Below are 67,362 nucleotides of genomic sequence, written 5' to 3'. Positions count from 1 at the left end.
CATGTTGTGTTAGTTGACTACATTACGGAAGCTATGGATGCCCGGATGCAAGTTGATGCAGCATACTTTGATTTTCGTAAGGCTTTCGATCTTGTAGACAATGATATCCTGCTGCGAAAATTCGCAGACATTGGTTTCACTCCTAGGCTTTTACACTTTTTCGCCAATTATCTACAGGATCGAAAGCAATATGTTAAACTTGCCGGATATGAATCTCCACACTATTATACTCGCTCTAGTGTAAGCCAGGGCAGTACATTAGGACCTACCCAATTCTTAATAATGATTAATGATTTGCCAGCCGTTGTCAGTACAGCCCAGTGTTTGATGTTCGCCGATGACATCAAACTTTTCCATCGTATTAAGGACGACCACGACCGACAGCAACTACAAAAGGACATAGACGCTAATTGCTGAATGGAGTAACGACAACCGCCTACACTTTAACGTATCCAAATGTATCCATATAACTTTCTCTAGACTCCGAACGCCGATTCCTACCACCTACAGACTACATGACACACCTTTAGTACAGACTGACAAAATACGCGACTTAGGACTAAATTTGGACAAACAACTTGACTTCAGACTTCATATAATAACAATATGCAAAAAAGTTTCGAAAACGCTAGGTTTTATATTTAGAATATCTTCACAATTTTCCAACATAAAGGTGGCAGTCATGCTCTACAACGCTTACATCCGTAGTCGCCTTGAATTTGGTGCTGTAGTATGGGATCCCTATGAAACTAAATATACCACGATGTTGGAAAGAGTGCAAAAGAAATTCTCGAGACATGTCTACAAACGTCTGTATGGATATTACCCCTACATGTATCCGTCTTTATTCGTAACAGGAATGGTCGGCCTTCAAACACTAGAGACTAGACGAAAGCTGCTACACATAATGCACTATCGACAACTACTTCACAATAAAGTAGATCCGTGCTTGAGAGAATGGGACTGCAAGTGCCGCGGGCGAACGTCGCAACAGGCGTGCCGGGCGGGGCTTCCCTTTATCTTGCATAATATCGATTGTCCGAAATACACTTCGCATAGCAGGTTTCGCATAAACATTTTTAACTGAATGATACTTTTGCATAATTGTATAATTAGCATAACTGTCATGTCGCATAACATTCATTTGGCAGAATTTTGAATAGCAGAATACTAATATTGTCGATTTTACATACGCAGAATTGTATGTAGCATAAATTACATTCCACCGAATTTCTTATGGCATATTGCTCATATTGCAGACTTGAATTTCGCAGAATAATACTCATGTCGCTAACTGAACCTAGACAAAAGGAATTGCTGCCAGAAATACAGGATAGGTTAGGTTAGAACTGCGACCCCTACATAAAAGGAATTGCTGCCAGAACTATAGGTTAGGTTAGAACTGCGATCCCTACACAAAAGGAACTGCTTCCAGAAGTGTAGGTTATGTTAGAACTGCGACCCCGACATAAAAGGAACTGCTTCCAGAACTGAAGGTTAGGTTAGGTTAGAAGTGCGACCCCTACTCAAAAGAAACTGCTTCCAGAACTGTAGGTTAGGTTAGGTTAGAACTGCGACCCCTACATAAAAGGAATTGCTGCCAGAACTACAGGTTAGGTTAGGTTAGAACGGCGACCCGTACATAAAAGGAATTGCTGCCAGAACTATAGGTTAGGTTAGGTTAGAACTGCGACCCCTACACAAAATAAATTATTGCCAGAATTGTAAGTTAGGTTAGGTTAGAACTGCGACCCCTACACAAAATAAATTGTTGCCAGAACTGTAGGTTAGGTTAAGTTAGAACTGCGACCCCAACACAAAAGGAACTGCTTCCAGAACTGTAGGTTAGGTTAGAACTGCGGCCCCTACTCAAAATAAACTGCTTCCAGAACTGTAGGTTAGGTTAGGTTAGAACTGCGACCCCTACATAAAAGGAATTGCTGCCAGAACTATAGGTTAGGTTAAGTTAGAACTGCGACCCCTACACAAAATAAATTATTGTCAGAACTGTAAGTTAGGTTAGGTTAGAACTGCGACCCCTACACAAAAGAAATCGTTGCCAGAACTATAGGTTAGGTTAGGTTAGAACTGCGACCCCTACACAATAGGAACTGCTTCCAGAACTGTAGGTTAGGTTAGAACTGCGACCCCTACATAAAAGGAACTGCTTCCAGAACTGTAGGTTAGGTTAGAACTGCGACCCCTACATAAAAGGAACTGCTTCCAGAACTGTAGGTTAGGTTAGAACTGCGACCCCTACACATAAGAAACTGCTTCCCGAACTGTAGGTTAGGTTAGGTTAGAACTGCGACCCCTACACAAAAGGAATTGCTGCCAGAAGTGTAGGTTAGGTTAGAACTGCGACCCCTGCTCAATAGGAACTGTTGGAGTAAGTGTTCATTGGTGGAGTAGGGTACGGAAAATATTATTCTCATCAACACTATGCCAATAAATTATTCTGCCTAAGGAAATTGTGCGAAAGTGTATGCCAAGTAAATATTATGCGAAGCAATTTTTGGCAAAACAATTATTCGATTATAGGATTATTCTTCTAATTGACATTATGCCATTGCATTATTCAGCTTTACAAAATTGTGCGAAACAACAGTATGCCATGAAACTTATGCAAAAAGTAATTCTGCGAAATGATGATTCTGCCAAGGGTTGTTATGCGAAAGTAAAATATGACAATAAATTTTATGCAACATATTAGTAATCCGCCGGGCGGGTGTGGCGGCGCGGGCGGCGCGGTGCCGGCGCGGCGGCGGCGGCGCCTGTTCGCGGGCAACGGCGCGCGCACGCAGCGAGGCGCCCACGCTCCCACCGCTCGGGCCCGAACTGCTCTTAACCGCATCATACTGGAGTCAGATGATGTAGATATATTTGCTGATAGTGCTATTTTGCAGGAAACTGATAAGGTGCATAGAAAATATTATAATGTAAAAATGCGTCCCGGATCTCATTGTTATAAGTTTATTTGTTGTTGTATAAATATTTTTTTGAATTTTAATATTATTATGTAATATACCACATAAGTGCTTTGGTGTCATACTGTTAATTTATGTGTAAAGTTTAATAAATAAATAAATAAATAAACTAGAGGCCAGAGGGACTAAATCAAAACAGTAGTTCCTGAAAGGCGTTTTGTCACCGCAAACCACGGCTTCCTTAGCTACCCGATCAGCTCGTTCATTCCCTGAGACCCCTGAGTCCCCCCCCAAACCCCCTTTTTTTACAAATTAGAAGATTCTTCTTAATTTGGAGGATAATTGGGTTGTGGAATTTGGACGAAAACGGGTTAGATAGTAGTGCTTGTAGACAACTACGGAAATCTGAAAAGATGATAGCTTTCTTAAGTTTGAAAAGAATAATAAACTTCACACTCTCCAAAATGCCAATACATTCTCCAGTATATACAGACGTTTCAGGAGGGCATTAAATTTTTTGTACTATGTTATATTGAGAGTGGAAAACTCCTACTCCCACACAGCCAGTTGGTGATAATTTAGACGCATCACAGAATATAGTGTTCCAGTCATGCCATTCGCGCGTAAGGATCTGGCGGAGGTACTCATCTGCATGAGGATCATCATGACAAATGTCAAAGTTTAGAATAACGCGGGGCTGGTAAATGATAATCGCGTAGTTAAATTCATACAAAGGTAGTCGGCGGGTATGGTAAACTGGATCATTGAGAGTTTGAAACTTTCTTAGGCTATTCACAAGACAGGGTAGGTCAAGACGATTAGGGGCAGACACTGCTTTAAGGTCATATAAACGGTGAATGATAGGATGATACGAGAATTGTAGCGATCGGAAAAAATTACTATCCGCTAAGAATTGACGGCGCAAAGCGAGGGGAGGCTCAACACACTACCTGCATGGCCTTGATTGGGCTAGACCTCATTGCACCCAAAATAATTCTTAGGGCTTTCGATTGGATTAGATCAAGTTTTTTCAATCCAGCTTTATTCCCTGGTACCAAGAGATGGGAGCCATAATCTAATATGCTTCGAACAGTAGCATTATAAATTAGTTTCAGGGAAGTAGGATGGGAACCCCACCAAACTCCCGCTAGGCATCTGAGAGTCCACGTTAAGTCCACGTTCACATTTTTTAACTAAATATTCAAAGTGTAGGTCCCCGGTTAGTTTAGAATCTAAATTAATTCCTAAAAATTTGTAGGAGGGACGGAAGGGAATATTAGAATCGTTGATCGAAACATTCAAATTAGGCGGGGCTCTTTTACGAGTATAAACGACTGCACAGCATTTAGAAGGAGACAAGGACAGACCATTATTAGAGAGCCAGTTATTTAAAGACTGAAGTGACATCTTGATAGACTCACTGGCAGAAACTAGGTTTTTATTTGAGGAGTAAATTAAAAGATCATCTGCATATTGGAGTACTTGGCAGTCAGAAATAGACCGCTCCAGGTCATGAGTGTAAAAATTGTACAGTAAGGGGCTCAGGACAGATCCCTGTGGTAATCCGCGCCAAACCAGTCTAGAAGGGTTGATGTGAGGGTCTTTGCCCCGGAATGTAACTTGCCTTTCGGAAAGTAGGTTACCCACAAGATAAGCCCCCTCCACACTATGCGCGTGAATCGCGGGCGAAGCCGCGAACGCGAGTGTGGAGTCGATTTTCGCAGACAGCGAACTTGCGTTCGCGGCTTCGCCCGCGATTCACGCGCATATAGGCCAATCTCGCAGGTATTCTCAAATTACGGAGTTTTTCTCGGAGAATGGAAAGTTGAACATTGTCGTAGGCAGCCTCGACGTCCAAGAATACTGCAAGAACCGAAGCTTATTTTGAAAAAGCTAGTCTTATATCCGTTGTAAAAATAGCCAAGCTATCATTGTACTTTTGCCTTTTCTAAAGCCATATTGAGATTTTCCTAACAATTCGTGGTTTTCAAGAAACCATTCCAATCTGTTCTTGATAAGATGCTCTAAAATCTTAGTTAGAACGGACGATAAGGTCGGTATGATTGTGGGTCATTTGGGTCCTTACCTGGTTTAAGAATGGGCATTATCACTTGAGATTTCCAGGACCGAGGGGGCCGGCCCGAAAGCAAAATAGAGTTAATTAGGAAGTAATTAAGGAATCGGTCACCAGCTTTAGCTATAAACGAATAGGGAATACCATCATGTCCTGGGGCGGAGTCTTTTACCGCTCCCAACACATTCCTGAGCTCCACAAGTGAGAATAACTGATCTAGGGGGTCAGATGAATGGTTATTCAGCAAACCTATAGTGGAGTCAAGAACCCCAGGAACATATGGAGGAGCTATTTTGGTTAGAAAAGATTCAGCCCATTGTAAAGAATTTGGGTAAGGACATTTACAAGGGTTATATGATCTTCTAAATTTTCGGATATTGTTCCAAACAATTGTATCTGGAGTAGAGGGACTTAAAGAGGAACAGAATTATTTCCACCCTTCAGACTTCTTATTCTTAAGCAAGATTTTGGTATCCGTCATGATTTTTTTCAGTGAATCAAAATTCTCACTTGACATATTTACAGCATACTCCCGCTCTGCTCTTTTTTTAGCCCTGATAGCCTTAGAGCAGTCACTGTCCCACCACGGGGGAGAAGCCAGTTTGCCAACAACTGTGTTTTTAAGGGGAAAGACCTTATCAGCAGACGTCTTAATGGCTGCAATTAAGGCGTCGGAACAAAGCTCTATAGAGTGTGGAGTGATGGGAGGAAGATCCCAAGTAACATTTTAGTCCTATAATTTTAGTTTGTATCGCTAAAAGCTTGTATAGACGTCGTATTAAGGTTTCAGAGGTGACCACCAGTCGTATAAAAGCGCTTGGCAACACCTTTTTGCTCTATAGGCTTATACAGCTAATATATTCTATAAGCAATTGATGTAAAGGTTTATTTCATCATTTTATAGAGCCGTTATAGGCGTGTACTATAACAGGTTCAAATATAACCACTATAGAGCAATATTACTGTATAATAGTATTTGGAATCACTTTTATGCAACTAATTTGCGCTATTAAGGTTCCCTGCCAAGCCGCTATAGTTTTGTGTTTTAACAGTGACAAAAACCCAACTATACAACGATTTTAGGATATAGTGGCTTTAGAGATCACTGCTATAGTACATAATACTTTAGTAGTTTGCGCTATTAAGGTTCCCTGCTAGCCGCTATAGTTTTGTGTTCTAACAGTGACAAAAACCCAGCTATACAACGATTTCAGGATATAGTGGCTTTAGAGATCACTGCTATAGTACATAATACTTTAGTAGTCATATGAACACTATTATAGAACTGTTTTGCTCTATAGTAGCTTTTTTGGGACATATTTATAGCGTTAAAAAGCGCTTTAGTAGTTTTTAAATCCCTATTATATCTCATCGCTGTAAACGTCACAATGACTCTTTTATATCACAAAACTGTTGTATAGTGGTTTTGTTTTTTCTTTTAAAAGACAACAGCGTTATAGTTGAGTTTTTATGTCTTTTATAAACCGAGTTAGATACATAAAGGTAGAAAACGACTACTTGTAAATGATAAATTTGATCTGTAATGGCTACTTATATCTTGCTTATACTAGTGGCTCTGTGAGCTGTAGACCTCGCGAGCAGAGTTTAAAACTGAATAAATGTATGGTTCCGTTGTTTTGAAGAATTTAGAGAATCTAATTTGACCATAAAAACTTAACTATCAATTGCTTACAAAATTCGGGAATTGGTTTAGATACTGTAGAGTAGAACATATGGACATACGAAACAATTTTTGGCTAACAGGCCAATTCAAACTTACACTGATATCAGAAAGACATCTATCTAACTAATGTCATTTAGTTATCGTGCATTTCACTCGTTCTTGTCAGTACATGTATTGGCGCAAGCGAGACGCACGATGACTACTAAATAACATGATAAAAATATCATCCCGATGTCAGTGTACGGTCGATGCCCCTTAAGTATACACGTCGGCATACTAATTGTATAGAAAAGTGGATAGAGTTAGACCAAGAAAAGTCTGCAGAGATTTTGACAGCACACGCAGTTCCAATGTTATTTGTGCCAGTGTCAAAATCTCTGCAGACTTTTCTTGGTCTAACTCTACTTATGTTAGGAAACCAACATTACCTTTGAATTAACCTGTAAACTGCAACTAAGAAGCTTCGTGCGCGAGTGTGGCCCATAATTTCCGAAAATCATTTTTTCTTCGAGGCAATTACTCCGTTCTCATATTTTGCGTTGCCCATAATTTCCCGAAATCATTCATTCTCGGTAGCAATTACTCCGTTCCCATATTTTCCCAATGGTTTTCTTCCGCAATCGCCTATTTTTAATATTTTAAAATTAATCTTTTCCTTATAGGTTTCGTTCTTTTAAATATCTAGGATAATATTTTCTTGTTACTGTATGTTAATAGTGTAGTAATTATATTTGTTACTTGTAGGTATTTCACATACAACAAATATCAAAAACACTAAAATTAAAACATAATCTACAAAACTACAAGTAAAAAACCAAACGCTGTCAGCCAATAACTCTAACCTACCTATCTCTGGGAGCAGATTCGTTTTTAGGGTCATCAAAAAAAAATAACCCTAACCTACCTATCTCTGGGAGCAGTTTCGTTTTTAGGGTCATCAAAAAAAAATAACCCTAACCTACCTATCTCTGGGAGCAGTTTCGTTTTTAGGGTCATCAAAAAAAATAACCCTAACCTACCTATTTGAAAAAAACCTGGTTATTTTTACCACTAGCATTAAAAAAAAGAGAAAATATGGAGATAGAGAATATTTAGTTAGTGAAAAAAAAAACCTACTGGTTATTTTAACTACTGGGATTAAAAAGAAAAGGGAATAAATTGAGAAAAGGAAAATTTAGTTTATGAAAAAATGTACACGAAAAATTAAATAAAGCGAAGAAATTCCACTGGGAAAAAATGAAAACGGAGTAATTGCCTCGAAGAAAAAATGATTTGCGGAAATTATGGGCCATTTTAGCGAGGCGATCCAAATTAAAAGGCTCAAAGTCTAACTAACATTATTGTTAGTTAGACTTTGAGCCCGGGAAAGCGCAACGTACGAGCAACCTACAGCTAGTTCCCTGAGCCCAAGGTCGACCACTACCCTAGGCAATGTTAACCCCTGCGATTTATGGATGGTGACCGCCCATGCTATAAACGTAAGTGGAAATTGACTCCTGGAACAGCCATGCCCTTGAACTAAAATCGCTAAAAAAATTTTCAAACAAAAACTCAAACGAATACGCTTACCTCGCGCTTCGCGCTCGCTTGATCAATCAGCAATATGATGATTAAGTGCAAAACATAAATAAAAAAATTTGCATTTACTGGGGATCGAACCGGGTACCTATCCCATATCCTTGCTTGTAAGCGTCTTTCCAACTGCGCTATGATAGCATTTAGATGAGCTGACGAAATTTGGTTACTTATTCTCGAGTAAGAATTTAAATATCTAATCTAAAGAGAATAAAGTGTATAGGGGGCAGCACAGGAGCCGTCAGATCTTTGGCGCGAAGCGTAGATATGTAGTTTATGATTCCGATGTAGCCCACGAGATGGCAGAACCTACTATGCACAAGGAAACGTACTTACGAGAACGGTAGATGGTAGCACTTGCTTTGGCAATGTACATGTGCACATATGTTTCCGATTCAGGCCACAAGATGGCAGGCCCTCCAACGCGCACGGTCCCTATAGTGAGCGCGCGTGAACTATAGGGGGTAGCATAGGAGCCGTCCGATTTTTGGCGTGAGGCGTAAATGTGACGTTTATGCTTCCGATGTAGTCCACAAGATGACAGAACCTACTATGCATAAGGAAACGTACCTACAAGAACGGTAGATGGTAGAACTTGTTTTGGCAATGTACATGTTTCCGATTCAGGCCACAAGATGGCAGACCCTCCAACGCGCACGGTCCCTATATGTAGTAGAGGGTTATTGTCATACTAAATTTTGTAGTCACAGTAAATTTACTGCTATCTTTCGATACAGGATTAAAATGAAAATGAAAAAAAAAAACAATAAATGTATTTGTGTAAAAATGTCCTATAATATTTATTTATTTATATTTATTTATTTATATGTATGGATAAATGATTTTTTTTTTATTTTTAGAACGCCATATGATTTTGACCCATGTTCTTTTACTGATATGAGTAAAAATTGTTAAATATAAAATGGTGTCGCCATCTAGACGAGCATAGGCCAAAGGTATGGCGCCGTATATTCAAGAATCAAATTTTCTTTAAAGCGCAAAAAGCCATCATCTCTTGCAAAAAATAAACGAATGCGCTTAGCCCGCGCTTGATAAATAAAAAATACGATTTTTTTAATTTTTTCAAAATAAAAAAATTAAATAAAAAACAACAATTGATACGAAATTTAAGTATAAAAAAATACAAAAAGTTATGTAGCAGCATACAATTACTGGGGATGGAACCAGGGACCTCCCTATGCAAACAAAAAAGCGAACGTTTGCAAAATGCGCCATGATAGTTCTTACTAAAGCTGACGAAATTTAGCTACTCATTCTCAAGTAAAAACTAAATATCTAAATACCGCCGAAACCAGAGATACAAATTTTCTGAATTTTTGGCCATTTAATCTATAAACATATATCAAAAAGAAAAAACTCTTATGATATCGATACGACTATTTGTTTAGGCGACAGGTATCACGACTCCGCCATTTTTTAAAATTTCCAAAAACCGGATTGACAAAAAAAATTTATTTAGTCATAGAATCTGGTCACAAAATTTCATGAGAATCGGTTAAGAATTGCGACCTGTAGAGGAGAACATCCGGACATACGAAAGCAAAATGCCCGAGTCAAAACGTAGACCTTCGCTTCGCTTCGGTCAATAAGTTCAGGCCTAAGCCACATAATGTGGTTCCGTACAAAATATTTTTATATTTTAATGAATTGATAAAAAAGACCCCAGTGATATTAGTGACTGTAGGTGAGATTTATCATCAATGATTTAATACAAGCATAAAATCGTGACGGTTTAGATATTTATCGACATCCATTATTAGCACATTTTTTTTACCAATCACACTGAAAAAGGAAACAACAGTAATGACTACATCTAAATTAAAAAAAAATCCTATATCTTTCTAAAGAGTTTGTAGGTGTAACTGGGTCACAGCAAAATTCTTTTGGAACCCTAATTTTAATCATGATGGCGGTGAATATTTCGTCGTAAGTTCTATAGTTAGCCTATAAAAGCGTCGGATTTACTTCTTGGCTGTATAGTAGTAACTATGGTGAATATCATGATATTTTGTTAAATTATTTTATTAAAAACATAAATAAATCGAGGGGGCATTTAAAATTCCTCATTAAACTAATACTATTCTAACGGTAAAACTTCCGTCCCATATACTTTTTGCACTAAGGACCGAATTATTCGACATCTAAATGGCGCATATTAATATAAAGTCTTTACTTATCACCATTTTACTTAGTACCGTTTTTGTGAAGTAAACACACAACAAAACCACTCACAACAGTTGATGGAAAACTTGATAGCAAATTTCGTAGTAAAGGAACTATGAATTCTACAATAGTATAAAAAAGCACTATAATACAATTTCAAATACTACTATAGTATAAAACAAGCACTATAATGGAATCTCAAATGTCACTATAGTATAAATTAACACTATAATGGCGTTACTGACAACAAATTAGCACAAAAGTGATCATCACATCACTTTTATAGACCTAAAACGTCACGACTGACACTGCTACAGGTCTACTATATCACTGAATGGCACATAAGATGCGCCATTTCGGCTTTATACAATCTTCATTGGTCTTTTATAGGACCTTAGGTGGTATTTGGGAAACGTTCTATCGACTACTATAGAACCACAAATTGTTACTTGGGATGTAACGTTTCATACTCTAGACGTTTTTTGTAACTATCCCAGTCTGCGTTGTTGATATTATATATTAAAAGGGGATAGGTTATTGAAGGTCTTTTAGAGGAACCAAAAGGAAGACATAGTAAAATAGGGAAATGATCGTTTCCATAAGTGCTGTCCAGGACTTCCCAGGAAATTCGAGATGCAAGAGAAGGAGAGCAAAGGGATAAGTCAACTGCACTAGCTGATTGATTAGGGAGAGAGCGTCGGGTGGGTGTACCCGAGTTTAGTAGGCATAAGTTGCATTTGTCCAATATATCTAGTAGAAACTGTTCTCCTAGAGCGTCATCTTTTTTCTCACAACCCCATTTATTTTTATTTTTATTTATTTATTAAAGTACAACCACATCATACATATTATAACTTACGCTAAAACATTTACAAGGTAAATAAATACTGATACATATGACAATTATGGAGTACATAACATTATTTATTTATCGTATGGCTTCGTTACATGTCACTGGATTCAAAAATTTATTAAGCATGCTAACAACTTAAAATTTCGCCCTACTCAGGTAAGCAGCCGCTTCTTCAGCCAGGATATTGAAGTCATTCACATTGCCCATATATTTTGTGAGGGGACATTCCAGCACTATGTGTTCGATGGTCTGGTCTGGGTGTCCACACTCGCAGGCAGGAGAGGCGCTCCAACCCCATTTGTGCCAGTGGTGTGCACAGTTACCAATTCCGGTTCTGAAGCGATTAAGGGCGGACCATACGCGGCGGGGCTCTTTGAAGCCGATAGGAGGTGTTTGAGGTGTGAGATGGACGAGAGGGCTTATTTGGTCCATATGGTGCTCCCATTCTGCTTGCCACGCCTCCACCAAACTCCAAGTGGTTTGTTGATTGGGCATCTGTAGAGCAGGAGGGTTTCTGGACTTCAGCCTTTGATTAGTCATCTCGTTGAGGTCTCGGTGGATGGGAAGGTTAGAGCACCTGAGCGTTTTGATGGCTTCTCGGTGAAGGCTATTGTTCCTACGGAGGTGTGCAGGAGCTATGTTGCCCAGAATGGGGAGCCAGTGGGATGGCGTAGGCTTTAAGCATCCGGTAATTAGTCGGAGTGTTTGGTTTAGTTGCGTGTCAACGGCTGAGGTATGTGCACTGTTCATCCATACTGGGGCGCAGTACTCAGCCGTTGAGTAAACCAGAGCCAGAGCCGTAGTTCGAAGGCAGGATGCAGTGGCTCCCCAAGTGGTTCCCGTGAGTTTTTGGATAATGTTGTTCCTGGTCTACATAACATTGATAAAGTGTTACAGTGAGATCAAAGTTAACCTAAAACTATACAATTAAATCTAAGAATTATACTTATTAATTATAACTATAAAACTACAAACAACACGGAACTTTTTTTTTTTTTTTTTTTTTTAATTTATATTGAAAGAATGAGCAACAAGATATAAAATTATTTATTATTTACTTACTTATTTACTTGTTTTTATTTTTCTCGCCCATTATTTTGTTTTTGAACGCGGGCAAACGGTCATGAAAAATGTCGATGTCATCCCTTTCTTTTATAAAGGCATTGTAAGCAGCGCAAATTCGTACCATGGGAGACTGCAGTCCGAGGTTGGTCCTAGTTACTGGACTAGTCCTAGTTACCCCATAAAGCATGGTGGATATTAAAATCCCCAAGAACAATAATAGGTTGGGGGAGGGGTTCTATTAACTTCCTAGGAGACTTTAGGATGTTAGAAGAAGGATCAGGAATATAAAGGGATAAAAATGTAATGCCTTCCACACGAGCACAAGTTGCGTGGAAATTAGGACTATTATTAGGCAGATAAATAGGTAAGTAGGAAATATAGTCTCTAATGAAAAGGGCACTTCCAGCACAGCCATCAGCCCGGCAATCCATTAGAGAACAGTAACTGGGGATTTTGAAATTGGAGTTTTCCTTTAGCTATATTTCTGATATGGCCAAGATAGCTGGATTGTATTTATTGATAAGGTAAAGTATCTCTTGTTTTTTATTGTTGATACTGCGACTGTTCCACTGAAGTATTACTTGATCCATTATGATTTAACAGAGATGAAATAAAAGGCGCTACGTGGGAAATCAAAGAAGGGTTAGCCAAAGGGCTGGCGGGAGAAAAAAAATTATCGAAGGAAGAAATCAACTTTATAATTTCAGAAACTATGAATTGTTCCTTAGGGGGTGGTTGATTAGGGAAGACCGGTCTGGATTCGACAACCGGGGCCCTTGTCAAAGCATCATGAGCTCTTTTATCATACCCTTTTTCGAGGTGAGGAGGCGTGCGGGGTTGACGGCAAATTGTTTTTCTATAAGACTGTGGTTGGGGAGAAAAAGAGCAAGAGGCCGCAACATTGGCGTAAGATTTGTGAGAGACTTTAGCATGACGATTTGAGGCTTCAATGTAGATATTCTCCTCCTCCATGTTTTTTTTAATGTTTGATTGTCTAACAAATTCGGGGCAAGATTTGCTGTTGGCTGTGTGACCTGCCCCCAACCCCTGAGGGCAGATACAACAGAATGGTTGAGGTTCACCATCGCCGTTACAATTGTTCCCCTTGATGAGCACCTCCGCAGCGGAAGCATCTAGGGAGAGACCTACATTTATCTTTCGAATGACCATACCGGCAGCATTTGTAACATTGGATATAGTAGGGAGTTGATATTGTTCGACCATAAGAGTTCAGACATAAAAATACCCTCTTAGGAAGAGTTTGGCCGTCAAAAGTGACAATAACAGTTTCGGATGGGAGCCACGAGTAAGTGCCGTCTTGATTGGTTTTTTTTAAATTGAGGCGTCTAATTTTAATGGGGACGGGGCCTCCCGAGTTTAAGGGGACCTTAAGATTATCGAGCACCTCCTCAGGGGACCAGTCAGCAGGAATTCCTCGCACCAGTCCCAGTCTTGAGACATTAAAAGATGGCACAGAAGCCTTGTAGTGACTGTGTGTTAAAGTGGAAGATTCTAGGAAGTGGTTGGCATCTTCAGCGGAGTGGAAGCAGATTGATACCCGATTTCGCCCAATTCTGTTAACCGACCCCCTATTACCTTTTCTTAATACCAAAATCGCTTAATCTGACAGATGGATTTACCCGAGTTTGAAGTTAAGCGACTCATATAACATTGATAACATCAAGTAGTGGAACTACTTATCATTACCCCTACTTGACACTAGATGTCACAAGTGTACATACTGGCGAATAATGTACTACTGAAACAATTTACAACTAATATTAGAAGCAGATGGGGTTGAAAATAGACTTCCAGTTAATCCGGTTATAATATTAGCTGAACATTGTTGAGCATTAGAGTTTTCGTTCGCTGAGATCAGTACTGATAAATTCCGCTACATGACGCTAGATGTCGACTACGAAATAACGCGCGTTTTGGTAAGAAAACTGATGTATGGAGTTACCACTCTTTCTTTACTTATATTATACTCTATGGTAATAATTATTATGACCGGTTTAGATTCGCGGCTCGTGGCTCGGCTCGCGGCGCGTCTCGTGCAGTCTCGTGGCTCGCCTCGAGCGCGTAAGCCCGTCGAGCTAATGATTACACTCTTTTTGTTCCCTACTGGAAATTTAGTATGGATCATGGTGGGCAACAAATAAATTCGACCAATCATAGTGTCGCATTGCGTACCTATGTTTTGTCCCTCACGGAGGCACACGTATACCACTTCTATAGGATCCTACCTTCTATGGGACGCAGCAATACGTAGAAGTGTCAACGCATTGTCAACGTCCTTGTCGTCAATTAAACTGGTATCTCTTTCTCACTCTCATTTATGAGTCCGGCGCACCAGGGTCGCGCTGCGGTGCGGTAGTCTGTTATGGCTTTTAATCGATCGATCAAATGCCACAATGTATTTCAAATCGCATACGATTATCGTGACGTTTGTAGAGGCCATTATAGTCTATGGTTGATTTGATTGATGTAACCTTTATCTATGTATTTATAGATAATCTGTGCGCGGGGTCGGTGTCCGGTGTGCGCTTGTGCAGACCTCATCAAAGCGTTTGGCTGCTCGTTGAAGTTATTCGTTATTCCTTATTTTATGGTCAGTATTTACCGGCTTTCATTAGTTTATTAATATTTACGCCGTCCCATCATTTCTTCTTCTAATAGCACCAAGCATAATATGAAGGTACGCGATGTCATTTTAACCTATTTCTTTTATCTTCTCTTTTAAGTATACTTGCATCATTTACCATCATGTAATAATCATATGTCATCTTAACCTACATTTTAGCGTTTATGAGCGATACAATTTTAATAATTTTAGGGTTATTAATATACCGGCTGGCCGCCGTCCGGCATGCCATTATGGAGCCATCTTGATCTACTGTAATGGCCGCCGTCCGTGTCACATGTGACAAACTTAATTTTGCCACGAAGTGATCGTATTTAGGGTGTTACAGTGTTAGAAATTGACTAGTGAATGCTCGTATTAGTTGTGTGATCGGTGTTTGTAATGATTCGGTCGATGCAGATGGAGGGAGGCGTAGTTCACCCGCACCCGGGAGCGGTCGGCGTCGTGCACGGCGGAGTGCCGGGAGTCGTGCACGGGATGCCCGTGCACGGAGCGGGCCCGGACGGCGAGCACGCCCAGCACGGGCCGCGCCGCCGCTACAACAACCGCCCGAAACCGCCCAACAACTTGGAGAGACTTCCGTTAGACGAGGCTGCTAAGAGAGTAAGTACCTACCCTACCCTCTATTATGATTATGTATCGTTTTTTACTAGTCATTGTACAAGTACCACTTCATCATCAAGATGCAGGCAGCCTTAGTATATCAATAACATCTTTTGTTGAACCAGACAACAGTAAGTAATAGACTCTAATACTTGTCATCTTAAATAATAGAATAAATGACTGGTTAAAATGATTGTGCTGCTGATATGGTTGAATTACAAGACTGTACTCAACATGCAGTTTCATAAATTATTGACTTCTCAACCAAAATTCAAACTAAGCATACTATTATGGTCAAATCAGTAGCAATCTTTCATTTATTATTTTATACTTTTCCAATAGGAAATGGAATCTCTCCCAATGAAGACTCCGGTGTCGGTTCTCCAAGAGCTGTTGGCTCGCCGAGGAACCGTGCCTAAGTATGAACTGGTGCAAATTGAGGGCATGATCCATGAACCTACATTCCGTTATCGAGTGACCGTCGCTGATCTTGTTGGTGAGTAAATCACTTACATGTCTTGACTATTTTCACCCAGAACATGAAAAATACTGATTTATACTCTAAAAGTGAGCTTGTAGATCATTCTATTGATTTTTGCCTTTACTTTATTGCCTAACAAATACCTTCTGACATTAGCATATTACTAATTAGTGATTCTACATTATTCGGATAAAAAACTTTTGCAATAGGTACCTCAAATACTTCTTTCATAACAAAACAGCTGATCTTGACCACATAAACTGGCTAATAAGAAAATTCACAAAAATTAGTAGGGTTGTCTTGACTTAAAAAAAAATAGTCCTCTAGTTTCAGTATTTGACAAATTTGAAGAATACAAAAAAAAATATGTTTATGAACTTAGGAGTTAAGCTCTAAATATAGAAAGTTTTATTGCTCTTTTTGCTACATTAGTACTAGCGGTTGACCAAAATCAGCTGCAAATGGTGTTAAAGGTATGAAAATCGGCACGATTAATCTGTAGGCCATTTGAATCAATTTGACCCGTAGCACCAAAATAAAAAAACAAATGGAAAGGAGTTATGACGTCATCTTTTTTTTGTATGGAAAAAAATATATTATCTGTTCAGAAACCTATCGTGTGTGGTATTAAATGAAAGGGCAAAATTAAAAAAAAAATACTAAATCGAAATATTTTCGAAATTGATTTCTTTGGATTAGATATGAGGATATTGGGTATTATTTGAGGTATATTTTACAAAAAATAATTCAACGGGTTCGTATCTGGAGGAGCCCAAACTGGGTATGTTTTGAAAATTATTTTTATTTTAATTGAATACAAGTGACGGAAATATAATAATGTGATATATTTTTAGAACCGGCTCAAAATGCCCTTTCATTTAATACCACACACGATAGGTTTCTGAACAAATAAAGATATTATTTATTATTATTCTTATTTAAAGAATAAGAGTCAGTCAGGGTCTCCGTCTTCGTCGGTCGGAGTGGACCCCAAGGGGACCCGCAGGACTCTCAGCTCTGGCTTGCCTTAATTGGCCGTCCAGAGAGGAGTCGTTAGAGCTATATGCTCCAGGGGTGGAAGTGAAAGATGCATAAGACGCGAGTTGGCACAGTGGCTGCTAACAGCCACTGGGTAGAAAGCGGCGCACACCTCTCGACACCCCTGAGCCGCTCACACCGATGTTGCTCCTGGTCGTCTTCGCGACGGCAGTTTCAGGGGCCAATCTAGTGCGCGGCAAGTCACCACCTGCCTCGATAACTTGTGTGAACATTGTTATGGCAGGTGTCCGTACGTCTTTGTAATAACGCAGTCTCATAGTCCACCCAAACTTCAATCCATAGACCGGTATACTGTTCTCTTTTTCTACAATAGTCCCAATGCCTGCTGAGACCGGTTCATGGGTGTCTATTGTAGCACCTGTGAACGGGTTCCAGCAGGCGTTCTACATGACATAAAAGCTCTCCAAGGGGCCTCTACGTGTTGGATCTGTGTCCCCACGCAAGCCTATCAAAAAGCCGGGATTATAGGCCCGTGATATCCAAGGAGATACAAATAATATCTTTTTTTTGTATGGAAAAAAAATATTATTTGTTCAGAAACCTATCGTGTGTGGTATTAAATGAAAGGGCATTTTGAGCCGGTTCTAAAAATATATCATATTATTATATTTCCGTCACTTGTATTCAATTAAAATAAAAATAATTTTCAAAACATACCAAGTTTGGGCTCCTCCAGATACGAAACCGTTGAATTATTTTTTGTAAAATATACCTCAAATAATACCCAATATCCTCATATCTAATCCAAAGGAATCAATTTCGAAAATATTTAGATTTAGTATTTTTTTTTATTTTTTCATTATTACAAAGTGTGATGTCGAATTTAATATTTAAACTGATACTAATTAATAATAAATAATAATAATAATATTAAAGGACAAGTTTTCACAGATCGGCCTAGTTCTACAGCTCAATAAGGCTTGTGTTGTGGGTACTAGACGACGATATATATAATATACACATATATACAAGCCCTGGTAAGGGGCTGTCCATAAATTACATCATCGATTTTTGACGATTTTGGACCCCCCCTATAATCATCCAAAAATCATGCATCAAATGACCCCATTTCCTCCTACTTCATGCTACCGTCATCCGATGTCCAGACCCCCCCCCCCCCCTAATTTGAAATGACGTAATTTATGAATAGCCCCTAAGGGCATTTATTTGTGTGATGATGATGATGAACACACAAATAAATGCCCTTACCAGGATTCGAAATTCCGAACCTGGGACCTCCTGCTTCATAGTTCACTATCGACTAGGCTAGGAGGCCGTTTCATTGTTAGATTGATAGATCACAATTTGTAATAATAAAAAATTTCAAAAAAATACTAAAACTAAATATTTTCGTAATTAATTTCTTGGGGTTAGATATGAGGATATTGGGTACTACTTGAGGTATATTTTACAAAAAATAATTCAACCGTTTCGTATCTGGAGGAGTCCAAACTTGGTATGTTTTGAAAATTATTTTAATTTTAATTGAATGCAAGTGACGGAAATATAATAATGTGATATATTTGTAGAACCGGCTCAAACTGCCCTTTCATTTAATACCACACACGGTAGTCTTCTGAACAATTTTTTTTTATTATCCATACAAAAAAAAAGATGACGTCATAACTCCTTTCCGTTTGTTTTTTTTTTGGTGCTACGGGTCAAATTGATTCAAATGGCCTAAAGATTAATCGTGCCGATGTTCATACCTTTAACACCATTTGCAGCTGATTCCCGAATTTCAGGGTGTACCGCTATCACTACATCATTTTTTTTTGTGAATAGCCATGGGCACCGGGCGCTCCAAGAAGGAGGCCAAGCACTCCGCAGCCAAGGCTCTACTTGACAAGCTGACTGGTGCTGCCCCGGCTGACCCTCCAGCCAATGGAACTGTGCCTGAGACGTAAGTAGTTCCAACTTTTGGTAAAGGTGCATCCATACCCGCAGTAAATTTTTGTGTACCTAAAGTAACCATTAACCAGCTCTAAAAAAGTTTATTGCGGTGTGGATGTATGTACCTGAATATTTCTTGTGTTGTCACATAGACTTATGCCTTCATGTTTCAATGGTGACTAACACATATAAGGTCCACTTCACACGTGATGAGTGCTCATCACACCATTCACCATCATTTCCTACTTTTCTCACTTGTATCGCAATGTACAGTCGAAAGTTTTAATTTATGACCCATTTTGTACCTATGTCACAGTGACAATAGTATGAGGTCTCTAGCGACTTTCATATTGATTGTCACTGTGAGTCAAAATAAAATAAAAACTAAAATACAAACGTCCGGAACACTTATTATATACACCATTCAGTTTTCATATGTAAAAATAAAATGTTATCGAGGTTTGAATTTTGAGTTTTGACCCTACTCACCCCATTTTACGGTACGAAATGGGTCATAAATTAATAATTTCGACTGTACTATTACCCAATTCTGTGACGCACAAGTACTGATTGGTCCTCTTTCTCACAGTACTGGTGGTGCTGTGGTGACGTCTTTTGAAGACAAGCTGATGGGCAACCCGGTGGGCTGGCTGCAGGAGCTCTGCATGTCTCGCTTCTGGCCGCCGCCTTCCTACCATGCTGAGAATGATGACAATGTCAATAGACGTAAGTGGCACTCAGATTTGATTAATTTTATTAAGGCTCATTTAGACGGTGCGAGAACTTGCATGCGAGTTTCATTACATTGCGGTATTTGATTGGTCGGATGAATTTGGATGTAACCAATAGACTAAAATCGCATACGAGTTCGCGCGCCGTCTAAATCAGCCCTTAGCATAGTGGAAATACATTTCAGATACTTGACTGGTTCCTGCATGACCCTTTGAACGTACGCCTATCGTACGCGTCTCGTCATCGTAAACCTTTTCTCAATGCACAAAGTTTGATATTGAGTTTTTGTCAGCTCAGAGTACAACATAGTATTATTAAGTAGTATTTTTTTTTTCTCTTTCTGACATAATAGTTATTAATTAATTTAGACCAATTGACATATACTTTATTATTATTATTAATTATATTTTATTATAAGCCAATTATTGTTCAATTTGTTATTATGTTAGATAATTTGTAATACTTTAATTTCTAATTGTTATTTATAAATTGTAATTGTGATATAATGTAAAATTCAAACGCAATGTATATTGTTTTATGAATAAATGACTATGACTATGACTATGAGCTGTAGGGACGCGCGTCTTTTTGAGGACTTTGGTCAAAGGGTTAATGTGCAAAGTTTATACCATATTATGACACCTAAATACAAATAACTATTCATCAGTAATGTTTTGTAATATAAAACGGGTTGTTTTAAATTTTTTATTCACTTTGATAATACATTTTTGATTGAATAATTTAACCGTAAACGGTTAAATTATCTTAGAGAGTCTAAAGACTCTCTTGTTTTTAGTCACTCGCGCGACACATCTCGGAGAGCCTAGGTCTCCTTTCTCAAGCACTGACAGTGCGAGCAGCGTTCACGACGGCCGTGTATTGCGTATTGCGGCTCGCCGCGTCGTACATTTTTGATGTTTTATGAGAAAAATATTCTTGTAGATAGATGATATATATGACTATGAACAGGTAATGTTTCATGTGCCTAAATGCCCATCCACAGGGTTAATTCTACAAGCCATTTTTTTTTTAAATCAATTCACTAGTGCAGGGGTCTGCAAACAGCGGCATGCGGCTCTTTGGAGGTACAATTGCGGCTCTTCAAGAGACCCAAAATTTAACACTTGAGACTTCTTAGACCCTTGAAATCAACACTTGCGGCTCTCTAAGCTTCCTAAAACTGGTGATTAGTACCCACAACACCAGCCTTATTGTGCTTACTGAAGGAATAGGTCGATTTGTGTGTGGTGTTGTGTTATCTCTTAATATTTATTTAATTCCAATGCATACAGGCCTCCCGCACGAGCGCCAGTTCACGATCATCTGCACGCTGCTGAAGCGGCGCGAGGTGGGCACTGGCAAGTCCAAGAAGCTCGCCAAGCGCCAGGCCGCCTACAAGATGTGGCAGGCGCTGCAGGACAACCCCCCGGAGTCCTTCCAGCCCGATGAGGAGGTAACAAGACACATTATTGTACAGATGTAGTGCATCATTGTTTTCCATCGTATTTTCTCGGAAACTGTTACGTACGTGTGCTGGCTTGCTATCTATCCACATCATCATCATCATCTCAGCCATAACACATCCACTGCTGAACATAGGCCTCCCCCTTTGGGGGGTGAATGCCATAATGCCCGCTTGGCAGGCGGGTTGGCGATCGCAGTCGAGTACACCGAATTTGAGGGACGCTGCCGCCCGTCCACCGGTGGTCTTGGACGTAGTTTAAGGACATACCCGGGTCCACATGTTAATATATAACAGAAATGTTCGTATTTGTCATGCTACTTCAATCATCGTCAGTACTTTTTGTACCGAGACTGACTGAAACAGCAAGACAGGTTCGTACATTTCCGTGAAAATCGATGGAAAATAATTATATTAATTATACACTACATCTGTACATCGGCAAGCTGAAAACTTTACCCAACAAAAAAGAGACGTTCTCATAATTATAGAAATGGTTTTCATTGTGCAGTTTAACTATATTTTCCAGTGATACAAACACGAAGTACAATTCTCTAATAAAACTTATAATATAACCTTTTGAAAGGCAACAATACTTATATCTTAAACTGCCAGCAACATTTCATGAAAAATGTCACTGGTTTGAATGTTATTGAGTAAACTATACCTTAAGGCGGGATTCCACCACTGTGTGGCACTAGCCTATTCGGTACAAAAATGCTTGTGCACACTGGTAGACTCCCGCCTTTATAAATACAAGCTTAGTTTATCTTCGCTATCAAAAATATTTAAGTATTGTTGCTTAAAAATATTAAATTGTGTTAATTCCAATGTAACTAACAACAAAAACTTTTTCCAAATTGATTAACAGCCATGATGCGAGTGGCTCCTTTGTTGTTCAGCTGTAAGGGTTAGCACTTGGCCAGGTGATTTACTATCTTTCGGTCGGCGACAGACTAGCAAGCCACTGGTCTGTTCTCAAGCTGGGAATTCACTGGAGGACAAAATGTTTTGCGACTGAGAGAAGTAGAAAAATTGAAGTTGACATGTCTGGCAACATCGCATATAATTCTACAGTGCCTTATGACCTTCAGAGTTCTACTCAAATTATATTATACTACTGCTTTACAACTAAAAATAATTTTCTTAAAATTGCAATGTCTTTTAGGACTATAGAATCATCTTTCAGTTTGTTCCATAATACTTTTGAGATTCAGTTAAGTTTAATTGCCATCGCAACGAATGCCGTCGATTTTAACAATGCTTGCTTACTCAAATAAATTTTAATTTCACATAAATATTACTAGTAATATTAAAAAGTTTTAAACGCCCAATTTGTTTAGTTTTAAATATAGTATCAACACAATAAAAGTCCGCCATTTGTAAATTCTTTGTTTGTGCAGTAAAGTTTAAATAAATACATAAAATACTTACTATAGTGTGTTATGCGTAATTGCCATAAAAGCAGTCTAGCAATTCTTCTAAATTCTCTACCAATCGTCGCATTACATTTTGTCCTCCCGTGAATTCGCAGCTCATAATCGTGTTATGTTTTAGGGAGTGGCGGCCCGCTACGCCGACCTGAAAGACAGTAAAATCTCTACTCTGACTACCAGTCACAGCCACAAGGTGTCACAGTTTCACAAGCATCTGAAACAGTCTGTCGGCCCCAACCTGGCCAAGTTGCAGGTATGCAAGATTTTTCATTATTATGCATGGGATTTGGTTGGTGTTTATGTGATAAGTGATTGCAACAGACTTCCATTATTCGATTGAAACGCTTTTATTTTTAAAATCACGTGAATCACAGCAGAAAATATTTGTTGCTTTCCTGGGCTGACTCAAAAAAACTTGAGTTTTTTCTAGAAAATAAACAATTCACACAATGATATTTGTATATGTATATGTTATTTGATGTTTGTTAAACATGTCAATTCTTTAAATTGTTTGTCCCTTTATGCAACTCTGCGGCCTGATTGATTTTAGTCGTGCTGATATTATTGTAAAACTTGTCTATAAACCTAAGTACAATTTCAGCTTATACTTCTGTTATTGTAGTTCTTTGGATAGTCACTAACTTTTCGTAGTTTGTAAAGGGGCCAGATTGTGGGTAAAATTAATAAGTTCTGAGACAATACTATTAAAAGGCAGTAAGTACGAGTAGATCACTGAACATGGAAGTCGGTTGATAAAATTAAAACGAATAGTACGAAAAGTATGCATGTATAACAATCATTGTTTAACCATCTCGTAGTTAGAAATCGCTCAGATCAAAACACATTGTATCAATTACCTATCTTCAAAATGCTATTTAATCTTTTCAGGTGACCCCGCTGAACAACAAGGACTTCAACTTCGTCCAGTTCCTGCAGGAGATCGCGTCGGAGCAGTCGTTCGAGGTGACGTACGTGGACATCGAGGAGAAGTCGATGACGGGACGCAGCCAGTGCCTGGTGCAGCTGTCCACGCTGCCCGTGGCGGTGTGCTACGGCAACGGGCTCAGCAGCAAGGACGCGCAGGCCTCCGCCGCGCAGAACGCGCTCGAGTACCTCAAGATCATGACCAAGAAGTGAATGTCCAAGCCGAGCGACACCGGCCAAGGGGCCAATCAATTTTCCCAATGAATTGTCGCCTCACGCCTCCCCGGGCCGATGTCGCTAGGTTTGAGTCGACACTCCTCGTCACCACTTCCCATTCGAATATGGCATGCGACACTGCCTGTAGCGCTTCGGGCTATGCTTTATAACTGGCACGTTTGCAGTATCTTACTTGTGATTTTATTTATTATTCTCGCATTCGATTCCTGTTTGTTTTAAATAAATTATTTCAGCAAGTGAACTCTCACTTGTACTACTACTGCCAACGTGCGAGGGTAAATCGCATAGCCCGTAAACATAATGAAACAAAGTATGGAGTGGTCATATAACATAATACAAGCTATACTTTGCATAGAATTAGTGTAATTTTCCCAGCGTGGAAATTACTTTAAAAAAACATAAAAAATACAAAAAAATATAAAAAATAAGTATAAAATGTAAAAAAAAGTGTGGACTATAATATTTCCAGTTTAATATTCAGCATTATTCTAGGCATGTTTTTGAATTCATATCTAAAACGATCGTTATTATCAAGGAAAAAAAAACAAAATTTTAGCTTTTAATGTACCTATATTATAGTAATCATGGCAAAGCCTATTATATTTTTTCCTTAACAGATTTACTTGTGGTTACGTTTAGTCTGGTGTGTTATGAAATCAACATGCTGAGCATTAAACGGAAAATGAATTCTCAGCTAGTAATGTAATGTCTTGTTGACGAACCGGCTGGCCTTTGCTTTGTAACAAGCTCCCTGTGGTCCTTTACTTGAACTGAACTAGAACTTCTTACAAAGTGCAAGGGTTGGATTCTGCAGAACACTCGAGTGGTGGCAGGATCGCGAATAATTTAGTTATATTTTAAACCAGTCACTGAGGTTTTCTTTTGAACGCATGATGGAAAACTTTGCAGGGAAGCTGAGAACTTAGTGTCAGAGTGAATATATCACTGGTATAAGCGGTTGCGGAGTTAGGATCCCTTGCCTGTGAAAATGGGCATTATTTTAATGCAAAGTATAGAGGTTGTAACATTAGTACCTGTTCAGCATCGTCGTTCGTGCTCGGAGGACGAGTCTCGGCACATACGAGGGTTCTGCGCACCGAGTTTCTTTTAAATTGAATGGTGTGTCCACCTGCCCTACCGTCGCACTGTTCAAGTTGGAAAAAACTTATCAGAGTAAAGGATTGGAGTTCTGTTCAACCAAGACCGACTAAATATTGTACTCCCAGAGGGGCGTAGTTGTTTATTTTTGTGTTTAGTGAGTCTTGGTTTTACTTCTTGTGATTAATCTCAAGGATAACTATTGTAGAATAATGTCACTATTGTGAACACTTTGAATTCATATTTGCATAGATGTACGTTTTGTTTATTTTTAAATGCCGTAAGATATAATTTTGTCAATGCACTGTTTGCTCTAATTACAATAAAATTTTGATGTTGCTTAACTATTTATTATCTGTTTCATTTACCATCTGCTTTGTTAGCACAATAGTTAAAACCCGTACATGTCTAGATTTGGGCTAATGAAAGAAGACACTAGAAAATAACATTTGAAAGACAGTATATTGCAACATTGCAACACCGTAAAGCGATAAAACAATAGTGCTACTTGAACATTTCTTATAGGTCGATACATACCAGGGATGTTGCGGATGTAGATTTTTTGACATATGCGGATATTTAAAGGCGCACATCCGCGGATGCGGATGTCAAGATTAGGTACTTAATTAATTACATTTTTAGTAGGGATGTACCGACTAGTCGCCGACTATCCGGCCTCATTTGTAGTCGGCGATTAGTCGGCAAAAATGGCCGATTAGTCGGCACTTTATAAGTGATAGACAATCAGGGCAAAAAGAAATAAACAGCAAATATTTACCATAAACTTTTCACCTATTTTACCCAAATTCCTATTTAGGGTGCTTATGAAAACTTTTGTTCGAATTATTGACCGTGTGGTCGCTTTTTTGTCCGGTGGTCGTATGAATAGCCTTAGGATTTTTTTTATTTATATTATTTTATTTTTTAGCGTTACTATAATTTGATGAATAGCGCGACGCAGGGGGAAAAACGATTGTTTTTTAAGTGATCTGTACCGAACTTAAACGAAACTAATGATCTGGCCGACTAATCGGCCATCCGAGCGCCGATTAGTCGGCTAGTCGGCCAAATCAATAGTCGGTAAATCACTAATTTTTCGTAATTTTTATTTAAAAAAAAAACGATACGTTTAGTATTTGAGCAAGAATATAGGTGCGTTATATTTAATAAATAGTAACTTGGCCGACTTTTCTAGATCTAGACGATTTCGTTATAGCTAATGACGAAATTACCTGGCACTTACGCCGCCGCTAAGACGTTCCTGTACCGACTTATTCGACATCCGCACATAGGCGTACCCACGGTGGGGCAGTTGCCCCACCCTGGTCTCTGACCATAAGCTAAAAATTTCTGTTTCAACCGTACCTACCCTGTTACAACGTACCCAGCCTCCCCTACTACTGCCCCACCCCTTAAATAATTGGCCAAGCACGAAGTCAAGACTACGGTGTTCAGAGCACCGTTCCCTTTCTCTATACGCCTTACTAACTCTATGTGCTCTATTGTGAAAAAAAAAAACAACGACAGTGAAGAACGGAATTCTTAATTTGAATTTTTTCAGATAAACTGCAATAATAAATATGATTCTTACTGAGCACATTGATAGTCAATTGGTTGGAAAGCCCGTTCGAAATTTAAACTTATTTGCAATATAATAAGGTTGTATTTTGTAGATCTCTCTCATACTTATAGTAGGCTATTCAGAAAAAAAAAATATCCCACAAAAATAAGCAAGCAGAATTAAACTTTGTATCAAAGACATAAGTCATAAATTTCAATGCCAAAGTTTTAACTAAGGATCTTTCTCGCTAAAACTACTTCCTAATATGAAATGACCAGTGTAAGCATCAGTTAGCTAGCCCTAAGCAACCAAAGATCAGGCTGCAGTTGAAAACTAATAAAGATAAAGTTAAGCATAGTCTAATGAAACATGGTCTTCCATTCCCAGAGTGACACGGGCCTACGTCACAACAACATGGCCGCTATATATAGCGCTATCGCATATTATCATATAGCGCTGTCGCATGATGACGTAGGCCCGTGTCAGTTAGGTGACCTAGAAAAGACGGGAATGGAGTACCAGGCGGAGTATATTATTATACCATGAAGTTAAGCTGATAATTTTCCCGCCGTCTCCATGCTTCTTTAAGTTGGGTATTGACTGGTCAGCTGCCTGTTAGCTATAGTTTTCGCGAAAATCGCCAGGACAGAGGTGAAAATTTTTGTATGAAAACTTGCAACTTTAAATGCATTTTTTATCGAAACTATTGCACTCTAAAATGAAGTCAAAATCAGTCCATCGACTCAATTTTTTGCAAGCTTTCTAATGGTACCCAACACGATTCTTACAAATAAAAAAAAATCAGGCTACCCCTCTCAACCCCCTAAATTTCCCCCTAAAATCAGAAATAAGCAGTTTTGACTTATTCACAGTGTTAGTGATGGTACTTGCCATAACTATTCCAAATTTTAGGTACCTACATCAAACGGTCTTTGAGAAAAACGCATTTAACCGATTTGCAAGACCGAAGTGATCCCATAAGAGCACCGTAAACAAAGTTTTGTACGGTGCTCTAAAAATGCTGCGTACGCCCATGCATCCGCATCCGCATAAGCTCCGCATCGATTTTATGCGGATGTTGAAAATAATGCGGAAGTTCCGCGGTTGCGGATACGGATGCGAATATTCTCAACATCCCTGATACATACATATTAGACTGGGTAGATTTTCACAGTTAAATAAGGTTAAAAACAGTTTAAAATGGTTCCAACTGTTATTGTTTCTTCGGAAAGATTGATAGAATACGTGTTTTTTTTAATACTGTAGCGCCGTCAAAATTGTTACATCTAATTCACAAAAACATGCAGTCTAATCTAATAAGAAAAAGAATATTTGGAGTTGTGTTACTGTTAACGCATTCACTGCCAGGGGGCGTGACCTAGGAACAAACTTGTATGACGGTGGACGCACATGTGCGTCGGGGGCAGTGAATGTGTTAATACATTATTGTTTCCGGGTTATTCCCATTAGCCCGGTTTCAGTGACGATATCCATTTCTAGACTACAGTGCCCCTCTCTTTTGGGCCATCCATCAGGTTAGAATGGTTTCTGAGATATGGGACCCCCCTAGATACGGGGCCCCCCGTGGTGGACTAAGAAACTGTTTACTTCGCTCATTGGTTAATCCAGCACAGCCTTAAGCCCCCCATTCACACTCCTACCTAGTAGTCCGCCTCGCAGGACTACGGCGTAGGATATAGCTCACACACCCTCCTACGCTGTAGTTCGCCTTGCAGGACTACGGAGCAAGAAATAGCTCACACACGGTACTGTTTTGCCGTCCATCACCAGTACTGCTTCGTTTCTCACAAGTGTCGGTCTACTTACTCTTGAAAATGTTACGTGCAATTAAAAAAAAAGAAAATAGCTTTTCTGCTATGTATTTTCTTGTTATTCGATAAAAATAAAAAAGAGTGTGGGAAAAGAAACTGCAAAAATTCGCCAGAGAGCGTCATATTTCTTAAGTATTGGTAATAATTGTTGCAATGCCTATTCCTCCATTGTTTGTTGGAGTGATTGGGTGATTTCTGGTCCCAAAAACAGCGATTTTCTTTATAAATTTAAAAAAAATGGCGCGCACTGTTGTCATACGTCAAACACGGTAGCCCGCAACGTAGGACGACAACTCACACAATCCTACGCGGCGGACTACAGCGGTGGGCGGGGTTTGCAGGATTTGTAGGACCCAAGAGACATCCTACTTGGGTTTGTAGGACGGCACGTAGTCCGCGACCCCCATACCTACCCAATGAGGCGGACTACGAGGCGAACTACAAGTAGAAGTGTGAATGGGGGGCTTTAGAGCACAGCATGTATTTCTGATCAGGGCCCGTAGCCAAATTACATTCGCTCCTTATCGATTCGATCTCTACGTTCGCGAGCGACTGGTCGATAATATTTATAATAACCTAGCCAAGAGGCAATCTTTTTAGTTTTCGCTCATTCTATGCGCCAAGTCGGTAAAAATTAATTTTTGTCTGTGGTTCTCGTTCAAAACCGTCAAGAAACATCATCTGTCAGCTGTCAAGAGTGTCAAGTGAACAGCGAATCTAATTTTGGAGAAAATAATTGTTTTATCGGTAAGCAAATTAAATATGTTGGTATTTGTTTAACTTAGTTTATCACAATTTCGTGATAAAATAACTCTATATAGTGTAATATTTGAAGAGTGCGTTGTTAATTGCATATAATTTTGACCTAAAGTTTAACAATTTCAGACAGCCGTCGTCCCCGCAGCCCCAACCAAGGCGGCGACGCAGCCAGAGCGGGCAAGAGCGGCTCCGCGGGCTCTTCTTCCACGCTGAGAAGTCCTCGCCAAGTTGGCACGTACAGTCAGAGCTGCCGCTGCAATGACGCCTTCATGGCAGTTACCAGTGCTAAGGACGTGCACTGCTGGCTTACTTGACCAGAAGAGACAATACTTTAAGCGTTAGTATTGATTCAAACCGTGAAGTGAAATTGTGGACAGGTTTGCCTGAATCAGTGTAACCTCAGTGAATTCATTTACTTCATAGACTTCAAACATTTTCGAAATTGACAAAAGTCAAGCGGACATTGAATACATAGATGTTATGCATTAGAATTATCTATTAAGATCGCCGAGGACAGGAACACTTGGAAAAGCATGGTACATCGCGCAGGAAACTCTTCAAACTAGACACAACCTTCAGCAATGAAGACACCGACTAAGAAGATGCATTAGATAAGATAAAAGCTGCCTGTGAAACCAAAACTAATAAATCATATTGTTACTTAATATTATTTTTTTATTACCTACCTGTCTTTGATTTTTGTTTACTCAGTAATAGAAATACCTAAGTGAGTGAGGCGTTAAAAATGAATTAAACACATCTTTATTATTTATAGTCAATGGAAATTTGGGAAGGTAATCTCACCCGCTAAGCTACTGGCTGTTCATATTTAACCTTTTGTATGCTGCTGTCAAAAATTTGTAATTTATATATCAATCATAATTGAATAAAATAAAATAAATAAATAAATAGTTGGAAAAACAGGAATAAATTGGATGAAATTAGCTACAGATAGAGAACAATGGAAGGGACTCGAGGAGGCTTTTACCCAATAGGGATCAGTGAAAAGAATTAACAAATAATACAACAACATATAAACAAACATTATATTCGCTGAAATAAATAAAGCTGTAATAATAATAATAATAAATAAATAAATAAATATTGGGGACATCTTACACAGATCAACCTAGCCCCAAACTAACCAAAGCTTGTACTATGGGTGCTAGGCGACGATACACATACTTATATAGACAAATACAAACTTATATACATAGAAAACACCCTTAACTCAGGAACAAATATTAGTGTTCATCACACAAATAAATGCCCTTACTGGGATTCGAACCCAGGACCATCGGCTTAGCAGGCAGGGTCACTACTCACTAGGCCAGACCGGTCGTTTTACAAAGACAACTTTTAAAAATTAATGCATTTTTTAAAGTTGAATATAGGTAAGTACATGGGAGCAGATCTGCTCCTAAGCATACCAAAAGTTAAGGTGGTAACCACCATAAATAAATGACACAATGATTGGGTTAAAAAGTTAATTTATTTTATTGAAAATCTATTAATGAAAGATGCAGCAGGTATTTTTTGCCAGCAGCATGAAATCAGTAGCCAAGCATTCTTTTGTTTGTACATATATTATGTACAGTGTATTAAAATAGTAAAACAACACTCAATATATTTTTGTGGTTGTACATGTGACATAGTTTCTTCCCTTGACCCTGACTTTGGAGCACCATAAAGTATTGGTTCATATGCCAAGGCTGCAATGAATATCCAAGTCACCTGAAACAAAATGAATGCTTAGTTTTTCAACAAACTCTGTAACATTTGGTTATAATACTTATTCTCTACCAGTCATATGACAAAAAAAAAACTAAATGTTTTGTGTAAGTACATGTTATGATTATTTTTATATAGTGTGTAGGTACAGTCAGCTGCAGAGAAAAGGTACCACCACTACATAGAAGTTTGTATGCAGGGGTGGGACCTTTTCTCTGCAGCTGACTGTATCTGCGCCTGCCAAAAGAAGTCATATACAATGTTTCATAATATCAAAAAAGTTTCATTAATATGGTTGATAATGTATATGTATGACAACAGCCCGTCTGGCCTAGTTGGTAGTGACTAGTGACCCTGCCGGTTAAGCTGATAATCCTGAGTTTGAATCCCCGGTAAGGAAATTTGTTTGTGTAATGAGCACAGATATTTTGTACCTGAGTCATGGGTGTTGTCTATGTATTTAAGTATAGTTTGTCAAAGGACTGTCTCATTTCAAACAAAGACAGAGAGAATCATACTAGCTTTGTCATATACCAGTACTAGCACCCAAAAGATAAGTATGAGTATAGTTTTCCTGGTTCTTACTGACTGACAAATTGGTTTGACCATCTATATATAGTTATCTAAGTACCCTAAGTACCCACAACACAAGTCTTCTTGAGCTTACTGTAGAGTCCGACTAGAAATTGTAGAAATTAAAAAGTAGCAACACTGTAGTCTCATCCCTTTCAAATCAATTTAAGAAAATGGGATGACACTACAATATTGCTAGTTGTTAGTGACCTTGCCTATGAAGGTGATGGTTTTGCTTCCCGGGAAGGGCATTTATTTGTGTGAAGAACTTTTGTTCCCGAGTCTTTATCTATATTTGTAAAGCCTTTACCTATATACCTTTGCCTTTACACATTCAATTCACTTTCCTATTGAAAAACAAGTGCTTGCCATTGCGCATATGGGTACCAAATTTAATCTACACCGTTCATCGGTTTATATTTGATGACGTAACAGGAACACATTAGTTATTTTAGCATTAATAACATATTTTATATACTTATTAGTAGGTATAGTAGGGATAAGTTATTGACTCACTCTTACCTTTGTAGGGACATTGTTTCGTGTTGCATTTGTGGGTGCATAATCCATTTCTCCATGACACTGTCACTATAGATAGGTAGATATTCAGCGCCTCGGTCACATTGGATCCTTTGGGTGAAATGCTGCGTACGGCCCACAATCCTTTGATCGTAGCATACATGATAAGATCACCAGCTAAGGGCAGTCCTTTCCTAAGCAGTTTCAAGTTTCAATAGAGGCGATTTTTCAGACGGCGCCTGCGTCTAAGCGACACTTCCGCGTTGTTCGCCGCCCACAATAATGTTGAAGTATGCTTTTTATTACAAATTCTAATTTACAAACACTATTATTCGGTATTTTCTTGTGCTTCGGTAAGTTATCTGCAAGGGGATAGCTCGCGCTACGTATCGACACCTAGGAGGCGATAACGCTTGTCAAAAGTGTCACTTGGCTAGACAATGTATGACAGATGTCGAATCCCGGTAACGAAAGTTTTGCGTTTCGTTACAACATTGCAACTTGGCTAACATTTTTGTATTCGTAAATATTTTTCGACAGACTCATCTACGGTACCTGTCATTCCCATACATTTTTTATCGATTCGTTAGCGATATCTTTTTTCGAAATGCGTTTTGGCTAGGCCCCCAGACTATTAAGTATATTGTATATCTTGTGTTTTAAATATTATGTCGTGCTTATTCAGCGAACTGTACGAGGATCACTAAATACATCGCAGCTGCGGCGACCATCTGAAACAAACGGCAAACATACAGAGATGTAGCTGCAAGTTTCGGAAAGTTTCCATAAAAATGGAAAAGTTTTTCGGAAATTTTCGCAGAAAATAAAGGAAACTTTCATATTAGAAATTGACATTTTCGAACTCCATACAAAATTTTAAGATGCCGAAATTTTTCCATGCAAATATTTCGCAATATTCTGATGGTACATTAGTCGGCAAAAATATATGAATTCCACAAAGATAGGTATGTAATGTAAGGTATGAAAGTCAATCTACAGGATGCGGTTATGCGGGTAATTGCGCTAGTTTCCGTCCATGCTCTAGTCTTCGTCAACTTGACGGATTAGCAAATAATACCGGTGTATTTAATATATAGTATATAATGTAGATAGATATATTGTTTAGACATTAAGGAAAGCAAAAACTGCCAATAAGTCGAATTTGTGCAGCAATGCAATGTAGGTTTATATTCTCGTAGCAAAATTTTGAAAACTATTAGAGCTGGACGAAAACTAGGGCAATGACCTTACGATATGGATTGGTTATGGCATGGTCTAATAAAACATGGTCTTCTATTCCCAGAGTGACACGGGCCTACGTCACAATAACATTGCCACTTTATTTCAACATAACTTGTTACATGGGTACATTATAGCTATGGTTAATAAGTTAAAATATTTCTTTATAATTTTCATTTATATGTATTTTATCTTAAATTTGACAATAACACGTCATTTTTAATTATTCGTTAGCAATATCTTCCGATTCACGAAAGAAATTTCAGACGTTCGGGTAATTCTGTTTACATTACTGGCAACACAGGATAGCGCTGTCACATTTGACAATTCGGATCTAGATAACTTCATGCCCTGACCGTCATCCTTGTCGAACGCGTGTTAATTGTTATTTCCTTCTCGCTCAGTGTCAGCAGTCGCAGTGTTTTCCAAACTTTTCACGTCGTAAGCTTGGTAATTAATGTGTAACTGTGAATTAGTTTTTCAAACGTTTGTCTTGTATAGATAAATAAAGTTTAATCTAATACATTAGATTTGTTTTATTTTACTATGTTTCTACATGAAGAACTTAAAATTAATGCCGTTAAAATAATTTTCACCGTTGGTTAAAATTCTCCCACATTTTAAAGTTTGAGAACCTGTAAACAGCATGATGACGTAGGCCCGTGTCAGTTAGGTCATACGCGAATCTCGGAATAGAGTACCAGGCGGAGTATATAATTATACCATGGGTTATGGTTGATGGCCAATGGTGCTAAATTATGGATTGGTTATGGTTGATGGCCAATGGTGCTAAAGCGGTATCCAGACGGGATGATCAAATCGACCGATTTGATCAGAAATGAAATTAGCGTCAATCTCCAATTTAATCACCAATTTTAGATTTATGGTGATATTAGAGCCTAAATTAAAAAAGTGCCCAGAACGAAAATACTGGCGTCACAAATTGGTATTCTTGCGTCCGCACCTCATTTTATCGGTAATATCGGTCATTATCGTCATCCTACAATGCTGTTTTGCTAATAAGCTAATCTTACAAGATTTTTTAACGTAGAAGATCAGCGCTGGAAGTCGCCAGCAACATGCTGAGGTGAGACCATTTCGTGGCACTTTCTCTTTTTTATGTTTCTCTGTTTAGTATAAGTTTTTATTTTGTGTTTGTGCTTACGAATAAAATTATTTCTATTCTATTCTATTCTATTCTATTTCATGAACGCTCGATATTGGTTTGGTCTGACATTGCTTTTTAGTTAGTGTAGCCACCGTTGGCGCTAGTAGTATATACAGCTGTAATGCTCAGATATGGTCGGACCGGATCGATACAGCGATTTAGAGCACGATGCTTGTTTTTGTATTAATTAATCTTAATTGTAAATAGTCGTTATGTTGTATCTTCTTGCTGTGTAACTTTTTTCTTATTTAACTAACTGTTTACTGTATGTTATTTCTGTCTTTTTTCTTCTTGTCTGTTACCTTCCGTGATCCTTCTCACTTGATGGTCTCATCGGAAGATCAGCGCTGGAAGCCACCAGCAACATGCTGAGATGGGGCCATTTCGTGGCACTTTAATCTTATTTTGTGTTTTCTTTTATACTATGTACTGTTCCGATTGTTTGTGCTTACGAATAAATCTATTCTATTATATTCTATCGGCGGTTGAAAAGCTGTGATTGTAAGCTGTACAAAGGGAAGGGAGATGTCTCCGATTGCAGCTCTTACCGAAGCATATCGCTTCTTTCCAGTGCCGGTAAGATTCCGTCCTAGCAGAGGAACCATTGACACCATCGCTGTCGTAAGGCAACTCCAAGAAAAAAGTCTGGAACAACAACGGCCTCTCTACATGTGCTTTGTCGATTTACGAAAAGCATTTGATAGAGTTCCACGTGAGGCCCTCTGGCTTGTTCTTAAAAAATCTGGCTATCCAAAGAAGTTCGTAATCCCTGATTTGTCAATTTCACGTTGGAATGAAGGCACAGGTTCAAAATGATAGCGAACTTTCTGAGGAGAACCAGATTTCGAGTGGAGTAAAACAAGGATGTGTTCTGGCACCCACACTTTTTGCCATATACTTTTCAGCGGTTATGAGAGACGCACTCAAGTGTTGCAGCAACCAAATCCAGCTTAACGTAAGGACAGGGAGAAGTGTATTCGACATCTCGAGATTCAGAGCGAAGTCCAAGGTGCGAAGAGTCTCTATAATGGAGATTCTTTACGCTGACGACGTATGCCTAATGTCCGATAGCATGACGGATCCTCGAAGCTACGTTGTTGACGCTTTACATATCTCTTGTCAACGGTTCGGACTCGTCATTTAGTGCTTCCAAGACTCAAATCCTCAAGCAACCACCAAGAGGTAGCGAAGCTGATCCAGCAACGCTTTATCTAGATGGGAAGCCACTAGATAAGGTATCGCGCTTTAAGTACCTTGGAAGTACTGTCCGAAATTACAACACTTTGGCTTCGGAGATACCATTCCGCATCGCTAACGCCGCTGCCAATTTTGGACGACGCGCTGGCCGGGTTTGGAGGTCCCATGATCTTAAGTTAGAGACGAAGATTAGCGTCTACAAGGTGCTAATCATCCCGGTCCTTTTGTATGGCTCAGAGACAATGGTGCCTTTACAAATCCGATATAAAAAAGCTAGACACCTATCATCTAAGGTGTCTAAGACATAAACTCAGAATCAAATGGCAAGACCGGGTTCCAAATTCTGAGGTCGTTCCGGGCTCTATGGTATGGTATGGAGGCTCTGCTAATGCAGCGACAGCTAAGATGGTGTGGGCATGTCCTCCGTATGGATGACCGCCGCTTGGCCAAAACCGTATTCTACTCTGAATTGGTGGAAGGCAAGCGGAAGCACGGCGGTCAGCATCTGCGTTATAAGGACGTGCTCAAACGACACCTTAACGCTTGCAACATCGACCCTGAGCATTGGGAGGAGCTTGCTACAGACAGGTCATCTTGGCGGTCGACCATCTTTAACCGCATCAAATTGTTTGAGGAAAACCGCCTCAACATCTTAGATGCCAAACGCCAACAAACGTAAAGAGAAACCGAAGCCCTCTTACGCGTATTCATACAACGCGTCAGGCCAACTCTATTGTAACACCTGCAGCAGAGTCTTTAAGACCAAGTTCGGCCTGGCCAGCCACATTCGGGCCCATAACAGGCGTAATCCGTAATTGCTGGGGTCGCCGTCATCGAAATCGATGAGGAGGACTATAAAGTTGCACTGAATAATTTAATAGCTTCATCATAATTCTACTTCTTCGAATGTATATTATATATTGTTCTGAACTTACATCAAACATGAGCGGCGCTTCTAGTAGAAAATAGCCGTAAATGCTAATCTCGGTACCATGAAAATTCATCAAATTCGAAAAATGTTGGATCTGAGGACAGAAAAGGTTTCCGTTTAAATTATTTTGGAAAATAGCTGATACTCTTCATACTGCTGGATCGATTTTTATCAAGCATAGCTTAACACATTCGACACCGCGTACCCGACTCTCGGGCACTCGTAAACTTTACTCAGATGCCGGCATACCCGCTAGTCGGGCAAGAGCTATAAACCTACACGCGACGCCGAAGTGCCCGACAGGCGGGCAAGCATTGCATCTTCACTACCTCAGGGCTGCCACTGCCACTAACAGAAAAAATTTTAAGTCTTCTGATTATTATGTGGTCGAAAAGTTGGTACTTACAGTTGATTATTATATTTTATTACTTCACTTTGTATTTTTATTTACTTTGCCTAATGTGATTACAAAATAAAAATTCTTATTAGTTGGTTACGTGAAATTGCATACACGGGTATGTATCAATAGGAGTTAGAATTTTCGTAAATCGTACAACCTAATTTGTGTTTACGAATATTTAGTAAGTATAGGTATACATCTATTTCATGAGTACTCATAGGATGATTTTTGTGAAACAAAATTCGGAGAAAAATACACCAAGAAATTCAACTAAGTACCTAACAACATTCTAACTTCTAAGCGGCAGTTCTCAGAAAAAGACAATAGGTCAGTCATCATAAAACAGCACTGCACTGCAACTGCATGGAAGCAAAACGTAACAAGTAGCTTTGAATAGTTACGATAATTAGTACGTTCGTACACATACAATAAAGTCGCAACTTCTTTGACAAAAAAATGTAGTTACTGTGATCATACACTTAACCCTGGAGATGTTGTTTACCATCCCTTATCTATTTGAAGTTTGCGACCCGGGTTTTTTTTCAACCCGGTCTCGGTGTAAAATTGCAATCGGAGCCATTCCGTAATGGTTTGTGATGTGCTTCGGACGTTGTTGTGTTGTGTTAATTTTCATTTTGACGACTCGGCTTGTTTTTTGGACAACTGTGATTTCTGCTTTCTTACTGGGCTTTGTGGTTTAGCCTGTCGATGATTTGGCTTTGTGTGATTTTATTCATTTCCTACTGCCCCACTGAATGCATTGTGATAATTGATAAAACGGGGAGCCTAAACAGATGAGACAGCAGATTTAATTTTATCCACGTACTTATACGAAAGTTACTTGGCACAGCCCTGAGCGTCCGCCGCTTGCCCGACTAGCGGGTTCGCGGCGTGCGGCATTGAGTTGCACGTCGTTGCCCGACTAGCGAGTACTGTCGGTTTCTGGGGTATTGTTTGAAATTTTGCCTGGTTGCGAAAGTGTTAAAACCACCGCAAAGACACTTGCTTTCACGTAAAAAACCACATCGAAATCGGTCCATCCGTTTGAGAGCTAAGATGCCACAGACAAACGTTAGAGTCAGAACAAGATAACTCTGCAGTGATTGTTATAGCATGTGATTATTTTAAACGCCAAACTTCTATAACACTTGCACGTCTGATGTGCTATAAAAAAAACCCTGCAAATTTATCTTTGTTTGACTCTAACACCACTTTTTGCGTCGGGGGTTAAAAATACAAGGAATTAAATAGGGAAAATTTACCTCCACGAATAAATCTATGTCTTCTTCTTCACTATTTGGAATGTCATGGATTACACGTCCGATTTTGTCAGCCTGGAAGCAAATACAAGTACCTAATGAAATTGAGCCATCTTTTCTGCAAACTTCTCAGTTTGAACTAGTACCTAACTACCTCTGATTTCAATAAGCTTCCCGACCGTGCCAACACGAAAACCTTTATCAATTGTAACATAACCCAAAAGGAGCATTCAACGATGTTGTAAACGCTAAAGTTGTCTTTATAAAATAGTCCCAAGCACATGTCGCAAGACTCGCTGACTATCGTGTGAAAGCATTGTAGCAGAGTAAACAGGATAGGAGCTTGGAACACCTCATTTATCTGCCTCTTGACGCGCATTGCTTTCACGTACACAGTCTGCATCTGAGACAGCGTTACCGGTATTCGCATCAGCTCCACTTTCGATCCCTTGATGATTCTCCGGAATTTCTTGAACATCTTGCAATGACTCTCGATATTCTTCAACAATGCGACTACCATCAAAATAAATACAAAATAGAAAGCTACGACAGTGAATTGTATCATTTCGGGTATATTGAAAGAAAACATTATCAATATTCTTTTCCATAAACTGGATTGCCCTGCGAAAGTTATGACCGTAAGCGTGATCAAAATCAGTATCAGAGTTCCGAAAACTATACAGTTGACTTGGACGCGCAGACGACTTAAAATTATGTCTCTATTAACATGATGCAGATCGTCCCAGGCCCGGACGATGTTCCTGAACATTGACACATATACATCCTTTTTACAATAAACGGAGAAATATGCAGAAGTACAGAAGAGAACTGCTGTAGTTAATTCAATCACGTAATTGGCTTTTGCCATAGCGCCTTCAGCAAGAACATTGTCTTCCCTTGAAGTAATTACTTGATGTACGTGGAGTCCAGAAAATATGTAAACAACAAGTAGGATAAAAACGGCGCAAAGTGAGCGGTTAAAACAGGACTTTTGCAAAATTATGCAGTTTCTCTTTTCTTTTGGCAAATCGATTGAACAGGGGATAAGTCCAAAAACACATAGCACTAGGTATAGAGGTTTGAAAATTTGTAGCAAGGATAATTCTCCGTTGCGTCTCATAAATGGGGAGAAGTACAGACGTAGTGAAGTTAACATCTTTTAAGGTTGATCTATCTATTACCCGTGGAAACCGCAGTGCAGTTAAAAGGTACAATTGCACAATTTTTACTACCACGTGTGAAAGCATTAGTCATCAGACTAGTGAGCGATACATTACGCTGAGTAGTCACTCTGAGTAATTGATTATGTAAGTAAGTAAATATGCTTTATTGTGCACCATAGCTACGTAAAGTAAAAAAAATACAAAAAGCGAAATACAAGCTTAAGTAAGGCTAGGTAACAACAGGCGGTCTTATCGCTAAAAAGCGATCTCAGACAACCTTTGGGTAGCAGGAAAGTTAAGTAGTACCTACTTACAACTTTGAACGGGTAGTGCCGATAGGTAATACATATAAATTAACAAACCGAAAACACAAATATTTTTATTTTAGAATATAGGTATAGATAGCCATATTATTTAGGAGCTACTTACTACTACTCACTACTGTTTACATTAACTAGTATCTACTTACCTAGGTTGGTATTTCATTGAGCACATCTAATGCGTTATGTTCAATGTTCAATAATTCTATCTTCTGGCTATGGCTAAGTAGCCATGCCGCAATACATTATTTGTTATAAATATCGGAAATGAGTTCCTTTTTACTAATAACTTTTTTATTACTAAATTTATTGCGACCAACTCATCGTGTTGAGTGCACTCATCATTATTTTACTGTGTTTCAATATAAAGTAAGCAACTTAATTGACCGAAGCGTAGCGAAGGTCTACGTTTTGACTCGGGCATTTTGCTTTTGTATGTCCGGATGTTCTCCTCTACAGGTCGCAATTCTTAACCGATTCTCGTGAAATTTTGTAACCAAATTCTATGATTCGATAAAAAAAAATTGTCGAGCCGGTTTTCGGAATTTTTTTTAAATGGAAAAGTTGTGACAGCTCGCGCTTAAACAAATAGTCGTATCGGTATCATAAGAGTGTATTATTTTTGAGACATGTTTACAGATTAAATGGCCAAAAATTCAGAAAATTTATTTCGATGGTTTCGGAGGTATTGAGATATTTAATTTTACACTTAAACTTCGTATTGTTTTTTTTTTAATTTACTATATTTAAAGCTCTTAGCACCATGTAATTTAAAGCTCTGCTCGCGAGGTCTACAGCTCACAGAGCCACTAGTTTAATTTGTTTAAAGTAAGCAGTCTGTAGCAATTAGAAAGCCCTGGAGTCTTAATAAGAACCGAGTTCTAACCAAAGAGTAGTATAATATAAAAATGATGTTCTAACTCACTACAATAATCGTACTTACAGACCCTACTATATAATACTTTAAAGGTCTATCCAGACGAGAACAAATGTCCACAAACGCGAATACTAGCGTCACAAATTGGTATTCTTGCGTCCGCACCACATTTTATCGGTAACATCGGTCATATTTTGGCGGTTGAATTTGGCGAGCCAAATTGGCGTTTGCATCCGCACGGCCTGATTTGATCGGCCAATTTAATCAGATTGCCGAAAAATTGTCCCCGTCTGGACACGCCTTGAGCCCGCTCCACACTCGCGTTCGCGGCTTCGCGCCGCGGTTCGCGCACGTGTGTGGAGTGGGCTTTAAATGCGAAAGTAACCGTGTCTGTATCGGTTACCTCTTCACTTTCACCTTTAATTCGCTGAAGCGATTTAGATGAAATTGGTAAGGAAATCATTTTACGCAGACGAAATCACGGACAGAATCAGTACTTACTTAAATGTATAGCGTAAATAATTTGGAGACGGACATGGGTAATATCTGTATCCACGATTCGTACCTAATTCGAAAATCATAGTATTTAGAGTCATAATACACGTTTTATAGAATAGTGACTATAGTGTTAGGGGTACACCCCGAAATTCAGTAAAATGCTGCAAATGGTGTTAAAGGTATGAGAATCGGTACGATTGGTCTTTAGACCATTTGAATAAATTTGACTCGTAGCAGCAAAAATATATATAAAAAAGGAGAGGAATTATGACGTCATCTTTTTTTTGTATGAGAATTTTTTTTGTTTTGTTCGTTTTGTTTTGTTATTTAATTAAGACCAGTTAGTTATTGCTCAAAGTAATGTATTTATTATAGGGACAACTACATGGTTTAGAATATGAAAAATGGTAAACATTATTTAAGTAATATGTTTTTATAAGCAGATTGTAAGTAAAAGTATATTGTAGATTTACTGAACAATTAATCGGCTTTATTATCACATAATTTACATTAATATTAATATTGGTGGCTTATAGTTAGTACTGGCTACCTTAACGTACACACTTGACATAATTTAAAATAGTAATGAAGATCTAGCAATAAGCCACATGATGTATTACACCGTAATCAGTTGGAATATACGTTACATAGCTACTATTAAAAACTCATCAAAGGGTTATATTCACATTAAAGATTGTAACGTACATACCATCAGACTATAACACAAAGATAACATACAGAAATTTATAACAAGTCATAAAATCACAATTAAATTAAATTGACACTTAACTTCGTTCGTCGTCGTAGCTCTCCAACTGAGAAGAAGTCCACAACTGTCAGACACCCGCTTATATTAGATTAGACTTTACCCCTTCCACTACTTCTTGGTGGGAATAACAAGTAAGGTGTTTCCTGCACATCCGGTTATCATAATAATTCAATTTAACAAATGTCTTTACTGCATTTATTTTAATTTATTATAGAATAATTAACGCAAACTAATACAAATTTCATATCAGGTAATTCTCAGGCTTTTAATTATCAGGTAGAGAGTTTTCTATTGATAGGTGAAAACCGCATCCGTTCAGAAGTTTATGAGTTTATCGGGAACAAACATACAAGCACACAAACAGACCGACGCGGCGGGGGACTTTGTTTTATAAGGTGTAGGTTGACTAGGTAGTGATAAGTAGGTAGGTACCCACATTTATTTTTATATTTGCTTTTATTTTGTAGTTTCACAGTGCCTTGGTTTTACTGTAATGCTGTGTGTATATTTGATCAATAATAATATATAAAATGAATATTTATCTGCAACATCTTGCACATCGAAGTGTACGAGTATATATTAATACTAGTGACCCGCCCCGGCTTCGCACGAGCTACACAAAACTTTAACAAGTTGTACACCTAAACCTTCCTCAAGAATCACTCTATTGATAGGTGAAAACCGCATGTAAATCCGTTCAGGAGTTTTTGAGTTTATCGCGAACAAACATACAGACACACAAACAGACAGTCGCGGCGGGGGACTTTGTTTTATAAGGTGTAGTGATAGAGACGCACTGCTGACTCTACAAATAAGATTCGAGTCAGATATTTTTACCCCCGATGGAACGGAGATGGTAAATATGCATTTAAGTCAGGATGGGAGGCTGTTTGTTTATGTGTTTGTGCATACTAATACAAACTATATCGACATCGGATCAGGCGGTTCTCTGTAAAGCCCTCTCTATTAGCGATAAGTGGTACCCAGACGGGACTGATCAAATCGGTCGATTTGATCAGAAATGAAATTGGCGTCAATCTCCAATTTTAGATTTATGGTGATATATTAGAGCCCTCTAAATTGAAAAAATGCCCCAGAACGAAAATACTGGCCTCACAAATTGCGTCCGCACCTCATTTTATCGGTAATATCGGTCATTATTGGCGGTTGAATTCGGCGAGCCAAATTGATATTTGCGTCAGCACCTCCTGATTCGATCGGGCAATTGAATCAGATTGGCGAAAAATTGACTAATCTGGACACGCCTATAGTTTTCGGACAGTTGTAAGGCCACTGCCATAAATTGCATTAACGTCTGCTTTATCTCAATAGTTACTTAGCATTGTTACCATTTTTGGGTTTTCTTTAAATTTTGGGTGCTTTGTTGTGCAAGATACAGCGCAAGATATGACTAGGTACAGATATTATATTTGCTATATATTTAGGTAAATATTTTAATATTAATACTAATATTTTTACAGGTGAATAGAATTGGCCGCATTATTCATAATTTACCAAGCGGACATCATGATTTGGAAGGATATTTAATAGTAAGATTTAATATTCTTGTAGAATACTTTCCTAGTATTGATTTTCGAGAGTGTAGGTTAGGGTGTTTAATAAATCGTTAGGTAGCTAAACTTCCAGGCGCCTCACCAACTTGACAATTGACACCTGACTCTGACAATTTCCTGTACAGTCACCTGCAACAATGTGTTACACAATGAAGGCCGCAAAAATATCTGACAGGATCTTATTTGTAGAGCTATAAGAGCGTGTCACATATTTTTGCGGCCTTCGAAGAGTAATTAATATAATTATTGCAGGTGACTGAACATACCTTGGTGTCGGCAAAATCAATATTTACTTCTTGGATCAGCAATATACGATGAATCGTCAATGTCAGGTGGCAATTGTCGGGCGGGGCTTGGGCTAATGCATTACAGTTAGTTGTATGTATTTTACTTACTTAATTGTAGAAAAGTGGCTGCCAAGGATGGAAAATCCATTAATTTTTATATGAAAATATAATCTTTAATTTTTGGTCCGTTCCTCAAATTGAAAAACGTGACGTGATCAAATTTGTAAATAACGCCGGTCATTTATAATTTAAAATTCCTTTACTTATCGTCGAACCGTATTAAAAACCGGGCAAGTGCGAGTCGGACTCGCGCACGAAGGGTTCCGTACCATAATGCAAAAAAAAAAAAGAAAAAAAAAAGCAAACAAAAAACGGTCACCCATCCAAGTACTGACCACTCCCGACGTTGCTTAACTTTGGTCAAAAATCACGTTTGTTGTATGGGAGCCCCATTTAAATCTTTATTTTATTCTGTTTTTAGTATTTGTTGTTATAGCGGCAACAGAAATACATCATCTGTGAAAATTTCAACTGTCTAGCTATCACGGTTCGTGAGATACAGCCTGGTGACAGACGGACGGACGGACGGACGGACGGACGGACGGACAGTGAAGTCTTAGTAATAGGGTCCCGTTTTACCCTTTGGGTACGGAACCCCAAAAATTGTTAAGGTGCCTGATTATAAATCTGTAGTCAAAAGTGTAAAAAGTAATTCATGTTTTAATATTGATATCTGAACATTCGAAATTCTAAGATGGTGGCCGTCTGGTATACCTACTGACGCTTTAGTTCAGTCACCTGCAATAATATGTTACTCTTCGAAGGCCGCAAAAATATGTGACACGCTCTTATGACACTACAAATAAGATCGTGTCAGATATTTTGGCGGCCTTCGTTGTGTAACATATAATTGCAGGTGACTGTACTACCTAAATAAGTAGTAATAGTAGTAGTTATATGTACTTTTTTGTCTGTTACACCAGATACAACATTTTTCAACATTGATGACTTATCATGAGGCGACACTCACTATCTACGGGTATTTTTCATTGGATGCGACCCTCTTCTTTAACGTAAGTAAAAATCGAGAAAAGATAGTTAAACCTGTTGTTTGATTACCTACTTACTACATATTTTTTTCCCCCTGTAAATATAAAAAGAAAATCTCTCGCAGTGCAAGTGTTATTTATACGCCATACATAATTTCATAAAAGTTTGATGTTAAAATAACACTTGCACTGCGTGTGTTATCAAATAGTAATTTATTTTTTTGGCATACTGCGTAGGAGGTTTTTTTTAAATATTTTTTTTCCTAACATAGATTTTTTTTTCATTTATTTATTATTTTGTTTACAGATTGTCGCGTCTGCTGTCATGTATTTAGTAATAATGGTACAGTTTGACGGACCCCAATGATGTCTACGTACGGTAAAGGATCATAATGATGGCGTTGGTCATGTTCTGTAATAAGGGTTTTTTTAAGTTATTTAAATAACATGAATCCAATGCAATGAAGTTAATAAACTTTTGTTGTTGTTGTTGTTGTTGTTCGCAGAAATCGCGAAGCGTCTGGTTGACGTAACTGGTGACCGAAGAGCTGGCGGCTACCTCGCACAACGTATCAGCATTGCGATACAGCGAGGAAATGCCGCCAGCATCCTTGGTACAATGCCTCAAGGGCCTATTTTAGATTTAAGCTAGTTATTAATTTCGTTTAGTAGTACCACTGTATATATATTGTATGTAAATAAATTGATTGAAAAAAATAAACTTTTGTGATTTATATTCAATTACTACAAGTATGTGCCTTCGTAACGTTTCATAATCATAATATTCATATCTTAAAAATGAAATACAAAATGGCTTACAACCAATGCCGACTATACCTAATTCCCAAGATGCCGAGCCACCATGTCGAACCAATGGCAATGTGTAGATTTGTACATGGCTACCTCCAACAAAGTAAATACCTGTACATAAGATGAATAAAGTCTAAGAAAAAAACGTGCCACGGAAATCAAGAAAAAGCTTAGTAATTCTCGGATAGATGGCGTACACACCTTTGGCCTATGGTCGGCTAGATGGCGTTGACGAACCCGTTTTATATTTAACAATTTTAACACATAGGTATCAGTGAATGAACATGGGTCAAAATGATATAAAAATAATAAAATCATTTATCCATATATATACATTTTTTCGATACTTTTATACGTTTTCATTTTGACTTTTAATCGTGTGTAGATAGATGGCAGTAAATTTACTGTGACTACAAAATTTACTAAGACAGGACCCCTCTATCTATTCTCTTTGTCTGTACTTATACCGGGTGTGGCCTGTAATATGAGCAAAAAATTAAACTGTAGGCTGTACTCCTCATACTGACCAACATTTGTTCAGCAACTTTTAAAAATAACTTGTGGTTTGATTTTTAATACACTTTAAAGTTTATTCTAAGACGCAATGTATTGCAAATTTTGTTATGTTTAAGGCGTGACAAGCAACGTCAATCACAATGATATGGCGTGGCAATGGCGTCCATTGAAAATAATATTTATTTTGTATGAAAAATAGGGAGTCTAAATACTTCATAATTTTTAAAGGTTGTTGAACAAAAGTGTCACCGTTTGAGGAGTACAATCTATGTTTTAATTATTTGCTCATGCTACAGGCCACACCCGGTATAACTGTTAGGTACTCAAAGAACTGAAAATCCAAAAAAGAAATATAACTTTTATTAACTTGTTCAAAATATACATATATTGTTGCTTTAATTACTTATTAGGAATATAATAGTAAAGTGGGTGTTTTTTAAACACTGACACCAACTACAGAAAATAGTAGGACTCATTAAGGTGGTGGTACTAGTGCTCGACATACTAATGCCCAATAGATGACACCCTGCTGTCACCTCTATTGACAATGACTTAAGTGTTAGGTTACGTTATTTTTAACGTTAATATTTATCAATTTGACCAATTATTTATTTTCAATAGTCGTATTTAGTTAATGATTTATGGTTTACACTAGTAACATTTATGGTTTATTTCTGGCAACATCGCTATAACGTGATTGGTTGATGTCTTGGCGGGCGAATAATATCGTTCAACGATTGGTTGACGTCATCGATATCACGCGATGTCGTCCACCAATCGCGAGGCTCTATTTTCCCGCCATATTGGCAACGGGTCTTGGTCGGGAGTGGATCAAACCGGGCATTCTGTTTGGAGCGTTCGTGGAAATAGGTAGCTTATTCGGAGTGACGTGCTCACGGCTGTGGGTAGCCTAGGTTGCCTAGGCTTGCTAGCTAGCTAAGTTAATTAATTGATGTGTAAACGAATGTTGAGTTTAAGTGTCTAGAGTAATAAAGTAAATGGATGTTGAGTTTAAGCGTCTAGAGTATTAAACAAGTGAATGTAATCAAGTAGTTTGAATAAACATTCCTAATCTAACCGTTTGGAGTTTTCCTTTGTTCCGGTGCCTAGTAGTTGGTCGTTCATATTTCAGAAGTGGGATGAACAGTTAAAACGTAAGTACACGCCCCAATAGTAAGCTATTTTTGTGCGAAGTGATTTCAAGTGAACGTTATTTATTTAAAAGTTAACGACAAAGTTTAAGTATTACCTAGTGATGTTATTTTAAAATCTCAACTGTGGTTATTGCTATAATATACCGTTAACAGTTTAAATTTAACAAACGATTTCTTTGTTAATGCTATTTAGTGTTCATATCATTTTACGATAGATTGTGGGTAGTATTTTCGTTCGATTACTTATTTTATCGATTGAAATTAAGCCTAGTGATACTATACCTTATTTATATAGCTGAAGTTACAGTAGTTAATACATCAATCGGGTTCGAATCCCGGACAACAATGGAATAGATTAAATTGTAATCCAGTGAACGTTAACGCCTTTCTATATTTAATAGCATTGTTGGAGCAAAGAACTTGTGTAACGTAATGATATTTCAAGTAAGTCTTGTGAGATTTATTTATATGAACCGTTATTGCTTGAATCATTCGTTTCCTTGATTAATGGGATCTTTTACCTTAAACTTAGTAGTTTGCTTCCTTATGTCTAGCTATAAGATTCTAAAATCCTCTGACGTGAGATTTCAGACTATGTCAGAGCCGCCAGACCGACGAAGGCTCGTGACTCCGAGACGAAGAGATGCACACTCGAACGCGAGCCGGAGCCGTAGTCTCCTGCAAAGCCGAAGCAACAGTCGACACCGGCCGGATCGGGACGTGGATCTGGGACGCTAGCGACTACGGATGCTGGAGGAAGAAGTACGGCGTGAGCGCAACCGCGTACGTGCTGCCGAAGACCTACGTGAATCATCGCGGCGCGCCAGCTCACCTCAAGCGGCCAGCCGTCATCGAAGCATCCCCGTGTCAGCGAGGGGCCAGGATGAGGAGCGTCGAGCTGAGCGCGGATCACGACAGCCTGACACCGAAGAACGGATTAACAGGTCACGTAGCCCTTCCTTTTCAAAGAATTATTTACTCGATATATTTAAAAATCTGCGAGACTGTCTAGCATCGTTGCCCGTGAACCAAGGCGCACCCCAACCATTACAGAAAATCGATCATAAGAATATATTGCCAAATTTTGATCCTTCATCAAAAAATCAGAGGATGGATATATGGTTGAAGAAGGTGAACGAGTGCGCCTCGGTGTACGGGTGGGATGAAAGAACAACTACGCATTTTGCTATGCAGAAACTTCAAGGTTTGGCCAAAACATGGTATGAGAGTCTGAATAGTATTTTGTTTACATGGGCCGAGTGGCAAGATAAGTTGAGTGTTTTTCCATGTGAACAAAACTATGGCCAGACCTTGGAGGATATGATTAGGAGGAAGAGTAGGTACAATGAGTCCATAGAGGTGTACTATTATGAGAAGTTGAGTCTCGTGAATCGATGCGAGATAGTAGATGCCCGCGCAGCTGAGTGCATAATACATGGTATTACGGACAAGACACTTAAATCCGGGGCTTTGGCACTACGTTGTACCCATCCCGACCAGCTCTTACAGTATTTGATCAGTAATAGGGATTATAATCAAACCAACCAATCTGATCGATCGAATGTTAGGAATAGGAATTTCGATACGTCATAAGTTATTTATTTGCGAAAGATGGGGTATACATAGGATGTTACATCAGTCAGTCAAAACACAGCAAAGCCTAAATCTGATAGATAGCAATAGATCAACCAACGGTACAGGGTGTTACAACTGCAAAGAAAGGGGTCATAGTTTCCTGCACTGCCCTAAGCCGCTGCTTAAATGTGCGCGATGTAATAAAATCGGCCACACTGTGGAGAAATGTTTCTCTAAGTCAGATGACAAAGTGCAAGCAAATACTAGCGGTACAGTGCAGAAAACTATGCGAATTAAGGACAGCGTAGACATGGTGGACTCTCCAGGCTCTAAATATTATAAAGATATCAAGTCGACAGTGCTGAGTTGAGGGCGTTCATAGATTTCGGAAGCGACGCTATGCTCATAAGGGAAACAACTGCTAGTAGATTAGGTCTGTCACATAATATTCCTCAGATCTTGAAGGGATTTGGTAATGGTTTAGTCCAATCGCTAGGGAATCTAAGTCTCGAGATGAACGTCGATGGGGTAGAAGCTAAGGTACCTTTCAAGGTTGTGAGTGATCATTGGCTAGAGGTCCCTGTTCTTGTGGGACAGTCGTTCACAGAACAGGCGCATGTATTGGTAGTAATAAATTGCAATTCTTTGATGTAGGGAAGGAGCTGCCTACTTCAGAGCTTGTTGATAATAGCTATGCCTTGTTCATGTTTTACCCAGCTAGGACAATTGAAATTTATGGAACTGCTTCTGTCATGGCACAAGCTAAGCCGGCTTTCAACGGCGAGGTTCTTTTGAAAAATTGTGTAGCAGGAAAGCCGAACGAGCAGTATTTCATTAGCGGCGGGTTTTCGTCGAGCGGTAAATGGACACATTAATGTACTTGTCGTGCCATGTTCAGAATCTTGTCGCATCCCGGCTAAGCTTATCTTCTGTCGTGCAGAAATTGTCAACGTTGTGAAGCGGGTAGTGGATGTTCCGCAGGGTGAGACTCATATTCGGCAGGCGCTAGATGAAAGTCAGGTGAATGTGGGCAGAGGTGTACCAGCTGACGTAAGACGGAACCTGATGGAGCTGTTGGCGAAATATCAGCATTGTTTTGCTACTTCCTTGAGAGACCTAGGCTGTACAGGCATCACTGAAATGAGTATAGAACTTAATAGTCAGCGTCCAGTCGTTTATCGTCCATACAGGTAGTCACACCACGAACGGGAGAAAGTGCGGTCGATGATTGGAGATATGTTAGACGCCTGTGTGATTCGAGAATCGACTTCAGATTACGCGAGTCCTATTCTACTTGTGCGTAAAAAGGATGGTTCCTCAAGGTTGTGCGTTGACTACCGTATGCTTAATTCAGTAACCAATAAAGAGCGGTACGCAATGCCCATTATTGAGGATGAAATAGCGCGTCTCGCGGGTCAATCTTGTTTCATAATTCTTGATCTCGCGTCTGGCTATTACCAGGTGCCGATCTCTGAGCAGAGCAAACATCTGACGTCATTCGTTACGCCGGACGGCCAATACGAATTCAATCGTATGCTGTTCGGCCTAGCGAATGCTCCCGCAGTTTTTCAACGAATGATAAACACGATACTTGGTCCGGCGCGATTTAGTAAGGCGACCGCGTACATTGATGATGTACTCATTTTTGGAAAGGACTTTGCTCAGTGTCTAGAACGCCTTGAAGAGGTGCTGCAAATGTTTGAACAGGCGAATCTGACATTGAATCTGTCGAAATACGAGTTTTTGTGTGACAAGGTTGATTATCTTAGCTACGAAATTAGCGCTAGTGGTATTCGGCCCGGTGAAAAGAAGATTTTGACCGTAGTCAATTTCCCTCGTCCCCAGAATGTTCATAATGTGAGACTGTTCCTAGGCCTAGGCAGTTACTTTCGCAAATTTATAGAGAATTTTGGTCAAATTTCGTCCCCTCTTAGCAAGCTATTGAAAAAGGACGCCGTCTGGCAGTGGAGTGACGAACAGGAACGAGCATTTGAGTCTAAAGTCGATTTTGGTTAATAGGCTGGTTCTTGCTATTTACGATCCTTCTGCAACGAACACAAGGTAATGAGAACTTTCACCCAGTGGCATTTTAGTCGGCAAACGTCTCCCGAGGAGAAAAACTTCCACTCTTACGAGTTGGAAACACTAGGGGTAGTGTGTTCCCTTCGTAAGTTTATAGTCTATTTACTTGGGAAGGAATTTAATATTATAACCGACTGCAGTGCATTGCGCTCCACATTTTCAAAGCGTGATCTGATACCAAGGATAGCACGCTGGTGGCTAACCCTTCAGGAATTTCATTGTACTGTCGAGTATAGGGCTGGAGTAAAAATGAGTCACGTTGACGCGTTATCTCGAAATCCGGTTGAGCCGTCAGAATGTCTCGAGGATCAGTTTCCGGTGTTAATGGGTATTCGTAGCGAAGATTGGCTTCACACGCTGCAGATAGGCGATTCTGAGTGGAGCAGAATAATTGACATTCTGAAAAGTGATCTAGACGAAAAGGGATTAGAATATATCAAACAGAATTTTGTCCTTAAAGATAATTACTTGTTTCGCTATTTGGACGGGGATAAGGACAAGATCAGGTGGGCGCTACCGAGGGGCGCAAGGTGGCTGGTGTGTAAACTCGATCACGACGAAATTGGACTTTTTGGGATTGAGAAGACCTTAGAACGAATCAAAAGTAACTATTGGTTCCCCAAAATGTCCAGGTTCGTCAATAAATACGTGGGTGCCTGTATTGAATATGCGTAAGCAAAGAACAATTTACTGGGTTACTGCACCCTATTGCAAAGGTAGAGATCCCCTTTCACACCCTTCATGTGGATCACCTTGGACCCTTTGTAAAGTCGTTAAGGGGTTTTACTCATTTGTTGGTGGTTGTTGATAGTTTTACCAAGTTCTGTTTTCTCAGACCTGTCAGAAACACAAATGCCCAAAATGCGATTAAGGTTCTATAGTAAAAATTTTTTAAGGTTGCAATAGCGGTCATTGACTTGACCTTTATCCCGAAATCGTAATTTTCTAGCGATAAATAATCTATCTATACAAAACTGTCGCAAAAATGTCATCCCTTGTGTTTCATAGTACAGGGAGCAGAAATCGCAAAACCTAAAATAATAGAGTTGTGATTTTATTAGTACACTTTCATATATAGAACAGAAAAAAGGAATTAAGGTAAGTATTTGAAAAATATTTATATTTTTTATTGTTTAGCTATCGAACATAAGAAAGTAAAACGTAACCATACTCTATATGTTTAGGTATTCAAATAAAAGTAAGCAAACAATTTTTACATTTCCGTGTAGGTATAGGCAGTTATAACATTTATTGATTAACACTTTCGCGACCAGACAAAAAAGTGAGACATCCTCCAAGGACCACTAGCACCCACTAGTTAGGTTCCGAAGTACCTATACCGATACAGACAGAGAAAAATAACCGAGTGTGCCCCACCCCTGACTCTCGACACTCATAAATTGTAAGGCTGTGGTATCGCCGGCCGCGGGTAGCTGAGTAGTTAGCGGGTACTGCCGGCGGTGTTAGTGCTCAGTTGATGTTTTTATTGTTAAAAATTACTTCATCTCCATATAGAAATAAACAAACAGACTAAAACGTATTTAAGATTTATTTTTGGATGTAAAAATGACATATTATCATTAAATTAACACTTGCAATGACACCCGTACGCACCTAATGAGCTCTTGGCTCCATCCTACCCTGTATTATGATACACAAGCGATGAATTTTTTGCGACAGTTTTGTATAGATAGATGATTTATCGCTAGAAAATTACGATTTCGGGATAAAGGTCAAGTCAATGACCGCTATTGCAACCTTAAAAAAATTTTACTATAGAAGACATTTTTAGCATATTTAGAAACCCTGACCGGCTCGTTAGTGACAGAGGTAGTTGTTTTACCTCGCACACGTTCAAACGGTTTTGCTTAGATAAAGGAATAAAACATGTTTTAAATGCGGTCGCTAGCCCCAGGTCTAATGGCCAAGTTGAGCGGTATAACCGCACAGTTTTAGACTCTCTCAAGGCACTAAGCGTTAAACATGGCGAGAAAAGTTGGGATACGCATTTGGGACGCATTCAATGGGGTCTGAATAACACCATTCAGAAAACTATAGGTAGGAAGCCGTCGGATGTGATGTTTGGAACTCTTATGAATAGCGAAATTAACCCCATGCTCAATGACGTCGTTTTCGATAGCCGTGAAAATGTTGATTTGTGTGAAATACGTGACAGTGTTAAGGCTAGGATAGATCAGGAGCAGGCTAAACAAAAGAGAGTTATGATTTGGGAAGGACACCTTCACGTATATATAAAGAATCGTTAAAATAACAAAAACTTGTTTCAATAATAACGGACAGAGCAAGAAATTAATGCCTTCTTTTATAGGGCCATACCGCGTGAGTAAGGTCTTAGGCAATGACCGCTATGTTGTAGCTCCAATACCTGGATTAGTTGATACAGAAAATAGGCGGTCAACGACCGTAGCTGCTGACCGCATGAAGCCGTGGATAGACGTGACCGCTCTAGAAGTTAATGAAAAAGAGCCTAATGATGATTTTGAGAGCGATGATGGAAACGATTCGAGTTAGAACATGGATATTATTATGGATATCATATTTGTTAGGATATTTTATCCAGATTGATTTGCTACAGAATGTTTTTTTTCGTTGTTACAGATCAAGTACGCGAGAATCGATCGGTTCGCGGCTTGGTGCAATAAGTGTCGAATAAAGTCCTTCGACTGCCATTACGAGCATTAATCGATCGGCTCGGACGGGCGTCGATAGGCAACCTGAAAGGCATCGATCGTTCAGGAGGTTAGGGAACCCTGATTAATCGATCGTTCAGGGGATGTAGGTATTCTGATTAATCGATCGTTCAGAATACTCGTTTGATGTAAATAATGTATTTCACGGCATAATCGATCGGTCGTGACTTCATTTTGATGTTCCCATGGCCCAATCAATCGATCGTTTGGGTTCACTAGATTCGATATTCAATCGATTGTTCATAGAATTTGTTATTTAAATTAAAATCTTATACTTATTCCGATAATCCGTAAACGCACTGCCTCCCTCATGCGCCGAGTACGTGACAGTTCCAACAGTCGGCTTCAGCTCATTCCTGGAGATACTGCTGGTACACTCTGGAGGCACTGGAATAACCTACATATGGGATCCAGAGGCATAGTGTATAATTTAATGTAAATATATATGTAGATTTTAATTTAATTTTAATGTAATTTTTGTTTATTGTAATTTTTGTTGACATGTTTTTAAGTTTATTTTTAATTCAAATTTTTATATGATAATATTTTAATCTTAATAATTTGGATGGGTATTTTTTTTTTGCCTGAAATAAATTTGATTGATTGATTACTTGGATTATGTATGTAGCTTATAGTTTATTTTGGTACATGATAGCTTCGTAAATTTTGCAGTTTATGATTAAATTTAATTTGGGTTAACTATAATGTTAACTAGACTAGTGTTAAAATTTACTAATAAAATAACTATTATTATTTTACATGTATGTTAAATATTACTTGATAGATCAATGTCTGCATTTGCATTGTAATGTAAAAGTTATAAATGAATAATTAAAATGTTAAGCATAATTAAGACTAATTTGTTGAATAAGTTTGTTTTAAATAGTCAAGATAGCAGATTGTTAGGTTGCTTAGGTTACCACCTGGTGTCGTGTGCGGGACGCACACGATGTCAGGACAGCCGATTGTTAGGTTACGTTATTTTTAACGTTAATATTTATCAATTTGACCAATTATTTATTTTCAATAGTCGTATTTAGTTAATGATTTATGGTTTACACTAGTAACATTTATGGTTTATTTCTGGCAACATCGCTATAACGTGATTGGTTGATGTCTTGGCGGGCGAATAATATCGTTCAACGATTGGTTGACGTCATCGATATCACGCGATGTCGTCCACCAATCGCGAGGCTCTATTTTCCCGCCATATTGGCAACGGGTCTTGGTCGGGAGTGGATCAAACCGGGCATTCTGTTTGGAGCGTTCGTGGAAATAGGTAGCTTATTCGGAGTGACGTGCTCACGGCTGTGGGTAGCCTAGGTTGCCTAGGCTTGCTAGCTAGCTAAGTTAATTAATTGATGTGTAAACGAATGTTGAGTTTAAGTGTCTAGAGTAATAAAGTAAATGGATGTTGAGTTTAAGCGTCTAGAGTATTAAACAAGTGAATGTAATCAAGTAGTTTGAATAAACATTCCTAATCTAACCGTTTGGAGTTTTCCTTTGTTCCGGTGCCTAGTAGTTGGTCGTTCATATAAGTTTCAAGATGACATGTACTGGGACCGCGTCGAGCACTAGTACCACCACCTTACAGGACACGTTCTACCTACCTTAGATAACTTTATGGAAATAACTACCACATAATTAATGTTTGACGAATTTAAATACCCTAAAATTTTAAGAGTTGTTTTACCCGGCCAACACGAATGCCATTAAAAAGTTTCACACAAGTAGGTATGATAAATTTTATTGAGGTATAGGTCTTTTAAAATATGTTAGTGTAACATGACTCTAACGAGTCTTTGCGAACTGTACGAGTATTATCAAGTACATCGCAGCTGCTGCTACAACCTGAAACAAAAAACAATTGGTAATTTATTTAAGATAATCCCACAAAGGTCGCGGAGATCATAAAGTATGTACGTATACCTACGAGTCAAGTCGGTTAGTTCCCGATTCGCCGGATTTACTTTAGGACGTGACAGGACGTCCCAATCCGAGTATATGAGAATCCGACGAAACAAGAATCTGGGGAACCGGGTTGACTAACCGTCAAGTCCGGATTCATCCTGAGGTAGTCTGCTGGCTTGCGCGGTTGCACGGAACGGATGAGCGGGTGGACGAAAAATAGTATGAGCAACGCTAACTGGCGCAGTCGCGTGCGACGGATTTTACCTACAATGGCACCCGCGTGCGCCCGCCCTGTGCACCCACGCCAGCTACGGCCCGATTCGAACTTTAAGATACGTCAAATATTAAATGCCACATTTGACACTGTCGTATCTAATCCATATCATTTCTAGACGTAATATTTGACACATCTTAAAGTTCGAATCGGGCCGCTAGCCGCGCCGCGGACGCCCTGGCGGTTGCAAATTTGAAATGTGCATTTTAAAACTTTTGTGGTCTAGTTTTATGTAGTTAGTCTACCATTCTACCTTGCCGTTGTGGTGTAAATATTTAACTTACATTAAACATGAGTGGAGCTTCTAATGGAAAGTAGCCGAAAATTGTGATTTCAGTGCCTTGAAAAGTCATTAACGTTGAAAAATGTTGAATCTGCGGACAAAACGAAACGAACGGTAATAATTACTGTTGCGTACTGTCGAATTCGAGTATAAAGATGATCATAATTAATACCTAACAGTACATATAAAGTTAATGCAATTAAATTTGACGGAGATGCGAGTTTTACTATGTAAGGAGCATTGGGATAACTACAAAAGCGAGTTAATTTTGGAAATTGCTATTATCTACTAACTCGAAGCACTTTCTATTTAATTGTAGCAACAGTAAGCAAGATGCCATGGCATGATAATCGTTGCAGTAAGTAGCGTAACTGTTGCTAAAGTATGAAGTGTTTCTGGCTTACTAGTTAGCCATTAGTCATTTTCAAAATTACTGTAACGTAGACACAAGACGCAAACTTTTGTTAAAATATTAACAATAAGCCGCAGTAAAAAAAATACTGCGGCTTACTGTTAATATTATCAAAAATTTGCGTTTATGTATAGGCATAGAGAAATATAGTAAGAATAGAGTGCTCACTCCATACATCAGTTTTGGTACCAAAACGACTATTATTCTCGCAGTCGACATCCAGCATCGAGTAGCGGAATTATCAGTACCGCTACTCGATACTAGAATTCTCTAGTGTCTCGACTCACGAAAATTGTATTGAACAACAATTTACAACTAATATTAAAAGCAGGAGTCGTTTAAAATAGAGTTCCGGTTAATCTGGTTATAATATTAGCTGAAAATTATTGAGCTTTTCGGTTGGTGCTACATCTATTGTCAAGTAGCAGTACTGATAATTCCGCTACTCGATGCTAGATGTCGACTACGAAAATAATAGTCTTTTTCGTACTAAAACTGAAGTATGGAGTGAGCACTCTATATATTTTTATCTCTATGGTATAGGAGAATATTTTGAAGAGTAAAAGGCGTGGAAGTAAGAAAAATATTCCAAAAAAATGTTAATCCATTTCTTTTTGAGCCAACCTGTATTTAGTTGCTTTGACCTTTCCTATCTTATTGCTGACTGTACATACCTCAATAAACAGTTTTATATCATCATCGTCACTTCGAATGTTATGTATTGTTCGTCCTATTGCGAGCGCCTGAAAAATAACAGTAGATTAGTCCAGTAGGCATTTCTGATTATAAAAAAAATTATATCCTTCAACCAATTAAGGTACCTCTGCTTTTAATAAGGATCCTGAACGTGCCAGAGCATAAATCTTCAACAGTTGCAACAAAACCCAGTAGGAGCATTCGATCAAGTTGTGAGTTGTAAAGTTGTCTTGATATAGGAGTCCTTGGCAAATGTCGTAGGATTCACTGACCATCGTGTGAAAGCATTGCAACAGGGAAAACATAATGGGAGCTTGGAAAACCGCATTGATCTGTCTCTTGACACGCAGCGCATTCACATAAACGCACTGCATTTGAGACAACGTGATTGGAATCCGTCCCAACTCGACTTTTGAACTACTGTTCTTTATACTTCTTCGTGCTTTCATGAACATCCTACAGTGATCCTCAATATTTTTCAATATTGCCTCTACCATCAATACAAGCACATAATAGAAAGCAATCAAAATGAATTGTATCATCTCTGGTAAATTGAAAGAAATAGTTATCAATATCCTTTTCCATAAGCTAGATGAGCCAGCGTACGTAACGGCCGTAAGTGTGAGCAGGATTAGACATATAGAGCCGATAACTCCGCAGTTGACTCTTACGCGAATACGTCCCAAAATGATCCCTCTATTGACATAAGGTAGGTCGTCCCAGGACCGAGTGATCTCTTTTAAAATGGACACATATATGTCTTTGTATCGGAAAGCGCAGAAATACGTAGCGTTACAGAACGTAAATTGTGTGACCAATTCAATTATGTAATTGGCTTTCGCCATTTGGTCATCAGCTAGAGCATTCTCTTCGCGTGAGGTTAACACTTCATATACGTGGAGTCCGAAAAACACATACACGAGAAGCAACGTTAAAAAAGCACAACATGAATGGTTGAAAGCGGACTTGTGCAAAATAACGCAGTCTACATTTCCTTGTGGAAATTCTATTGAGCACGGGATAAGTCCGAGAAATGAGAGGACAATATATAAAGGTTTAAAGATCTGGAGTAAGCGTAATTCCTCGTTTCTTTTCACAATAGGGGAGAAGTACAGACGCAGCGAACTAAACATTGTTTAACTTTTACTTGAATAGTTAGCAATGTGTAACTATTCAAAGGCAGACAATTTACTGCCGAGAGGGGGTCATTAGGCTAGTAGATACTAATAACGCAAAGTGGGGGTGTGCATTATAATTATATCAAACTCATCATTCACGTTTTATTATTAAAGGGTAATAAGTCATGCGCAGTCAAAGTATGCAGTAATTAAACCCCTAAATCGTCATACTTTTAAAGCAGAAGGTATATTTAAAATTACAATATATAATATTGATTACATATTCGTCTCAATGCATCCCTCTCATCTAAGTATATTTGTGAGTGGGAGATTAATATCAAATCCGCCTCCTCGAATTTAATTGAGATCGCATGTCATACGGCAGTCAATCACTACACTCATTCAGGTTATTAAAATTATCGTAAGTACCCAGATGCTAATGTTTGTACCTATTATAGTTTAGGTAGATATAGGTAGTTCACAATAATCACAGTGCTTTACGAGTAGTTTATGACTTTATAAAGAAAAGAGTAGTCGACAATAAAAGCTTGCATTAAAAATGTTTTGTTTTTCTGAATAATGCATTGATAGAAGGATGTCAAAGAGAAGAGATAAACTGATCATCTATCTAAGAGAATAAGTCAAATCTGGTCAAACTGCACCAAAATGGTTAAATACATGAATGCTGAAGCCACCATCTGAAAACAACATGAATTTATAATATATCTATTTATTTAAACTTTATTGCGCAAACTAGAATTATCTGCCCATCACTAGAATCTCAATCCTTTCAGTATGTCTGCAATGAGGAGGCACACTGAAAGGTTAGGACAGATGTCGCCCCAGCAATCCGTCATTGTTTACAATTTGTGACAAGTGTATGGTTGCGATTTATTATATTTTATCAAGTCGTTATTATTATATTTTATTTTGATTTAATTTCATGTCTTTTTAATTTCAATTAATTTATTTATCTCTGACATTGTATAGAATATAGATCATAATACTAACAATATTTTATAAGTCATAGTCGTAAGTACTAACAAAAATGATCTCAGTTGGTCCTTGAATAAATGATAATTAAAAAAAAAATATATTAAGAAAAATGTATTCATTTATGACTGTACGGGAACTACAAACCGAGCATCGAAGGAGAATTGCTACAGTTGGTGGAAAAAAGGCTGATTTGATACAAAGATAATCACTTAATATATTTGAGGTTATCTTGTGTATTTTACTGTTTATTCAAATTTTCGAAGGCTCACGTGCAGTTTTTCCTTTTATATTACAAGTGTTCGATCGAAAACAAAGCTTTGGTGTATACCTGACCTGGATGTACAAGAAGGCGAGGCGTTTCATATACGCCGCCCTACGACACTATCAGATAGGTACCTACACAAAGTCGTGATGCGTCTGGAGTATAGCATGTGTGACCAAGCCATGCCCTAAATGATGTAGGTACTATTCATTAAAACTTAGCTTACCTGTGTATTTACTCTTTCCAACATATTTACCTCCCTAAAATGCAGCCTATAAAATCGATATTTGTCATTTGCCTTAGTTTTTGAACCTAAAGCTTTTTCTCACCGATTTATGCATATCGGGTCCTTGGGAAAAAAGGAAGATCCTATATTTCCACAATTTGTCGTACAATATTGGAGTATTTTGGAGAAAAAGGAGAATGTTTACAATTTATTTGTAAATATATATGTGATTTGACAGTGACAGCCGACAATAATGAAGGTGCCGCCTGGCGGGATAAAATGACAGTTTTCCTCCTCATAGCTTAGGTTTTAAGATTTGTCAGTCGATAGTGTGTTTTATTATATTTTAGTGCAGACTATGGTAGTTTAGGGTAGTTCCGAACTTACATTAAATATGAGAGTTCCATCCAGTGTAAAGTAGCCGTAGATAGTAATTTCTGCTTTTTGATAAGACATCAGTGATGAAAAGTGTTGTACCTAGAAAAACCAAAGAAGAGAAGTTATTAAAAGCACTGGCACACATTTCTGCTGGTGACGCAGTTCAAAAGGAAAAAAACGCATTTAACTGATTTGCAAGACCGAAGTGATCCCATAAGTGTTCCGCGAACAAAGTTTTGTACGGAACACTAAAAAAAGTTGGATACCAATCGATGTCCTCGAAATTTTGAATTATCTACCTAGAAAAACCCTTTTATAAGGTTAGATATCACAAACCAAATTTTAGGCAAGTTACAGAAAATAACTACCACAAAAAAAAAACACTTACGAGTAAATACGCCTTTAAATCTTGATCTCTTCTTATCGGAAAATTATATATAGTGCGGCCAATTTTATTTACCTGAAACAATCAAGAACACATAGTTACAGCGACAGATAGTTGATGTAGAACTAGAAATATCCATCTTTGCAAAATACAAGAAATACCTGTGATTTCAACAATGCTCCCGAACACGCGAAAGCAGACAATTTTAGCAGCTGCGTGAATACCCATAGACTGAGCCCGATAGTGCTGTTTACAGAGAAGTTCGGCACATAGACCGTACCGTGGTATATCATATGGGGTAAGCCTATCAGCTCGTGGAAGCACACTGTCAACGCCACCAGGATCGGTGCCAGAAACGCTGCGTTCACCTGCCGCTTGATCTTTAGCGTCTTCACGTACACATTTTTTATCTTGAATATGCCCAATTCCGATTTAGCTCCAAGTGAATTATAGCAAATGTTATTTCTCAGATCTAAGATTTTAATCTCCTCTTCAATGTTTTTCAAAAGGGCTACTATCATCAAAATCATTACCAAATAAAATGAAATCATTATAAATTGTATTAGCTCTGGTAAAATAAAAGTTACGGTAAACAATATCTTCTTCCATATACCAAGATGTCCCCTGTATGTGATAGCTGATAGCAAAGGGATAATTACAATCACAGGGCTCAGTACAGCACACATCTGAACACGTAATTGTCCAAGAATCTGTTTCCTTCCACCCATTGCTAACCTGTCCCAGCAGCCTGCCATGTCGTTTAGCATCCTGATATACAGATTTCTGTCACGAATCACATGGAAATATGAGACTGTGCAGAACAATACTTGCAGCGATAGGTCAATAATGTAGTTCGTTAAAGTCATACTGCCTTGCGTTATGGAGTTGTCTTGACTAGAGATGTGCAATTCTTGTAAATGAAAAATATAAAAGCTGTGAATGAAAATGATCATTAATAAGGTATGACACCAATTATACACGCTGTTTTTGAGAGTAAAAATGGCGTTTTGTCCATCGTTAGGAAATAGTATGGTTTGAGGAAATAAGCCGAGCGTGGAAAGTAAAACGTAGATAGGTTTAAAAATCTGGAGAAAACTTAGTTCTTCATTTTGATTAACAACGGGAGAGAAATATTTTTTTAGTGTAGCAAACATGTTTCTAGCATGCATAGTGCAGCAAGATGAGATACTGAAGTAAATGACTGAAACTTGTGCTTATGTATTTTTAATTATTCTGTCGGTTTATAATTAAAATGGGTGTTTTATGTATTGGTATTAGTTACCTAATGAACAGTCATAACATGTTTACGAGTATCGAAGGTTGAACTAAGTTTAAACCGTGAAATATTATTTTAATGGATTAAGTACAGTCTCCTGCAATAGGTAAAATCTTTGATACTCGGTTGATTATTTTGGGGTCTGGACCGAGTCACAAGATTGATAGACTAGATAGACTGGCCTCTGTTCGGAGTCTATACTCTAAATCATAATTAGATTCCAAAAAAAGTAAGACAATGTTGCCACTTTTTACTAGCGCGTCTTGTATTTATGTAAAAATAAGTAAATAAAAGTACTTTTTTAAATCGTAGGAGTAAAATTACAAATAAATAAATTATCTTAGCGTATTTATTTATAAAAAGGAATTTACTAATTTACAAACAAATGCATCAGGAGTTTACCAACCCGCCTATGGCGAGACTTAAGTCCCGTCGCCCGGCATACGCAGCAGCTGAAACACTCACACAAAGTTCCTTCAACGTACAGCAGCTCTGGAAACAAGACTGGATGAGGCTAGCTGACGGTACCCCGGCCGTGAATATCGACCCGACTATCATGAACAAGGGGACCGACCTTCCTAGGAAACTATGGTGTCGCTTAAATCGCCTAAGAACCGGGCACGGACGATGCAACTTCTTCCGGCATAAGTGGGGTTGGAGTGACTCCGCGCTATGCGACTGCGGCATCGAGTACCAGACCATGGAGCACATCATCCAGCGGTGCCCACTCCGCGCATACTCGGGTAGCCCGGATGATCTACTAGACTTGACGCCCGATGCTGTGCAGTGGTTGCAAAACTTGGATGTTGCCTTATAAATAAAAATACTGTGTATACAATTTTTGCCTATGTGACCATATCGCCATACGATTAAATAAATCGACAATATCGACAAAGATACGTTCTTTAACAGCTCAAAGTCTAATATGTCTGGTCTGTGGTAAAAAGCGTGTAAAATATCTGACGCCATCATGTTTGCAAATATATATGAGCGTACCATAATATATTTTAGGCACTTCCTTGAGCAAGAAATTATTACGCATTTAATTATAGTTGATTATTTGTTAATAGACGACTACCTACTATAGCTGGTCAAGCAAATCTTGTCAGTAAAAAAAGGCGCGAAATTCAAATTTTCTATGGGACGATATCCCATCGCGCCTACATTTTTCAAATTTGCCGCCTTTTTCTACTGATAAGATCTGCTTGACCAGCTATATATGAAAAATTCTGTTTAAGTTCTTAATCTCATTTCACCACCAGGTATTATTTATTCTAATTTCTATAATAAAACTACATTGCTATATCATTAAATATACAATGTTATTAATCTTTCAGTGAATTATGTTTAATGCCCTTCAATTGATTTTTCGGATGTCTTCATGAATTTTGTTTCTATTTAAATTTTCCCAAAATTCATTCAGGTTTGTCAAACTGCACCAAAATCACTAAATACATCGCAGCAGACGCAACCATCTGAAAAAGAAAATATATTGTTAAACACGTCAAATCTATATTTGACACAAATAAAAGTTGCAGGGCCATCCCTACAACTTATATTTCCGGTAGTAGATCCACAGGCCAAAGGAGGGAGGTAGAGGAAAAACAAGGTGGAAAGATGTAGGTACGTAGTGTAAAGAAACATGCATGTGTACGAGGTACTTGTAGGCTTAGCATAGACAGGATAGACTACTCGTCCCTTTCTAATTAATACACGGGAAAAGACGGGTAGTCTATCTCGCGGGCGAGATACTGACGCGGACGATCTCGAAGACAGCGAAGTGGAGATGAAAAATTAGGAAAGCTGATCACAACACCATGAAGGATAGGTACATAGGAAGAGAGAGAGAGAGTCAAACATAAAATGAATAATACGTAGATTCAGAAACTTACATTAAATAAAAGAGTTGCATCCAATGGGAAAAGGCCATATACAGTCATTTTTGCATCATGATAAGTCATCAATGATGAGAAATGCTGCACCTGATTAAATAAGGAATGATATAGTGTTTACTAAATGATTAAATGAATAACTAAAAAAATAGGACAATTTACACAGACCCAATAGTCTGGACGGATCAAACATTTGTGATAACACAGAATAATGCCCTTACCAGGATTTGCACCCGAATTCGTCACATCAAAATAATAGTAGACCTGCTATACTACGTCATCATCATTAACAAATTGAACAATTGAATAAATACCAGCCTATTTTTAGGCTGATAATAAGCTTAGAGCATGTGAATTCCTTTGAAAAAAGATTCAAACAACTATACTCATGTTTAAGAAGTTTTAGAAGTTACAATAATATTTATAAAACTTACTTCTATAATAACTTTCCAATCTGGATCACCACTTATTGGAATGTTATGAATAGTGCGGCCAATTTCATTAACCTGAAAAACAAAAGTTTTTTTTAATAACCATGTAATTTTTTCAATACATATCACACGACGTGTCAGAAGCCGGTGTTGATCGAAGCATATTATAAGCATATATCACATTTATAACAATACACTTACTTGTGATGTCAACAGATCGCCAGAGCGCGCCAAAATATATATTTTGAGCAGCTGATTGACCGCCCAGATGCTGCAGTTAATAATGTCGTGGGTGGAAAAATCAGTCTGGAAGGCGAGACCATGGTAAATCGTGTGAGGCAAGCCAACTAGCTGATGGAAGGTTGACACGAGCACTACCAGTATCGATGTCCGGAACGCTGCGTTCACCTGCCGCTTGAACCCCAGCGTCTTGACATACACCTTCATTATCTCGCCCATACCCATTCTGATATCAGCTTCAAAAAAATCATTCTGTTTGTTTTTTGACACATCATGTAAAATTAATATTAACTCCTCTTCAATATTTCTTAACAGCGCCACAATTATCAAAACCAATACGAAATAGAATGCAAGCATTCCAAACTGTATCAGCTCAGGTAGATCATACGTAAGAGATATTAATATTGCTCTCCAGATATTAAAGTTGATTCCGGTGTTTAAGGATATCAGTAAGAGTAGAAAAATCAGTAATACAGAGGGTAGAACCACACAGTTCACCTGCACACGCAATCGTCCAAGAATTAGCCTTCTCTTACCCATTGCCATTCTTTCCCAACAGTCTGCCATATCGTTTAAAATAGTGATGTACATTTTTCTGTCGCATATTACACGAAAAAATGAAACGGTACAAAATAATACTTGTATAATAACGGCAACGGTGTAGTTTATCAGAGTCATTGTACCTTCTGTCAAAGTGTTCTCTTTACTAGACGTGTATAATTCTTGTAAATGAAAAAAGAAAAAGACGTAAATTACAACAATCATAAACATTGTGCAGACGGAATTGATTGAGCTGTTTTTAATATCCACGTTAGTTTTGTGTATTCCATCAGGAAATTGTATGGACTGTGGAAATAAACCGAGAGCAGAAAGTAAAATGTAGAGAGGTTTAAAAATCTGCAAGAGACACAATTCTTCTTCGTGATTGATAACTGGAGAGAAATATTTTGTCAGTGTAGAAGACATTTTCTCTGACAAGTAGTTTCTGATCGGTAGTAAAAATCACTCTAACTAAAGAATGACTGACAGGAAATTATTAAAAGTATGTAGATAAAACACAAACATGGTTAAAGCGTTGTTCCGATGGTATCGTTTGCTAATTGTCAGAAACATTCTAATAAGTATGCATGATTTGATTGCCACTATGATTGTATTGCCCTTAATAATAAGCTCAGTTATAAAGTGCCCAACTGTAGTAGACAACGAGAGACGCGCCCGCACCGGCTGTTCGTGACCGGCCGCTGCCGCACCCACGCCGGTGAGCGCGCTCCTCTTCGCAGGCTCGTCCACACTTATAACACACATTTTAACCAGGTGGATATTTTTGGCTGCAGTTCTGGTGTATATAAAAAACTTGTAACAGATGTACTTAGACATAGTAACAATATGTAATATCTAGTGATATGAAGCGAATCAAAATGTACTATTTAATGTACTAACTATGTATAATTTCCATACATCGTTATCGCGGGAGCAAATATAAATTTATTAAAGAAGTGGTAAAACAGACTGCCCGTTTAGTAAAAACAGACCTTTCTGCCTACACATTATAAGCCTCCAAGAAGTTCATCATACATAGCACGAAGTTTTTGTTGCATAATGTTCATAAATCTTGCTTTACACTCTGTTAGTAAATAATGACCCGGAATCGACATATCAAATAAATATTCATGATTTATTTTGTACAACATTATTTAATTTTTGTTGATCTTAAGTGATTTTCGTAATATACAACATAAATTTTCTCTATGTTTTCTACTCTTAATCTGCGGCGTCGTGCAGTAAATATCCATTTTAATTGGCTAAATGATCTTTCGACTGCTACTGTTGTAATGGGTGCGTTTTTAAAACGACGGAAGTAATCAAATGTAGAACGATATATCGTTGAATCTAGTACTATCTCCTTCTCCGATATCAGTTCACACATTTTTTTCATAACTTCATATCCGGCATTTTTCTGCAAAACCACTTTGAACTTTTTTAAAATCTGTTTTCCATCTTTATTCAAAATTAATTTGGATATATGTTTGTATGTATTTTGTACTATGGTCAAACTTTCACTAAGAGATAGATTTTGGCACTGCAGTTTATTTATAGCATCTGGTATTACTTGCAGATACTTTGCTATGAAATTTACATCTTTTCGAACTTTTGCACTGAGTAAAGATTTTTTTGCTTTGACGATGCACTGTGCGTCTGAATTACGAAATGTGTCTATAACGCTTTTTATTTCATCAAAATACTTGTTGTAGTAAGTGGTAGCCTCGATCCATGTTCCCCAGCGAATAATTGTTGGGTTTGGAGGCAAAGGAATTCCATTAAACATTTCTCTTAATGCTTTTACTCTTTTCGGAGATTTGCGAAATACTTTCTTTACATTTGAAATTAATAGGTTAACTTCTGGAAAAAGAACACGAACTTGATCGGCAACTCTGTTAAGAGCATGGGCTAAACATGTAACATGGACAATGTTCGGAAAAAGTGTTTTCAAATTTCTGCCAGCTTTCAACATATACCCCACACCATCAGTCAATAACAACAACACTTGTCATGCTTATTGTGACCAGGGCCCCACAAATCATCCAGGGCATTTTTTACAGTATTAGTTATACTGATATTGTTCGTTTCATTTAAACATTTGCTTGACAGCACGTGTGGAGTTCCAACATCATCTTCAAGCATAGCACCTACTATAACGTTAGCGATTTGACGACCTATAGCATCTGTGGTTTCATCAACACTTACATATATATACGCGTCTTTTAATTCGTCTCTAATTATATCCATCTCTTTGTCGTATAATTCATTCACGCAAGTCTGCCTCAGCAAACATTCTGAAGGGACCTGAACAGTTTTTTCAAATTTTCCAGATACACAATCTTCAATGAAATTTTTAAATACAGGGTTCTCTATTTGAGACCACGGTATGTTACAGCTTACTAGAAATTTTGTCAGTTCCAACCTAAAATCTTTTTTGAGAGAAGTGTGTCTTTCAGAGTTAAAATGACGTTTCACGGAAGATTTAGTTTTACAAAAACTAATATTGCACTTCGAGCAAAATAGATTTGTATCGCGAGCCTCTAGCTCAGGATAATCC

At 38.4% G+C, this 67,362-nt stretch overlaps 5 protein-coding genes across 8 annotated transcripts; 1 reads left to right on the top strand and 4 right to left on the bottom strand.

The window, feature by feature from the left end:
- Positions 1-14,842: 14,842 nt before the first annotated feature.
- LOC134796377 (interferon-inducible double-stranded RNA-dependent protein kinase activator A homolog) lies at positions 14,843-25,278 on the top strand. 4 transcript variants are annotated; one of them, XM_063768563.1, is made up of 8 exons: positions 14,843-14,973; positions 15,406-15,609; positions 15,952-16,105; positions 18,935-19,052; positions 19,632-19,768; positions 21,067-21,227; positions 22,794-22,925; positions 23,561-25,278. In XM_063768563.1, exons 1-8 carry the CDS (start codon positions 14,971-14,973, stop codon positions 23,807-23,809), a joined length of 1,158 nt encoding a protein of 385 aa, XP_063624633.1. In that variant the 5' UTR covers positions 14,843-14,970; the 3' UTR covers positions 23,810-25,278. The 4 variants fall into 4 exon arrangements, with proteins under 4 accessions (XP_063624633.1, XP_063624632.1, XP_063624634.1 ...); XM_063768562.1 differs by having other exon boundaries at positions 14,900-15,060; XM_063768561.1 differs by lacking the exon at positions 14,843-14,973 and having other exon boundaries at positions 15,260-15,609.
- Positions 25,279-36,240: 10,962 nt separating this feature from the next.
- LOC134796442 (uncharacterized) lies at positions 36,241-39,314 on the bottom strand. Its single transcript, XM_063768636.1, has 4 exons — positions 38,255-39,314; positions 38,104-38,175; positions 36,446-36,535; positions 36,241-36,375 (listed from the first exon to the last, which is right to left on the bottom strand). Exons 1-4 carry the CDS (start codon positions 39,254-39,256, stop codon positions 36,241-36,243), a joined length of 1,299 nt encoding a protein of 432 aa, XP_063624706.1. The 5' UTR covers positions 39,257-39,314.
- A 15,962-nt stretch (positions 39,315-55,276) lies between these two features.
- On the bottom strand, positions 55,277-58,256 carry LOC134796441 (uncharacterized). Its single transcript, XM_063768635.1, has 5 exons — positions 57,187-58,256; positions 57,040-57,108; positions 55,955-56,044; positions 55,536-55,721; positions 55,277-55,336 (listed from the first exon to the last, which is right to left on the bottom strand). The coding sequence occupies exons 1-5, from the start codon at positions 58,192-58,194 to the stop codon at positions 55,277-55,279; spliced, it is 1,413 nt and encodes a 470-aa protein (XP_063624705.1). The 5' UTR covers positions 58,195-58,256.
- A 524-nt stretch (positions 58,257-58,780) lies between these two features.
- On the bottom strand, positions 58,781-61,741 carry LOC134796533 (gustatory receptor 68a-like). Its single transcript, XM_063768718.1, has 4 exons — positions 60,588-61,741; positions 60,430-60,501; positions 60,051-60,140; positions 58,781-58,877 (listed from the first exon to the last, which is right to left on the bottom strand). The coding sequence occupies exons 1-4, from the start codon at positions 61,593-61,595 to the stop codon at positions 58,821-58,823; spliced, it is 1,227 nt and encodes a 408-aa protein (XP_063624788.1). The 5' UTR covers positions 61,596-61,741; the 3' UTR covers positions 58,781-58,820.
- A 1,334-nt stretch (positions 61,742-63,075) lies between these two features.
- LOC134796532 (gustatory receptor 68a-like) lies at positions 63,076-65,282 on the bottom strand. The gene is made up of 4 exons (XM_063768717.1): positions 64,227-65,282; positions 64,029-64,100; positions 63,595-63,684; positions 63,076-63,177 (listed from the first exon to the last, which is right to left on the bottom strand). Exons 1-4 carry the CDS (start codon positions 65,229-65,231, stop codon positions 63,118-63,120), a joined length of 1,227 nt encoding a protein of 408 aa, XP_063624787.1. The 5' UTR covers positions 65,232-65,282; the 3' UTR covers positions 63,076-63,117.
- Between the last annotated feature and the right edge of the window lie 2,080 nt (positions 65,283-67,362).

The sequence above is a fragment of the Cydia splendana genome, chromosome 13, assembly GCF_910591565.1.
Source record: "Cydia splendana chromosome 13, ilCydSple1.2, whole genome shotgun sequence".
Lineage (NCBI taxonomy): Eukaryota > Metazoa > Arthropoda > Insecta > Lepidoptera > Tortricidae > Cydia > Cydia splendana.
The sequence above is the reverse complement of the archived record's forward strand: the minus strand, read 5'-3'. Positions and strand labels throughout refer to the sequence as shown.

Coding starts and splice junctions, on each gene's coding strand:
- LOC134796377 (XM_063768561.1), top strand. CDS start 15,388: ATGATTCGGTCGATGCAGATGGAGGGAGGCGTAGTTCACCCGCACCCG. Junction 15,610..15,951: donor TAGACGAGGCTGCTAAGAGA/GTAAGTACCTAC, acceptor CTTTTCCAATAG/GAAATGGAATCTCTCCCAAT. Junction 21,228..22,793: donor CCTTCCAGCCCGATGAGGAG/GTAACAAGACAC, acceptor GTTATGTTTTAG/GGAGTGGCGGCCCGCTACGC.
- LOC134796533 (XM_063768718.1), bottom strand. CDS start 61,595: ATGCATGCTAGAAACATGTTTGCTACACTAAAAAAATATTTCTCTCCC. Junction 60,502..60,587: donor GAGCATTGTTGAAATCACAG/GTATTTCTTGTA, acceptor TGATTGTTTCAG/GTAAATAAAATTGGCCGCAC. Junction 58,878..60,050: donor ATGGAACTCTCATATTTAAT/GTAAGTTCGGAA, acceptor TGTTGTTTTCAG/ATGGTGGCTTCAGCATTCAT.
- LOC134796442 (XM_063768636.1), bottom strand. CDS start 39,256: ATGTTAACTTCACTACGTCTGTACTTCTCCCCATTTATGAGACGCAAC. Junction 38,176..38,254: donor GAAGCTTATTGAAATCAGAG/GTAGTTAGGTAC, acceptor ATTTGCTTCCAG/GCTGACAAAATCGGACGTGT. Junction 36,536..38,103: donor ACATAGATTTATTCGTGGAG/GTAAATTTTCCC, acceptor TTCTGTCCTCAG/ATCCAACATTTTTCGAATTT.
- LOC134796441 (XM_063768635.1), bottom strand. CDS start 58,194: ATGTTTAGTTCGCTGCGTCTGTACTTCTCCCCTATTGTGAAAAGAAAC. Junction 56,045..57,039: donor ATATAAAACTGTTTATTGAG/GTATGTACAGTC, acceptor TTTTGTCCGCAG/ATTCAACATTTTTCAACGTT. Junction 55,337..55,535: donor GGATGAATCCGGACTTGACG/GTTAGTCAACCC, acceptor TTTTTGTTTCAG/GTTGTAGCAGCAGCTGCGAT.
- LOC134796532 (XM_063768717.1), bottom strand. CDS start 65,231: ATGTCTTCTACACTGACAAAATATTTCTCTCCAGTTATCAATCACGAA. Junction 63,685..64,028: donor ATTGGAAAGTTATTATAGAA/GTAAGTTTTATA, acceptor TTATTTAATCAG/GTGCAGCATTTCTCATCATT. Junction 63,178..63,594: donor ATGCAACTCTTTTATTTAAT/GTAAGTTTCTGA, acceptor TTTCTTTTTCAG/ATGGTTGCGTCTGCTGCGAT.